This window comes from Physcomitrium patens, chromosome 3, assembly GCF_059467195.1.
Source record: "Physcomitrium patens ecotype Gransden chromosome 3, ASM5946719v1, whole genome shotgun sequence".
Taxonomy (NCBI): domain Eukaryota; kingdom Viridiplantae; phylum Streptophyta; class Bryopsida; order Funariales; family Funariaceae; genus Physcomitrium; species Physcomitrium patens.
The window spans coordinates 22150761-22222391 of record NC_143412.1 but is presented as its reverse complement, the minus strand read 5'-3'; the positions used below and the strand labels follow the sequence as shown (position 1 = coordinate 22222391).

Sequence of the window (71631 nt, the reverse complement as noted above, 5' to 3'; positions counted from 1 at the left end):
GGCTCCAGCACCGAAGAGTTTCGACAGGAGCTGTCTGAAAGGGAGGGACGTGAAGATCAAATGTATAATATCCATATCCATGGCCTAGACTCCGGAGTGTGCAGTTGAATTGACCCCTCGTATTGTGATTTTTTTTTCTTCGCTTTGAATATGCCTCACCGAATAAAGCTCGGATCCTCGACCAACCTTGAGAACCCCAGTGTCTTGGTCGACTTAGCAAGACCTTAGAATCGCTTAAAACAAGTAAGAAAAATTCATATTCATTGTTTCGATCTATCCTTACTGAAAACGGACAGGTAGGTTCTCAGCATCAACGGACAGCCAGAAAAAGGTTGTGGAATGTTTGTTTCAAACACGCGAATGAACATCCTACCAATAATTGTAGTGCACAAGGAAGGAACTTAAGAACAGCGTCTTTGAATATACATCTTGGACTTGGTAGCTGACCCAATGGCGATCTAGAGTATCGAACCAGAAGTTTCATATTGTGAAGAAATGGCAACAAAAACATCTGTTATTGTTTTTTGTTTTTTGTTATTTTCCTTGCATACTTTGCCCACTGAGGAATCAGCGACACGATCTTGTGCTTGTGGTGACGCTTCCAGTGGCATACACTATCCCATTCCGCCTCGTTGTGCCCACCGTTGGTGCATGTTAGACAATTAAGTTGAGCTTCAACGAGTTACCAAAACATCCAAGTATGTGATGCATACGTCCCTTGAAGCAAACAAAACATACCGAGCTTCATTCTGCAAGCCAGAATCGTTAGGTTCGGCCCCTTTCCTCAGCCAACATAGACGAGTAGCATCGATACATTGGACGGAAGTACAATCCCCCAGCCTGTGGATTTTTGCTACTTTTTTTTAATATTTTTCATTTTTTTTCTAAAATAGAATAAAATCACACTCCTAAAAACATTTAAGATTTTTTAAGAACTGATAACCTTTTAATATTGAAATAATATGACACTGTTAATTTTTTGTGCAAATATTAAAAAAATAAAATGCAATGCATTTTCCATGACACTAAAGAAAAAGAAAAAACTTTATATTCATGTATATACATACAGATATATAATATTCTGTAGGTAAAGTATTTTGTTAAATCACAATAAATGAGTGGTGTCCATTTTAGTTGAGGTCCTCCTTTACAACCCACACTGTACTTCGAAGATGCACACATTGTTGGAACCTTCGTATTGGGTTAAAAAAAAATATGATGGTTTTCCATTTGATGATATGGGTTATTCCAAAATGTATATTTTTCTTTTACCCCTCTTATCTCCACAACTATACAATGTAACAAAGGATTTATATGTATGTTTGGAAGGATAAAAAAATAAATTAATAATTTAAAAAGAAGAGGAGTCTATCTCTTATATAAAATAGCTTAGAGAATTAACCAACAAGATAAACCACAAGAGAAGAAAAGAAAAAAAAGAAAAAAGAAAAACGTCTTTGATTGGCTATATATCTCATTGTTTTCATCAAAAGTGAAGCAAGAGTGAAACAACAATTGAACTTTTGATCAATCAAAGATCAAAGTCTCCATGTTGTTGCTGCAAATTACTAAGGGTAGCATTGGGAGATCACTGAGCACGGAGCTCAGAAACTCCCAACAAATTAATAAACTCACAAATATTTACTATTGGCCACCTATTTTGTGGCCAACAACATGAGTTTCCATTAGAATATATATATATATATATATATATATATAATTTGTAGAGAATAATAATCAAGGTACAATGAGAAGTTCTCTCAAGTCCTTTTCCAATTTTAGAATTATTTAAGTTTCGGATTTTATTTTATTTTTATTGTATTATTATATAGGAAACCTAATAAATTTCCAAAAAGGACATTAATTACTCATTTAATCATCATTTTCTTTTGGGCTCATGTTGGTTCTTTTAGAAGGTTCACTAGATGAAACCTGCTTTTTCTAATGCCCATTAATGAGTGGTAGTGAATAAGAGCACAAAACCCAAGAATGTCCGGTGTACAACATAACAACTTCCATGTTCATAACAAATTCACCTGCCACATTAGATAAATAAAATAAAATCAAATAAAATATAATTTTCTGAAAGAGCAAATCTGACATAAAATATTGATAAAACTAATGAATAAAAAGAAAACTAATTTTTTAAACCAGAAATTTGAAATAAAATAAAAAATAAAATACTTAAACCGTAACACAACACCTAGACCTCACACTAATCCATGAATCCTTCCACAGAATATGGCATCCCCTGAACCTCCAGAAGATTAGAGGTACTTGGATACTGAAAAGCGCGGAATGCAGCTCAGCCTCAATGGGGCATGTGAGTTCTGCCACGGTGGACGCCTTATGTCGTAACAAATACCCGCGAAGTCCATCGCTGCAGCTCAGCCACACGAGTTGTCCCCTGACAGAACACCCCACCCCAGATGGACACTCTCGCGACTGTAAACGTGGGTTCGAAACTTTCCGGAGCCGAAGAGAAGAATCATATCCCTTAAAGACTGAAGATTGATGGTGAGGACCTCCACCTCAAACCTTTTTGTCTTTTTCCCGCAGCACTTTAAAAGTACTTTCTTCCGAATTTTCTTCTCATTTATTATAATTAACATCAATTAATAACATTATTAAATCTTGCAACATAAAGGAATTCGCCTTTTTATAGTAATAAAATGGGTTTTATTAGTATAGTCCAGTAATTAAAATTTATTATTGCTTGATTTTTAAGCATGTATATATATATATATATATATATATATATATAAATAAAAAATCAATATGTAGATAATTGAAAAAATGTATATGAGATCAAATAATAATAATAATAATAATAAAAGAATAAGAATGGATTAAAATATACAAAAACTATAAATAAAGAGTAAAGTATAAAAAAAATATTGAAAAGACTAAAGATGGCTTCTATCTTGCTTTATATTATAATTACTACAAAAGCTATGTTCATGCTTTTTAAGAACCAAAAATTTTATGAGTCAAATATTCAAGTTACAAGATGCTTCTATAATAGTTTTCTAAGCATGAAAATATATATATATATATATATATATATATATATACTTAGTTTCTTCTTATGACTACATTGTACATCTAAAAATATTTGCAGTAGATCCAACTTACAATTGGAAAACTTCCATAATGTTTGACAACGAAAATATTTTTATCTTATTAGTATCTATTTAAAAATATTCACTCATGTTTAATTATTTTTCCTTTCACTTTTCAATGCTTGGATACTATAATGTGTGATTGGCTAACAAGAAGGTTATACATTTTATCTTCAAAAATATTAGATATATATAATTTTGTATTGTATATTAACTAAGATATTTAAAGAAGTAATCAGATATCCATAAATTGATATTATAATATTGTAAATTACACATCCTAACATTAGAATCTTTTAAGGTAAATTGGGCCCACTAATAAATGTTATTTTTCCAATTTTATCTCTCGAAATAATAATTATTGCATTACTATTAGAATTACCAACACAGCGGTAGTTTTAAAATCGTTCAACTTTCTTTTATGCTATAATCTGGATCAGTGTAAAATAAAATGTTTATATTGTTTACTGATTTTTTTAAGGATTAGCACACAAACTGAAAGTGGTGCAAATCTAATAAAACCTTGATTATTTTATGGTTGATCATAAGAATTGATAATAGGGTTGTTATAATATATCATTATTATGTTTTGATTTGTAAAGAATATAAAGACTAAAAGAATTACAATGTTTGTCAAATACATTTTTAATGTAATTTTTTATTGGTTTCAAATGAAAATCAGTGTATGACCATCAATTCTATTTTTCTTTTTATTTAATTGATTTATATTTTCATTATTTATATTGATGAACTCATTGTTTCTTGATAATGAATTCAATATATTTTGATAACTAATTATAATAACGAAAAAATCAATTTGAATTAGGATTCAAACCATTGATATTGCATTTTCAATAATATATAAGCAAATCTTATTTTATGAAATTCATTGTCTTTTAATACTTTTAATGTCACGAATTTTTGTGTTCATTTTTTATTTTTTTATTTTCAAAAATAAATTTGTATACCCTATATTTTTTTAATGTTTTGCATCTTACATTTAACCAATTTAGGCAGATACACAAGACAATCAATAATTAATAATCAAGATAGTATTGTAAAAAGAATATCTATATCCAAAGTGACCAAAAATATTGTGTTGAATCAACAAAATCAGTTTTTTTTTTTTTTTTTTTTTTTTTTTGAGTTTTTAAGTTACTCCCATGAAATCTTAAAAATGATTTTTTTTTTTAATTTTATATTTATTGTTATAGTTATTTCATTTGCATTCATATAATCAACTACAGTGAATTAAATAAGTTCTCAAACATGGTTATAACATATCATCAGTTAGTAATAAAATGATAAATATGTTAATAAGCTAGTGCCTGAGGCAGGAGGGAGGCAGCTCAAAATAGGTTGCTCAAAATACCATACTACATTTTGATACTTTCTGCTGACAATAACACTGCCAATGCTTCTACAATTATTTGATTTCATTTTTGACGCATTTATTAGTATTATTTATATATCCATTTCCAACCATGTTTAATGCTTAAAGTTGAAAAATGTGTCATTTTTTAGAAAGACAGAAACACATTCATACTTTACCAGAATCTTGCAAAAATAATAGTTACGCAAGTAACCATGGAGGTATGCATATATATATGTATATATATATATATATATATATGTTTTGTGATGGGAACAAAATTGAACCCTCATATGCGATTTTTTTGTGAATACTTGTATGGGTTGAGAATAGTACCTCCATATTCCCAATCAGCATATCAGACAAACATCACGAAAAGTAAGAAAAAAAACGAATATCGAAGGTGATAAAAAAGCTGTTGCCTCTTTTACATCACAACTAACTTAATGGGAAAAAGTTGCAATTGCAGAACGCGCGCACACGGCTTAAGGGGTGAACGGTTATGGGGTGCGAATCGTAGGGGTGTCCCAATACCGTGCACCAATTTCCTTCACGGCTTCGCAGTCTCAGACAGTCTAAGGGGCCCATACCCGCATCGATTCTCTCATTGGTTCCTTCGTGGTCAGGTATTGGTGCCTGAACTTCTTGCTTTTGCCAGACGCCGGGCCAATCCTGTCGTGCTTATCTTGAATCGAAGTAGCCGAAGAAGGGAAAATGAATGACTATCTCGAAGTATTGTATGTTGTATTAATTTTTGTATTGTAAAGGAGCAACAAGAGGAGGAGGGCCTAATTATAGGCTGTTTGACTCTATGCCGCACGAGATGTGCCGCCCTTACGCACCGCATGACGGAGCTCGGCACATCGAGTTACAATGCCGACGCTCACTATGACAGCCCCGCTGGGGAGAGCCAATACTCCACCTCTGAGCGCGGGGCCCGCCGATGTTTAGGCCCACTGGTATGGCGCCTCCCTTCTCATTGTGGTTGCCGAATGTTACTATTAGTAGCCATATGTGGCTATGAAGTTTTGTGCCTTGCAGCAGCCTATTTTGAGTAGCCTCCCCCTCCTCCCGCCTCAAGCGCGAGGCTCAAGCAGCTGCAGCAAGAAGCGCGGCGCGAGTAGTATTTTTTTTGCGTTTTTTTTTGCCTGTCTTTTTTTCGATCCGTCGTTATATTCTTTTTGTCATGTTACTGGAGGTGGCGGTTGAGGTGCATCGAGTGTTTGCGGATCTGTGGATCGATGAATTGGTTCCAAAATGAGCTACCAGAGTATGTTGCAGCAGGATGAGGAATATCAGCGGTGGGCGGGGAGTGTTTGGGGGAGCCACTACGGAAGGAGGTCGAAGCCCGTTGTCGTGGAGAGTTTTGTCCAGGATGGCGATGGAGGCGCGGTGTTGAAAAGTGGCGGTGGTGTTAGAGCAGAGGGTTGTAATGGTGAATTATCGGCGCCGATGTATTTGGATACGATCAATTGTGGCGGTATTGGTGATGATCTGAGGTTGTTTTCGCCATCGGAATTGCTGTTCACCTCCCCATCGCAGCCGCTGCAGCAAGCCGCTTCAGCGCGGATTAGTAGGCACGGCTTTCTTGGACTAAACCGGCAGTCTAGCGGGAGGTTGCAGTCGGACACGCCTTTGCCGGTACATGCAGGTTTCCGAAATGAGCCTGTCATTGAGCGGGCCAACTCTGTGAATGATTATGCTCAAGCATATGAAAACTTGCAGCTCCGTTGTGGTGATAGACACAATGGTCTCTCTCGGGCTCTTGACAGCAGTGCAAGTGACGGTGTACTGACCGAGGTGGAAGCTGATCCTCCTAGTGAGTTTAAGGAGGAATGGGCAAATGGCACGAACCTCGAGACGGAGAACTGGAGAAAGTTTGGAGGTTTGCGTCTCTATTTTTGTGATGATGTGCTCAATTGATTCCAAGTGTCTCATAGATACTTCTTTTTGCTGTCAATTTCAATTTTTTCAAGTTACTCTCAAGACCCTTCCATTGATGATTTCCGTGTTCGTAAAAAATTCATGGTAATTACTGCTGACGGAATTCACCATCATGCATGTGTTTTGTCATGACGTCACAACTCAATAAATAAAGCATTGAAATGAGCTGGCCTCCTGGTAAACATAGCACGCACAGGAACGGGGACCACTTCGCCAGAACAATTAATCAGTCCTTCCAGACAGTACAGTGCTATTGAGTGTAGGATCCTCCCACACTGCAGTCCATGATACGAAACCCCTAGATATTCAGGTTGCTAGCATCGAAGTGAAGAAAGTTGCAAAAACCAGCGTAATGAAAAGTTAGCAACATAATTTACCCCGTTACCTCGGTTTTCCTTAGGGTTTCTATCATGGACCTCTCTACGGCTCAGTATTATCCAGCTGCACACCTAATAACCTCCAATGTCACTGGAGTGATATTATAATACACATTTATTAAATGGTCAGAGATACAGAATACGTTGGTTCATCAGGATTAACTGATGAGAGGCGTACAAGATTTCAGTTAATCAAGTTGTCTCAACGTAATTTTCCAGCACTGTGAACTGCAGATTTTGTGATTGGAGAAGTGAAGCGAGAGGAAAGTGAAAATATTCAAGTGGCGGGACACATACTAGATGGAGTCATGGTAAGTTATTAGCTACCATTTTATAAGAAACGGAGCTTACTGTGTTCTCTATCCCCCTCCCCTTCTGCTCCTTATTCGCGAAGGATACTATCAGTCTGGCCTTATGGATGGAGATGTGATCAGGTTTCGATTAAAGTACATACTGTCAAAATTTTACTTAACAGGTAGTCCCAAGAATGTCGCTGACGAATTTAATTCCTATGTTTTTCAGCCAAGACAGAAACCTATACCTGGCAGACTGCAAGGACTTCCCGAGGACTACGGGGCTTCAGGATCTACCTCACAATCCGACTCTGACAGTGAGGAGTCCAAGAAAGAAGCATTAAGCAGAAAGCGAAAAAGAGCGGGTCATGATGCCGATGGCAATGTAACATGGACAGACGAGTCTGTCCGATTCCTGTTCGAGGCATACGATGCCATACACCAACGCTTATGGGAAGAGAGTAAAGGCCAAGTCAAATATCAGAAGAAATGGACACCCATACTAAAAGCCATGCAAGCAAGGTTTGGGAATCATTTCACTAAGAAGCAATGCCAGAGCAAGTACTGGAGTGTTAGGCGTGAATGTTCAGAATACAGGTACTTGAGAATTCGTGAACATTGTTACACCATTAGTGCTTAACTTGATTCAGTGCTCTTGCAGCATGTAACCTTTAATGGATAAAATTCAACCAGATGTTTGCAGCCCATCCAGAACCCGACTATGTGTGTGAACCTTGCCACGCAGTCGTCATTCATAATTCTGTTATTGTTGGTATTTATTGTACGAGATGGTTCGGTGCATGTTTAAGCCCTGGTGTGTAGCCTTCATGGACCATCGTTTTGTGTGGTTGTTAATTTTTTATTTATTTATTTATTTATTTTTAAATATATGTTTCAGGATTACCTCTGCCAAAGCTGCAGCAACCGATCCATTATGGAACCCAAGCATCGCAGGAAGAGAACTTCTAAAACCAAAGTTCTACAATGTTTGGCTTGAGGTGTCAGGTAAGAACCTTGAATCAATGGTAACTAAAACGACAGGTTCTGCTGGCAGTAGAGAAATTGCTGAACAGCTGAAGGGCAAGCCGTCAAATGTACTGGGTAGAGAAATGCAGCCTGTGAAGCAAAGAATAAGCGACTCAAGTGCTGCAATTAAGAAGATGCAGCGCTTAATGCTAGAGCAGCTTCAGGTTAGTCGTTGCATTACGTAGCAAATATCCATCATTTCAGAGATTTATTGTGATTTAAGCTCAATTGTAGCCGCTTTATACTATGTGTTTCATTGTGTTGAAGTTTCTAGTGCTGGTTGAAACGTTTGTGACAAAATGATTTCCCTCCGTGTGTTAGTGGTGTCGACTGTATGATGCGTACATACTAAGCTAATGGAGGTACTGGAAAATGTGGTGATAGGCATCAGATGAAAGAGAGGAGGTAATGAAACACAGTGCGGAGCTGATGATGAACCTTTTAACACAACATATAGAGCATGTTGAAACTAGAGTGACCTTCGCAAACGAAAGTCAAGCCCCACAACTACACTTACTGGAGGTAATTGATTTTAAGCTGGAGAAGGTTTTGGAAGGATTTAGTACTTTGAATCAGAATCTCTCCTTGTTGTACTCTGCATGAATTGGGAACAAGTTGTAATAGTCAAACAGTCCATTAATCTGTCTATGGGCACATTTAGTGGGTTACATTTACTCGAGTCCGTTTTCATCCCCTTATTTCAAAAGCTAGGTGCAAACGAAGTCCCCTCATCCATCTTGTACCATGGACTACAACCACAGCCAAAGGACTTTGATTCTTGTTGCGAGGTTTGTAATTAAAACTGAACATCAGACTTAAACTGTGTGTTGCATTGATTTCCAGTGCGTAACTCACACATGGTCTTGAAGAGTCTTACTACACCATATGCACACCTGATCTACTTTTTCTATATAGCGGTTGTAATCACACATCTCTGCCACCAGTCAACAAATAAGTTGTATTTCAGCAGAAAGGATTATAGCTGAGAATTTTCAAGTTAGTGAAAATCTAATGAACTCAGAAGGGGGTAATAAGATAGGGGGTAATATTCTTTGATACATATCACTTCCCATGTACTCCCTAGACTTGACGCTTGTTATGGGACCAAGTATATATTGTCCAAACATTTCAAGAAGAGGAAGAAATTCATAGTTTTAAATGTAAAGATCCTCAAAAAAATATGGAGAAAATATGCATTAAACATTGTACGTTTAAAGAAATTTTGGTTGCAAGTTCTATGTTTCTGCAAATAACAGATGGCTTGCTTCTTTGTCTGGGTTTTGGGTCATCAGTCTTAATTGCTAGCATATTCTCCCTATTCATTGCATGATTTCTGTGGTCTGAACAGCAAGCATGATATCCTCATTACTCACCATTCATTAACAGCATAGATGTCAAGCACCAATTCTAGCAACATACACAAAACATAGCTTTTCCAGCAAGACATCTTCCTTGATAATTGATCTAATTGAATCATACTTTATCATTTAGACAACTGTTTCATTGAGTTGTATGTTGGTTGCATTGTCTTTCAACAGTCTTAGAGGATGATTGAAGTCCAAGCCAGGTGTCCTGGTTGGTATAATCATCACACAGCATTCATCACTTAATTCCATGGGCAATTGAGAATCATTGAGTGTCAACATACTTAAATTAACTACAATGTTTAGTTTCAAAGCCATCATGAAAAAGCCGCTTCCCATCACGGTTTCTGGTCCCGTAGTCTAGCGGTTAGGACATTGAACTCGGAATCCCGTAACGTCAGTTAAAATCTCGCCGGAACCTCAACTGTGCTTCCTCTATGTCAACACGTAGTTTCAGATCTCATCGAGTCTAACTTCGCATGCATAATACGAGTAGTCAGTACCTGAGCCTACCATTCTTTGAGTCGAGGTTGTGCTACGCACGGAAATTAGTCTCACATCCAGTTTAATGGTATTTTGGGAGAGGGCCGCGCGAACGCGAGCCCTCGCTGCCACAAATTATGACGTGTATGCCCTCCGTAGAGAGATACTAGGGCTCCCACGGCCGAAGTGCAATGGCGACAGTTGACCTAGGCCATCCACCATGCTGATCATGGATCGACCCCGCCCAGGTAAGTGAGTTCTGAGACGTCCAACAGGGTATTTATACAACGGACCTAACCGATTCGTCTCCTACCCACATGGGATAATGAGAAAGGCTTGTAACTGTCATCGGTCGTGGATAAGTGGCACCACAGGTCACCAACTAGGCTGGCAAAACGGTCGTGACGATGAGGCCAAATGGAAGCAAAAATAATTGTGGATGATCAACCATAAAATGCACGAACACTCTGAATCCTTGTTCCTATATCACTTCCACAGATTTCTATACGTTCAAAATTGCGAACTCAAGGGAAGAATAACACTGGTTCAAAAGACGGGGTGAATCTCATCCATTGCATAATTGACGTACCTCCAAAAAGACGCTATATTATACAATCGTGTTACAATTGGAACATCATCTAATGATCTCAAGAATTGGTACCTACACAGATGTAGTCGACAGATTATGGCGGGGTATGGGATCGATCAATCGTAAGTCCCTTCATCATCTTAGTTCCGAGGTATGCTGTACGCAGAGTAAGAAGAATCTCGACCAGATATCACTTCTTTTATTAGCTTCAGAATACGCCCCTCGCCAGGTAATGCCCCAGTTCCTGTGACCCCTTCCCTTCTAACTATGAACATGAACCTTGCTTCAATTTCGGCACCAAATGGTTCATCCAAGGCGACATTTTCAATATTTTTGGTGTCATCGAGCGTTTGTTCAACCGTAGCCACCAGTGCCCCTATAGATGATAGCATGCCGTTTTCAGCTGTGACGAGGGTCAGTCGAACTCCATTCGGCAGCAAGTCTGTTCGGAATGGCATTGGAAGAGGTATCTCACTTGACGATGCAAAAGTAGTAGCCCAGTCTTGAACTAAAGAAGTAACCTGGTCACATATAACTAACAAAAGATTAGTGCGTATTCTTCCCAGGCTACAGAGTAAACTGTTCTGGGCTTAAGAGCTCGGAAACAGAGTGATTTCTAACCACTGTTGTGGAATTAAAAAAAAAAAATGTCAAGAAAAAAAAGCGCTATGTACGTGTAATCAATTCTACCTTAGATTGTTCTGCTTCAAGAATAAGGATACTCAGTAGTTCCGATGTGGAAGAACGACCAAATAAACCTTTCCAGGGCCATTCATAATTCTCAGCATTGTTTTCTGGATTCGACGGTGCATTCTGCTGCCATGGCATAGGTCGCGAACTCCATGACCAAAACCTCCAAAATGCTCCTGCCTTCATCTTTAATTCTGCTTCCTGGCGAGCCTGCTTTTGCGCAGGTGTTTCCGTCGCTGTAGACCCTGTCAGAATCAGAGAAAAGCATGAAATAGTGCATATCAAAATGTGATTATCAGAATGATGGCGAACAAAATACTTGTTCGTTATCATGAGGGAGAAAGCAAGGTTCAAATCACAATCCTGTGAAATTTTCCATCCAGCAGGTTGACAAAGAAAACACTCGATTCAAAGACGATAGTTATAGATCAGAGCTCTACGGGCACTGCGAGACTTCTTCTCTTCCATTTGGCGCTTGAATGTGCGCGCAGCCATGAAGACATTCTTTGGACGATCCCATCCACCACCGTATACACCGTTGCCTTCCTTCTGTTGCGGGCGAATAAGATATTCAAGCACCGCTAAATCTTCTCGCTCTACATAATGGATGCAGTTGACGGGACACGTTTCTATTGCTACCTGTTAAATATCCAAGAGTAAGTAAGCCAGAGAAAGAAAGCGTATTCTCACCAATCCAATATCTCTATACTTTTCCAGTATTCACATAATGTAAATAACGAAACTGCTGTGATAATAAGAGGAGAAACATAAGCAGGATAAAAGAGAGGACCTTAATAACTGGTTCGGAATCCCCCCACTGCTTGATCACACGAGCTGTACCCTCCGCATCATCCATGCTGAACGTTTTAGAGGCTGCGTAGGTACACTCTCGACATCCTGACAAAAATTATATTATACGTCATGAATGTGGGACAAGAATCACGGATGACTCATCGTTATCAAACATTTGGACCCGTAGACTGTTTCAAGAGTAATCTCAATGTTCTATTTTCCAGTTCCAAAACTACTAAAAAACATACAATGCACATCAAAACTCACCGATACAAACATTTTCATCAACAAAGATTCCTTGAGGCCGATCCGGCCCTATCCACTGACTGAAAGGTGATCCGGTGAACGTGGTGTGCCCAGCTGCCCGCATAGCCGCTTTGTGAGAGTGGGCTTCATTGTAAATCCCTCGAAGACTGACGTCCATCAGAGTTGTGTATGCTTCGTTCAATAATAGTGTCATTGCATGCCCCTGCTTGCAACAGGGCACATTATAAGTATTTACAAATGATAGGACCACATCTTCGGAATCAATAAGCATATACACCAAAGGAAGCATCCCGGGTACCAACGGTGCATACTTGTAGCCCGATTCAAACCAAGCTGAAGAGGTGTGGAAATTACAAGTAGATATTGCGCCTTCATACTCTAGATTCACGAAGTAAAATAAACAAACCTGTACAGTATACGAAACGTACCTCTACGCCAGCAACGTCTGGATGATGTTTTTTTTGTAGAAGTCTGTATGCTTTGCGAATATCCGCAGGTGAGGCGTTCACAGACACACCTAAAACATCGTAGTAGTCTAGCATTTCCTCACTTGCAGAACCTGCGCCAAAAAAAATTTAGATGATATTTCATAGAGATCTCTAAAGAATATTTAGCTTTAAGCCTAAAGCTCAAATTGCATGTAAGGTTCATGACGAATGTCGATACTCAATACTAATAACCGTGATTACCATTTATTGTACTGCTCTTGCTTTGATCGCCCGTTGCACATGTCACAAGCAAGTTCTCTCTCAGCAACCTGCAGAAAATAATAACTTGTGAGATTGTGAATCTACACTATGTAGGTCTACGAGTAACAGATTTCGATTCGGCGCTGAATTCATTTTTGCAAACATACACGTAAGTAGAGAAAATGGAGGAAAACCCTACTTCGTGCTATTTTTGATGTCATGATGAGCCAAATTGTCATTCAACTTTGGACAACTATGCCAAACTCATTCCGTCTACGATATGCGCGCGAAGGGACGGGAGAGAAAATCCACAAGATCATCTAGACCATCCAATTAAGAGGAGTACAACACACATATCAATTACAAATATTCAAATGCAAATGAAAAGAAGCAACTCAAAATAAGAAATCCTACCCGTGCTTGCCAGCCACATGAAGAAACCGCGATGAAGAAATCCTCCCAGCTACCAGACGCTTGCTACTTAGTAGCGAGGTTCCCAAGATTTGCGTCACTGGTGGTGGTGAGAGAGCAGGCAGCACAACGCCCATCGTTTGGCTCACCACCACATCCATCACTCTCTTTTTCGGTCTAGAAATATTTTCACCAATTCCTTTAGGTAAGGAAGCATCACTTCAACAATCCATAATGCCAGTCACCTGGCGGAAGTATCGGCAATAAAAGATATCTCCAACCTAGACCCTTCCTGCACCCAACGACGAACTTTCGTTCTCAGCTCGTCGCTAATAGTCACAAAGAATTTGTGCTCTTGGCAGAAAAATTAGACTAGATGAGCTTAAAAGAAAAATTAAGTGATTACTGTGAGAAACTAGAATATGTGAAGCAGTGAACTTTACAAGTTACAGAAAAACACTGGAAACTCTTAATATGATTAGTACCCAAGGATCCTAAAATGATCATTTAATGTGTACATCCCACACATCTTGTGTCAACCTGCTAGGCTCATTTTTGCACAAAATACGAAATTGAAGAGTACATAGCTAAGTTTGAAATGTTACAGGTCAAGCCTCACAAAGTTAGGCTGAAAGAAGCAGCACCAGAAGAAGCGGAGTATGAACAGAAATGAGAGGATTAAATAGACGGAAAAATCTCAAACAAAACCAGGCAACGATCTCAAAGGCTGACCAAAGATGCCAACACTGAGCAAATATGCAACAGAATGAGATGGCGTCTTTTCCGTATTAGACATGAAGTACCACAGCCAATTGAGAAGCAGAGCACACTTTGAGCTACAGACGAAAAGAAGAAGCCGTGCTCTTCAGTGGAACCTAGCAAGTAATACGCACTGAACTGGTCTCAGTCTCACAAGAAAAAGAAAAAGAAAATCGATACAAAAATACTCTGCATTACCACAATTAAAGCAAAGAACGACGACAAATCAGGACTGAGGGAGCGAAATCTTGCTCCACACCATTGCTGTCCTTGGGCCAAATTGTGAAGATGAAAGACTAAAGCAAGGGAATTACTACACACCACAGCGAATTCGAGTGTACATACGATCAAATGGAGGTTGGCATTCACATCACGAAGATTCACGGAGCAATCAAATTCGTTTGTACCACCTCACAACAGCGGATGCTCACGGCTCTCAGGAAAAAATGGATAACTTCAGCCATGAGAGAAGGGGACAGGGATCCGAGGTGTAGATAAGGAGGCGAAAAGGACTTTGAAAGGGCGGTAGAGGAAGAAGCCGCCTATGGCGCAAGGCACCTTTCTCCCACCCTCCATGCACGCCACTGCTCTCTACCTCTCAAAGTGCCCCCCCCCCTCCAGCACCGTCGAAGTCCTTGTCCGCACCCCGACGGCGATTCTCGGCGGCGCTGTTGTCGTCCGTTCAAAATATCTGGGTCCTCCTTTTCGATGGCTTTTCCAGTTAAAATTAAAGTAGAATTCGAAAAACGTAAAGCACTGGCCAACCTCACCGTAAGATTGATGCCGATATTGTTGAAACCCAAAATTCTGCTGGTTTGTTGGACCTCCAAAGATATTTACCGTAAAATCTAGAATTTCCTATGTTTTGTAAAAGAGTAAAGCATGATTTATCCCACAAAAATAAAAAGTCCAAACATAATCATATCATGGAAATTTTGAGGATTTGATCATTTTGGACAATAGCTTCATTTGATGCTATTGGATTCTACAGTTTCAAGTTGATGACTTGAAGATAATAAGTATTTTCTTTTTCCTTTTCTTGTAGATGTTGTCTTTAGTTTTGAATTAAGCATATGTTTGTTTGTTTGTTTGTTTGTTTTTGTTTGTTTTTTTGTTTGTTTTTTTGTTTTTTTTCAATGTAAAAAATTAAAATTAATACAATAGAAGGTTTTCTTTGTAGCTATATGAATTTCTTTGTTTTACTTCATTGTCCTTGTGTCTTGATATTGGTTTAAACCATTATTTATGTAATTGAGTGTTTTAAAAGACTTTCTAAGCATATTAGGTGCAATTAATTTTCAACTCTATCTAAAAACCAATTTGAAAAGAGATGCCTTACAACATTTATCTTATGAGTCAATTATAGATTCAACCTATTATATCTTTGTTATTTGAAAGCAACAATTTTTTCTTTTCTTCTCAAATTGAATCAATAAGTTATGCTTCACTTGAAGTGAAACAAGTACTAAGAGTTAATTCTTATGTTTCTAAAATTTAATATAGTAATTTTCAATTTTGGGAGAATTACTTTGTCAATCCTAACAATGAAGGAATAATGGATATAATAAGATTAATCTATGAATTCTATACTTCAAGCACATGGTTAGTAAAAAATCACTTTAAATTGACAATTCAATTCTAAAATAGATTAATGTTAAATTTCTTTGATTTCAAATAAACAAATCTTTTGTATCTTAAGGACTTCTTTAAATTTAAAAAAGATATTTTTTGACATAGATTTAATAAAAAAATTACTTCTTATTAAAAGATATAAATATAATTTATATGGATGTTATCTATTTTATTTTTTTCAAATAAAATAAAATTATATCTTAATATGTTTTATCATTATATATAATATTATATTAGAAAATAATTTTATATAATTTTAATTATCACTTAAGATTTTAATTGGTTCTTCTTCCATTATTTATAATTTATGCAATAAGCATTAAAAGTAGACATGGTATCATAGACATACACATGTAAACCAATAATTACCTATATGATTAAATAAAAGTAAATAAAAATAGATTAATTCCATAATATCTTCTATATAAGCTTCTTAGAAGCTTCATAGACATTGATTTGATTTTATAGGTATCTATAATTGATTTTTTAGGTTAGAAACGCTATCAACAAGTTGGCCATGTGCCACACATGTTAGTAGCTTGAAGAATAAGCTAACTATGTGGCCCACACATAGAAAACTTGCCTTGTAAGCTAAGGCATGTGTCGTGCAAAGTCAACACATATTAGAGGTCCTATTGAACATTGCCATGTAACTCTTAATTAGATAGTATATATAGAGGCAAGAGTAAAGCCCTCTTCACTCTTGTCAATTCATTTCTTGCTTCTAGTCTAGATTTAAGAGTCTCTAGTTTCCTTAACTTTTGGCAATAGCCATTACAGTTTCTTTTTAATATATATACTACTTTATTACTATTTTATCAATTTTTTTTTAACATAGAATTTTTAAGTTTATGCATCTTCTTTCAGTTCATGTCCTTGACACAAGATCATAAGTAACATCCATCAATACAATGTATTTTGTATTTGTAATGCTTAAGATAACAATACATTGATGTTTAGAGTTCTTATCAATTAAAATCTCTCTAAATTTGCATACAATGCCAAAGATAGATGTGAGTGTAAATTTCACTCCTCAACTCTAATTATAAGATGGCCTCAATTAAGAGTTGCTTGTAATTGGTGGTGTGAAGAGAAGTAAGCAATTGACAAAAACCAAGAGGAACAACCACAATACAAGTGAAAGAAATGAAATCAAATAATTACAACACTCAAAACTAAGTCACAATATGTTCACTAGATTTGTATTTAGAAAAAATAAAATTAAAAGTAAAAAATTATATTTTTAGATAGATGATTTTTTAATCTTTTCAATGATATAAAAATCATGTAATTTTAAATTACCATGAGTAAGTTATGATAGATTAAAGATAAAATATAAATAATAGAAAAATTAAGTGAATAATTTTTATCTCAATGATAACTTGCTTATGAAATCAAGAGTTCGAGCCTCATCAAGGCTCACAAGTAGTGTATATTGGTTGTCTAAAGAGGGCTTGAGGTCTTAGTCTTATCTTCCTACCTATACCCAAGGTGCTACAACCCATATGGGAATTGTACACCTCTCTTCCTATAAGGACTATACTAGCTGCTAGTCCTCCTTTTTCTATTAGTAAAACTATTTTTTTGCATTTTTGACTTCACCATGGAATTTAAAAACATCCAATTAGTCTAGAAACCTTGTGTTGCCTTCAAATCTTGCTTCATTTCTTCATAATGGTTCTCAAGGTGGTAAAACTCAATTTTTTCAAGGGCTTAAAATTTTCTCTAAAAATTCATAAAAAATCCTAAATAAATTCTAAATAAATTCTAAATAAATTCTAAAATATCTTATAATATTTTTATAATAATAATATCCATATAATTCTGTATTTTTCTATCTTGGTGATTTATATAGTAATAAAATTAATTTAAATCTACTAAAAATCCTATTTTTTATATAATTAACTAAAAAGACATGAAGTTCTTTTTCATGCTTCTTCTAACCACTAACTAATTATTGATAGGATTTTTCTAAGTAATACATGTAGATAGGAATTCAATGAAGATATTGGTCTTAATAATTAATTCTTAATACTTAAAAATAAGAAAAATACTAAACTAACTAAGATAATTGCATCTAAGACTTATTAAGATTCTATTTTTATAACTTCCCTTCTAATAAGAAATTTGTAACTTATAAATACTTATAAATTATAATAAATACTTGGATAGTCAAAAAAATTCTCTAATATTTATATTTATATAATTAATTGACTTAAAACTATGTTTTTAATTAATCTACCAATTAAAATGAATTTGTGGGACTCAAAATAGATCTTTTGTATCCAAGCATCAATTACAATTGATGTTTGCAAAGATAGTGAGTACTAAGCCTTCTTTTCTAGGAAAAAATAAATTTTAATTATTTATTCTTTCTAAATACTTTAGAATTATTTTGGTTGCAATTAAATGAGATTCTTGAAGAGTGATAATAAATATGCTCATACATCCTATTATATAAGTAATATCAAAATTGTTGTATTTGATTATTTAGACATCATGGACATATAATAATATTATAGTATATTTTCTATTTATTATTGAATAATATAAATCTAAATTATGATTACTTTTTATCATGCAACAAGGTAATAGGAACAAGTTAATTTGAGAATATCAATCTCTAAGAGTTTTTTTTAATCTATACATGGCATAAATTAATTTAATCACAATTTTTTTAATTTTTTTACATTAAATCTAGTTTTTTTTTTTTTTTTTTTTTTTTTTTTTTTTTTAAATTTAAAAAAGAAATTTGTGATAGCATCAAATTGACAAAGGTTTCATCTTTCTTAAGCAACCAATCTTAAGATGACTCAAATATTATTCCAAAATATTATGTATGTAATTATGTTAAAAGAATCTCTAAAATTGCTATAGATGTACAAATTTATACCTTAAGATCTGATTTTTTCCTTGATTGAAAATTTGTCCTCTTTGGATATTAATCCTTGATTTCTTAACATAATTTTTGCTAAAAATTACTCTTAATTCTTTTATAAAGATTTCTACATTAGTCATTTTTTTATCTATTTTTATTATCTCATTTATCATAGTACAAAGTAAGTAGAAGCAATATTAGTACTTACTAATTTTACTACCTTCTTGACTACTATCTATACTTCTAAGATAATTTGATATAATTTTTTCAATTAAGATATCTTTTAAAATAATCATTTTTTTTCACCTAATAATTGTGTTACAATACAACACCACTCAAGTGTCAGCTGGCTTCTTTTTCCATTCTTAATGCCAATCTTCCAATACTATTATATCTTATTTTCATTGTGTAATTGATCTCAAATTTGTTAAACTTGTTGGACTCTCAAAAGGTGAATTGTTACAAATCTCAAATATCCTCACTGATCCTCTTAAATCCAATTTTCAAGATTTTGACTTACTTTAATTCTAATAGTCTTAAATGTATTTATTCAATTAAGCTAAAAAAATAAAATAATTATTTAATTCAACTATAATCATGTATCTATAATTTTTTATGTATAAATCTATCACAAATTGCACATAATACTCCAAAGTATAAATTCTTTTTATTTGATAAGAATCAAAATCACTCCAAAACAACTTTCACTTTGCAAAGCTCTTACAAAGTTATTACAAACTCAAATCACCTAAAATGAATAGTTAAAAAATCTTTATTTAGTTTTCTCTTAAATTTATCTCTTTAATCAACATAAGAACTTTAGAATTGTTGTAGGTTTGTAGTTTCATATCTTAAGATATGACTTTGACTCTAGTTCACAATTGGTCTTTTTCGAATATTAATTTTAAGATTTTAGAGATAAAATTTGCTAGAAACTACTCTTAAATTCCTTCTAAAGATGTCTATATTATTTTTTTTTAATCTAATTTATTTTTCTAATTTTATAATCCTACAAAGTTAATAGAATTATTATTTTTTTAAATAAAAGGAGTATTAATATTAAATATCTTTACTACCTTGCTATCTTTTTTCCATATCTTTTTAAACTATAATCTATGTTTTACTATTTCACCTTATAAGCATGTTATAATACAAAGCTGGAATTATTCCATGATAAAAAATAGCTAGAATTTACTTGATAAGAAAGTTAGCAATATTGATGGCATTGCTCCATATATACCTTGGCAGCTTACAACCTAAGATTATACTCCTTGCTTGTTGAATTATATTCTGATTTCTTCTTTTACCTACATCATTTTGTTCTAGAATAAGTACTTGAATCAACCATCTTTACTTTCTATTTGTGTTACATAAGCCTTAAATTTATTTGACGTAAATCTTCTTTTTAAAATTTGTGCTTATGATAAAATAAAAATCTTTCTTAATTTTTTGTTTTATGAATTTTTTTAGATATCTAAAGTTTTTAATTTTTTTGTTTTATTTCAAAGTAATAATACCTAAGATTTTATAGATAAAATATTAGTAAATACAAAAAAGTAGCATAATATTTGCAATAATGGAATTAATAATAATTTGATCAAATCAAAATGAATTAATTCCAAGACTCTTAAGGCTTTGTGTATAAACTTTTGGAAAATATTTTTCTATTTTTTTTTTATGCTAGGAAATTTTTACATATATCTTTTAATGGTTTCATTTTAGATAATTTTTGTGCTTTTTCTTCTCTCAACAAATAAGTTAAATTCATGTAGTTTAAGTGTCTAAAGTATTGATGCTACAACTGTCAAGGATAAGAAATCGATGAAAAAGCAATTCAGACAAATGAGCCTTCACTCAAAGAAAGGTAACAAAATATAAATAAACGAGTATGTATATTGAAAGAGAAACTGGAATGGCTATTGCCAAAAGACAAGAAAACTAGAGACCCTTGAAACTAGATTAGAAGCAAGAAAGGAGTTGACAAGAGTGAAGAAGGCTTCATTCTTGTCTCTATATATACTATCTAACTAGGGGCAACGTGCGATGTTCTATAGGACCTCCAATATGTGTTGACTTTGTAGGACACATGCCTTGACTTACAAGGCAAGTTTTTCTACGTGTGGGCCACATAGTTAGCTTGATCTTCAAGCTAACAACATGTGTGGTACATGGCAAACTTGTTGACCACGTTTCTAATCCAAAAAGTCAATTAAAGACACCTATGAAGTCAAAGCAATGTCTATGAAGCTTCTAGGAAGCTTCCATATTAAATACTATAGAATTAACTTACTTTTACCTACTTTTACTTACTTCCATCTATTTGTATATGTAATTACTAGCTTATGTGAGTATGTCTGTGATATCACCCTCCATTCTAGGAACGAGTTCCATGAGGAGCGGTCATCATATGTTGAGAAAATCTATAATGCGACAAATTATATTTGCCACATACTCTGATCTTTGTTCTCTTTGAAGATGATTGATAGGACCTCTCAACTATTCATAGTGTCCTATACTAAGGCACAAAGACCACCTAGTTATTTGATCATTGTTGAGGCTTTCATAACTTCCTTCAAATAAAATATTTGAAACACCATCAGGAGTTATTCCTACCTCTAGTAAAATCATTAAACATCGGGAGTCCCTTTTCAAATCGTGATACCAAACGCGTTGTATCTCCCCATCTATTCGAGGAAGAACATGTCATTCTTGAAGATCTTCATCTCGATTGCATCGTCTTGAAGGTTGTGACAATCGTAATGTCTCATCCGACAGGTCAGCAAATGAAGGCTCTTGAGTCGAATCCGTTGGTTGTTGGTTCTCCATCTTCTGAGCGTCACAACTACAAAGAAGCTATGAACAAGGATTGAAAATAGAATGTTATCTTGCTTAGATATTGTTTCTTTTATAAAAAAGATTTTCATGTGGATTTTGATGGATGTCGTCGATGAAAAGCCTCCACTGCCTTTGCTATATTTGCAAGATTCTTTATTGGCTTCCATGTGTGTTCACTAATATCATATCCACGCCAATGGACAAGATATTTTAATTTATTTCGACGTTGCCTTGAATCTAAGACTTCTTCTATTTCAAACTCTTCATTATTTTTCACTTCTATAGGAGGAGGTAGAGCTTGTCATCTTCTTGGTATGTCCGCTGTCTTGTATGATTCAAGAAGAGACACGTGGAATACTGGATGGATTTTTATTGACTCTTGTAGATGTAAACAATATGCAACTACATTGATTTGTGTAAAAATAGAAAATGGTCTAAGTCTTCAATAGTCCAACTTATCACAAAGACGAGTAGTCTTGATATTGTGACGAAGTAGCCATACCTTATCACCCAAGTGGAATGGTGGTTGTTCCTTTTGATAGACATCCGCATTGACCTTTTGTTGTTCTTGAGCCTCTTTTAACTGCGCCTTCATTGTTGCATGTAGCTCTGAAAAATGAATTGCCAAATCTTTCGCAACAAGATTATCAACTTTTGAAAAGTCAAAAGTATCAAATCGTGGATGATAACCATAATTAGCAAAAAAAGGTGTTTGTTTTATAGAAGAATGTACCATGTTATTATAAGCAAACTCTGCTAATAGCAAAAGAGTTGTCCAATCATCTTGTTGGTATTTAATAGTACATCTTAAATATTGCTCCAAAACTTGATTAACACGCTCCGTTTGTCGATCAGTTTGAGGATGGAATGTCGAAGATAGTTTTATATCCACTTTTAGAATCTTAAAAAGAATCCGCCAAAATCTTGATACAAATTGAGTTCCCCTATCTGATATAATAGCTTTGAGTAATCTATGATAGCGATAGATATTGTCAAGAAAGAGCTTAGCTGTTTCTTCACCTGTAATAGATTTTATACATGGTACAAAATATGCCATCTTAGTAAAACGATCTACTATCACGAATATAGAGTCATAAGAACCTGAGATTGGAAGATCCGTGATGAAGTCCATAGAAACAGAAGACTATGGTTGTTTTGAAATGGATAATGGCTGAAAAAGTCCAAAAGGTCGATGACGAGGAGTTTTTGATCTTGAACAAATATCACATGATTGTACAAAATCTTTGACTGCTTTCCACATTTGAGGCTACCAAAAATCCCTAGATATCAGCTCTAAAGTCTTATTATATCCAAAATATCATGCTGCTGGGAAGTCATGACGAGCTTGAAGAATACGTAAACATGCTTCTCCTTTTGGAACATATAGGCATCCTTCGAAATAGAGTAGGTTGTTCTTGAATTCAAATTTAGAGGGATCATGAGATTTAGAAGAATTATTCTTGATGTCATGAATAAGAGGGTCTGAAGACATACTTAATTGGACTTGCTTAAGAAAAGTTAAATCAATAGTTATTGTTGATTTTATTGCTCGAAGATGAAATTACTCCAGCTTCAAGAGAATTGTTCTTTGTTGCTTAAAAGCTGCATCTCCTTCTTTTGATATAAGATAAGAACGTCTAGACAAGGCATCTGACAAATCTTGTTATTTTCCTAGCCGATAAGTGATGATGAACTCGAATCTTCATAAAGACATGTTTCAACGAGCTTGACGATGATTTAATACACATGCTGACATACAATACTCGAGGTTCTTGTGATCTGTATATACGGTGATTGGATTGGAAGCGCCTTCTAGATAATGACGCCATTCTTAAAAAGAATCCACAATTGCAAGAAGTTCTTTGTCATCGATCTCATAATTGATTTTTGGTGCTGAGAATTTTCTTGAATGAAAGGCTACTGGATGAAGTTTGTCATCTATTCCCATTTGTGATAAAATCGCACCCAGAGCAAAGTCTAATGTATCTGTTTCCATAAAGAATGCTTTGGAAAAATCAACACGATACAAGATTGGTGCAAAAACAAATGTTGTCTTCAAAGATTCAAAAGCAACTTCCGCTTCTTGATTCTATTGGAGTTTGTCTTTACAAGTCAAATGTGTAAGTGGAGCTGCAACTCGAGAGAAGTCCTTGATGAAGATCCGATAGTAGTTCGCAAATCCCAAAAAGCATTGGACATCTCTTACCGTTTTTGGGATCATCCAATCTTCAATAGTTTGAACTTTCTTAGGATCCATCATAAGTCCATCATTTGAAATGATGTAACCTAAGAAATCGACTTGAGTAGTGTAGAATACACACTTTTTTATCTTAGCATAGAGTCTTGCATCTCTTAATTTTTATAACACACGACAAACATGAAGTTCATATTCTTCTGGATTTTTAGAATAGATCAAGATGTCATCTAGATAACAGACTACAAAATTGTCCAAAAACTCTCGAAAAACATCATTCATTAGATGTTGAAAAGCTGCTAGTGCATTTGTAAGTCCAAAAGGCATGACGTTGTATTCAAAATGTCCATACCTAGTTCGAAACACAGTCTTCCATTTGTCTCCTTCTTTGATGCGTACTAGATTATATGCTCTCCGAAGATCTATTTTTGTATAGATCTTAGTTTGATCAAGTGATCAAGAAGTCCAAATATTAAAGGTAGTGGATACCTGTTCTTGATGGTAAACTTGTTGAGTCCTTGATAATCAACACACATCCGCAATGACCCATCTTTTTTCTTCATAAATAGAATTGGAGCGCCTACCGGAGATTTAAAATGACGTATGAAATTCTTGGCTAGATTTTCTTCAATATACTCCTTGAGTTCAGTCAACTCATTTTGTAATAAACTATAAATTTGTCTGAATGGCAGTTGTGCTCCTTCTTGAAGGTCAATTGAGCAATCATAGGGACGATGTTCCAAGAGTGTATCCATATTTTTTTTTTCGAATACATCTTGAAATTCTTGATATTGGCTTGGAATGCCACTTGAAGTCTTTCCACCAGTAGAAATAGGTGTGGCATAAATAATATAAGGTGATTCTTTCATAGCAGCATGCAAGAAAGCTTTTGCACCTATAAATACGGGTTGAATTGAACTGGACTTATGACTCTCTACTTGATTAACTACACTGTTAGTTATACTTTTAGAGAAAGTAAGAATTTAGAAAATCCAATCTATTTGAGGATTGTATTTTTCTAACCATAATGAACCTAAAATGATTGGATTAGAGGGAGATCTAATAATATTAAATACTACAAAGCTATTATGACCATTGATTATTACTTCTATAGGAAAGATTTCGTGAGTAATATCTCCAAAAGTCAATGGACGACCATCTATGACTTCTACATGAAGAGGTTTAGTTTTCTTTACTAAAGATATGCTATGTCTTTTACTAAATTCTTCATCTAAGAAACACGTTGAGGCTCCTGAATCTAACAAGGTAGAGGCTTTGTAATATTTAGGTCCTAAAATAACATTCAATGTAAAACAAGGAGAGGGCTCTGAGGAGAAAATATGACCTTTACTAGATGTTATGTAAGGTTCCAGCCGCATAGTTCCTATTATAGCTAGACAAACTCGTTTTCCGACATATTGTCTTCTTTCATAACCATACTCCTTATTTTGTGATTGCGTCATTTTTTTGGACAATGTTGAGCAGTGTGCTTTGGTTCTCCACAATATAAACATAATCCTTCTTGACGACGACGAGTCTTTTCTTGCTCAATAAGAGGTTTGAAACATACTGCATCAATTTACATATCCTCTACTTCCAAATGTATGTATTGAAGAGGTGTTGGTGTTGCCATTGAATTACAATAACGTTGCGATCTACTTGTACAGTTCTCATATCGAAATTCAAAAAAGCGATTGTCGCACTTCATAGCAAATTTAATTGCTTGATTCAATGTTTTAGGATCAGGTAAGTTGAGCATTAATTTTTTTACCTCATATTGTAATCCGTAGAGAAATTGGCTAATAAGTGCAGCATCATCCCACTTGATATCAGTTGCAAGTTGACAAAATTGTAAAGCGTACAATGTTACTGATCGATTATCTTATCGTAAAATACGGATCTTATTGGTTGCAACATGAATTGCATCATGCTCTCCATACATAGATCGAAATTCTACTATAAAAGCCTCTAGATTATCTAATATTGGATCTCGTTGTTCAAGAAAAGATGAAAACCATGATAGTGTTGAACCTGAAAGAAACGTACCAATGAATCTAACTTGCGATCTTGGAGTTGGATAGCTTTGGGGTTGAAGTTCAATCACAAGTTATACTTGATTGATAAATCCTCAAAACTTGGATTTGGTACCATCAAACTTCTTGAGTAAGACAATTCTTGGTTCTCTAACACTGGAAGGACATTCCACCATAGGAGAAAGGACATGGTTTGGTGCAGATGTTGAAGCAGCTCCAACCATTTCTATATCTTTACTTCCAACCAATCTTGTTGCTCTTTGTGGTGGTAAATTGAGCTGATGCATCGCAAGCATTAACTCCCTCAATTACTCTTGCATTTGTGCCATTGCACTCTTCATTTTAACAAGTTTTGCCATGATAACTTTTAGAAAAGAGATGTCTAATATCACTCAAGACAAATAGAAGAGAGGATTTGAGAACAAAGAAAATACTAAGGTCCATATCAGTTTAGAAGAGGGTAATCTGCAACTTCTAATATGCTTATATCTTATCAAGAAAAAGGGATAATCTACTCTTAATCAAGATTAGACAAAGCTCTGATATTATAGGTGTACTCTTGTCAATCTGTCAAGGATAAGAACTCGATGAAAAAGCAATTCAGACAAGTGGGCCACATAGTTAGCTTGATTTTCAAGCTAATAACATGTGTGGCACATAGCCAACTTGTTGACCACGTTTTTAATCCAAAAAGTCAATTAAAGACACCTATGAAGTCAAAGTAGTATCTATGAAGCTTCTAGGAAGCTTTCATATTAAATACTATAGAATTAACTTATTTTTACCTACTTTTACTTACTTCTACCTATTTGTATATGTAATTACTAGCTTATATGAGTATGTCCATGACAACAACTTATTTATTGCTTCTTTACTTCAAGCTAAGTTTACAAGAGAATGCAAAGTAAGAATTCTATGAAGATAAATGTTAGAATAACTCTTTATAATAGATAGGATCTTTATTTCTATTACATTAATAAAGACACAATACTTCTTATCAAAGAATTTAATAAAATTACTAAAGTTGGTATGACAACCAATTGAAATTAAGTTTTGCTTTAGAATTGATATAACAAGAACCTTTAAAAGATTCATCCTATTAGTCATTTTTATGTATAAGTCACCTTCATCAATGCTAATAATCTTGTGAGATTGTCATCTCGTTGTTCAAATATTTCTTCTTACAATAGGTTTTAATGGTCTTAATTTCTCTTTATCTTTAATGACATGTTATGTGGCATCTTAATCTAAGTCTAATAGTTGTTTCTTTTTAAAATATTTAGAAATTTTGATAAATGCCACTTTTATATTATTAACATTTTTATTCATCAAGAACTTAGATTTCTTTTCTTCTTTGATAGTATTATCTTTAGAATTGTTTTTAAAATAATAAGTTATGCTATTTATCTCTTGTTTATATGTATGTTAATTTTTAAAGTATTGGTGGCAATATCAAGTGATACAGCTATGTTCTTCACATTTGTAACATCAAATTAGTATTAGAACTACATATCTTTGTTGTTGAACAAAATTGGATTGTATACAACTAACAAATTATCCTTGACATTTGTAAGATCTTCTTCTAAGATTATTGAAAGAACTTCTTTCACAATTTTTTCCTCTTCTACTTTGCATATTAAATCATTTGAACTAAGCTAAAAGAGCTTCAATACTAAATTGCTTGAATCTAACCTTTCTTATATGCGCTTTTGCTAAGAATTCAAAGGATACAAAAGTAAATTCAAATAGAACATATGTTGATGATATTGATTGAATTAGAGCTTCAAAGCTCAAAAAATTCTATTAAGCATTAGTTGGACTAGCATAGAATTACTAAAAAATTATCTAAGAGCACCTACTTAATTCTTAATATCTTTAATATTTCTCATGTATTCTTTATTGGCTTGTATTGACTTTCTATAGCCATATTGGTTGGCATTAATTCTTACTTGTTTATCAAACAATTTAAAGGTCTTTTTAATAAATACATTTTTATTATTATTTTCTAAATCTAATTCTTTTTGCAAGTATTACTCACTAGGTATATATTAAGTATTACTTCTCATTGTGTTAGAAGCATGGCTCACCAAATCTTTACTTTAAAGAACGAAATAAGTTTTGATACCATGATAATTGAAAAATAATCTCATGTTGCACACAAAGTACAAAGATACAAGTCTTTAATCTTACTTAGTACTTTTATTACCTGAGTTTAAGTGTACTTAAAAAATCATTGGAAGAGATCAATCAAATTAAATGAAGAATCATAATGCCTAATCCAACAAGTGTAACTTTAAGTGTAGCACACTAGTTATATTATATTGTGCTATATTCAATAGAATGAATGATTAATGCCATGTCATGACAAAAATATGATAATTAACTTGCTGATATTGTGGTGTGTTTCATTCAAAAATTTCTTATCCTACTTACTAGCAACTACAATGATTCATGTTCCATTTATGCAAAAACATGGTGGAAAAATGAATCCAACTTTCCAAATTATTGAACCCAAAAACATTGTGACTTTTGGACATGCATGGTTAGCCATAAAATCTAGCTAATGGTTTGTCGTACTTCTAATTAACCATAAAACTTGAAATTTATTTGGAGCATAAAACATTAGCCATCTTCTTCAGTAGTTCAGTGGACAAGATGAGCACATTTCTCAAAACGAATTTACTCATAGTCACACATGTCACAATAGATGTCGAGAATAAAATAAAATAAAATAACAAAATGTAAATGTGTGCATGAAGAATTAAAAGAAGCACCAAGATTGCATGCTACAGCAGAAAGAGAAGAGCCACTGAGGATGAGAATGGCAGAGACATCAAGTTCCACAGCATCTGATGACATATCACCACCATGGTGGACTCAACTAATCAAAGCACAAAAAGTGATTAAGAATTCAGTACACAGAAGCCCTACTTCCATTGACATCAAAAGTGAGGCAGTGCACTTACTGGCAGACAGATTCCAGCTTGTGAAGCAATACTGAGACTGTAAGCAAATATGGTCGTGGCAAGCTCTCCAGAACTGCACTCCATATCCTAAAATCTGCCGAATTGTTTGATATTATTGATATAACTCTGCATCAACGCATTATGGTGGGTGGCATAGATGGCACTTCACATGATAACAGACTTTGCTCAATATTTAGGGTTTGGAACAAGAGGTCCACAAATGTACCCAGAATTCAATGTAGATGATACAAAGAAAAAAGCCACGTGATTATGTAAATAAAAATAAAAATAAAACAGTACAAGGAAAATATTAACATTCACTTCTTTTGATATATACCACTCAGACAAAGATATAAAAGAAAAAAAATGTTGAAAAAATATATGAAATTTAAAATTTTAAAAATAAAAAATAAAATGGAAACCCACATCCCATACAAATCATGGGCAGTGACTATTCCAATGCAACTTGGGCAATTGAGGAACTAAGTGGCTAATTAGATACTAATTAGATACTAAGAAAGGATTAAGTGTAAGAAAGAAGACTAGTTACTTATTTAAACTAATTTAATTTGTAGCAGAACAAAGTGTTTTTTTTTTTTTTTTTTTTTTTTTTTAGTTTGATCAAATTTGTTAGAAAATAAGTTGGTACATCTCTAGTCCCTAAGATATTAGGATTATATTTTAGTAGTATTAAACTTTTAAGAATTAATAAAATTTAATTATTTTTGAATTATATGGATTTGCTCTAGTTTTTAAAAAGAATGAAGATTGTACATAAAATAATAATCAAAAAGAGGATCATGTCTATTATTTAAGAATATTATAATACATAAGAGTAATAAATATTGGATTGTTAATTGTAAGGTCAAAAATATAAGTTGAATAGAAGTTGTAAGCTTCTAGATTTAGGATTTAGCATTTAAAAAAACCAAAATAGTGGGAGCTAAAAGAGAAAAAATTTGGTGGTAAAAGTATTATCAAATAATAATGATTAAAAGATAAGGGAAGTCTTCTTCTTTTCAAAATTGACTAGCAATCACATAGTTATATTTCAGAACAAAAAACATTTCTTAATGTGCATATGGTATACTTATTTTTTATGCTTATTTTAGTAGGATATCAAATAGAATACATAAGTTTCAAAGTTAACATGCGTTAAAAAATATTTGCGCTTTAATAGATTTATAAAGTATAAAGATTAAAATTTGGATACTTGGCATAAGAAATTAAATATGTGGCTTTAGATCAATATTTTTTTAATCTACTTATATAATATAATCAATTATCTAAGTTTTATTTATTTGTATTCATAATATTATATATGTATCATTTATTTAGTATATACTTTGCAATTATAAAATATAACTAGATAATTAACATTTAGATAGAAAGTACCTAATTTTCAAAAACAACTTTCAAAGATTGAAATAATGTACATCAGTTAAACTTACTGTTTATAATTATTAAAAGCTATTTAAAAATAATCTTTATGCATTTTATTAGAAAAAATTAAATATGTATATTTGATTGAACTTCATATTATTTAAAAGGTAAAAATAGAAATATTTTAATAATATCTACAAGTTAATATATATTTTAATAATTTATTATCAAATTAGAAAATTAAAATTAATATTAATATTAAATTAAATTAAAAATTAAAAATTATTATATTTTATTTTAATATTTTAATATTTTTATTATAATTTTAATATTTTTAACATTAAACATGAGAACATCATACTTTTAAATATGTCATTCAATTAAGGAGGTTTCTTCAAAATAATTCTACTAAGCAAATGTATTTGTTGTTAAAGACATAACTATAAACAAACTAGTGAAAAAATAAAATCTTTGTTTTTCTTATTTTTTTTTAATAAAATATTAGACCTATTTGTAAAAGTACTTCTATTTTTTTTTTGTCTATTTTTATTTATTTAAGTAGTGTAGGTCTTTACAATATATGTTGTGCATTTTGTTTTTTTTGTTTTTGTTTGTTTGTTTGTTTGTTTGTTTGTTTGTTTGTTTGCGGTGCTAAAAACATATTTAAAGAAGAACATATGTTAGATTTCTCTCTACTTGCATGTATATTCAAATATGTATTTTAAAATTATTATCGTGCAATAAATAGTTTGAATAAGACTCTTTTCATTTACATGTAACTAAATAATGTCAATTTTTATTTTTAATTTGGTTGTATTGTTTTAGCTATGGAATCATGAAGACCTTTAAAATATCTAACTTCTTTATATATATATATATATATATATATGTCTAATATTTAAAATTAATATCTAATTTCAATAATTAAAAAAACTAATATGCACTTTATTTTATAAAAAAGTAAAAAAGTTTCTTTTTTATTATGATTGAAACATATGTGGTCCAAATTTAATGAAGCAAAGAAATACTAGCAAAGTAATACTAGAAAAATGTATTGTCAAGGACACAAACTAGAAGAAGATGCATAAACTCATGGAATTTGTGTCAAAAAGAAAGTAACAAAATAAAAGAAAGTATGTATATTCAAGGAAGAACTTGAATGGCTATTGCCAAAGATTAGAAAACATAAGACTCTTGAAACTAGACTAAAAGCAAGAAAAGAGTTAGGAGTGAGGAAGGCCTCACTCTTGCCTCTATATATACTACTTAATTAAGAAATACCTGGCAACATGCTATAGGACCTCTAATATGCTTCCAACTTGCATGACACATGTCTATTTGTAAGGCAAGTTTCCTAGGTGTGTGCCATATGTCCAACTTGTACTACAAGTGGTCAACATGTCGACATGTGGCCTCCTTGTTGGCCAAGTTTTCAACTTATCAATTGCCTATATACATGTATAAAGGCAAAACAACGTCTATGAAGCTTTTAAGAAGCTTTCCATAAGATATTATTATATTATTTCCTTTGACTTACTTCTACTTATTCTTATTATTTAGATAATTATCAAGATAAATATGTATATTTGTGACATGTATTCAACTTGGTGCATTAAAATGCTCTAAATAACATTAATTTAATCATCTTTATCTTTTCACTTTTTTAAAGTAGTACCAAAGTTCTTTATATAAATATTAATATATGATTATTTTAACACAAATTTAAATTTTATTTCAAAGACAATATTTGATACATGTTTGAAACATATGATTAAGGGACAACAAGAATAAAAACCCAATGTAACAAAAGAATTCCAAAAATTCCAAAAGTAATGTTCTTAATTTTCCATTCTTCAACACCAAATTAGAACATGACTATCTCAACAAATAATGCTACTAAACACATGAAACCCACCAAATTAGAACATGACTATCTCAACAAATAATGCTACAAAATACATGAAACCCACCAAATTAGAACATGACTATCTCAACAAATAATGCTACAAAACACATGAAACCCGTGTTATCAAATAAGACATTTTGTTGAATGCAAGCAAAAAAACTTTGTCTCTAAAAATAAACTATTCGACAAAGAATGACTTCATCAATGACATCGAGACATGGAGCAAATCATACTTTGATGTGCTGCTTCTTCGACCATTTCTAGCATTATCCGCAACCCTAATAAACAGACTAAACATGAAGAACACTGAACACGAAGAATACTTAACATGAATAAACTCAGTTTTCATTCATATTAATTAGCATGGTGTTGCCCTCGTGCGGGTCATAGCGCTACGGAGTCAAACCCTACGGCGCTCACTAAAGCTTCACAATTCTTACTTACTTTCGTGTTCATTCATGTGAGATTAATTAGTCCGGCAACTTTTGTTAATGGAATAGCGGCGCCGATTTTGACAATTGTAGCACCAGATAGCAGCTCCAGATAGCAGCTCCAGATTGATCACGCCACTTGTGTCTTTGCTGTCGAACAACGTCGCAATGTCTCCACAACCAACTGTTGCATGGATAGGGTAGCCTGCGCATTAGAATTGTTGCTGCATCGATGTGTACTCGATCTGTGGTACGACATCCACATGCTTTTCGTGTGGAACTAGTGATTTCCTCTTCTTGACGCCCTAGCAACTAGTTGTTACTCAATAAGGTAGTACATAAACTTCCGCAGGTTTGTTTCATGCGTTACATTCGATTGTGCTTGGAAAGCCGAGCATGGAGACGAACCCGCGGTCTATCCTTTACATGTTTCGCAGTTTGTTGGATGAGTTAGCGGACATGGTGTTCACGGTGCGCCGTGAGGTTGCAGATTGGAGTCATAGTTTCCCGCCCATGTCGTATGGAACCGCTGTCGTCGTTGGATTTGTGCTACTTCTACTACTACTCGTTTTTGGCTATTCAAGAAGAGTTGGAAAGAAGAAAACATTGCCACCAGGTCCCTTCGCGTTTCCAGTGATTGGCAACCTCTTCTTAGTGGGGAAGCACCCGCACGTAACGTTCGCTAAACTGGCGAAACAGTATGGGAACATCATGAGGCTTCACTTTGGAGCCGTTCCTGTCGTCATAGTGTCCGATGCAAACATGGCCAGAGAGCTGTTTTCTGTGCAGGACATGAAATTTGCATCCCGACCGATTTATGACCTTATGAGTACGGCTTACAAGTACATGAATTATGGTACCGATGAAGAGGTATCACTGGCAATCAGTGAGTATGGTCCTAAAGTGCGCGACTTGCGTCAATTGTGCACAACGGAGTTATTTACACAGCGGAAAATTGACATGAAAAAAAGCGTACGAGCGGAGGAGATTCAGCGGATGTTTGGGAAAATTAAAACGATGATAAGAGACGAAGAGCCCGTGGAGATTCGCCCAATTGTCAGTGAGTTTAGCTTGCGCATCAGCTGTCGGACAACCTTCAATAAAGCCTTTCTGAATTTTGAGAATCTTCCCTGGAGACCTGGGGCCCTGCATCCCCAGGCGTTCAGGAATATGGAAACAGAAAATACGAAGCTCCTTGGGGAGCACCAAATCTTAGACATGATCCCAATGCTAAAGTTCGTTTTAGAAAGATTTGATGTTTTTGGCATCAATGCAAGATGGAAGGAAGTGAGCGCTCTCAAAGAAGAGTGTACTAGGCCGGTTATAGAATGGTACCGAAAACATTCATCAGATGATGAATCGACACTTGACTTCGTGGAGGTTTTGCTTCGTCTTAGTGAAGAGGGGAAGTTATCGAAGACCTGCGTTAAGTCGTTAATTCTTGTAAGATCGCTGAAAAAAGATTCTCCATCTATGAATATTTCGGAGTAGGAGTGGCTGGTTGCAATTGATTTCCTCTGGTTTCCAAATTTCTTTGTCAAGGAAGAACCTTGGGTCCTGAAAACCATCAGTAACAGATAGTTGCAAGATTGATGCTAGTCTTTTGGAAATAGTAAGGCTCTAATGGCGGCTTAAATTTGTCTCATGCGGTGAAGGAACTGTTGACAGCTGGATCAGATACGATTGCTTCCGTTTTGGAGTGGACGCTTTTGGAACTTGTTCGCCATCCGCATTGCATGGAAAGATTGAGTGCCGAGATTGATGGATTTTTTGGCACTAATCGACCAGTAGATGAAGATGAGTTAACTAAATTACCGTACCTTCAGGTAATCGTATGTGCGCTTATTTCAGTGCGACCGAGGAATTGGTATCCCAGACTTCAATTGAACCTCCCTAGTTTCTATTTGCGGCCATTAACTTTGATGATGACATTCTTACAGGCTGTGGCGAAGGAAGTTCTGCGCCTGCACAATCCTACCACTCTTGGTATCCCTCACTCCAATATGGAAGAAGCGACACTGGCAGGGTACCACCTCCCTGCGCGGACAACAGTACTTGCAAATTTTTGGGCAATTAGCCGAGATCCTACTACTTGGGGACAGGATGCATTAACGTTCAATCCAGACAGGTTCCTTGCCTGCGATTTGAACGTGAATGGTACAAATTACGAGTATCTGCCGTTTGGAGCTGGAAGGAGGTAAATGCAAATGTTGCCTGAAAGTTGAAATTCCTTTATTTTTATTTTAGTCCCCTACAATTTTTATTTTTAAATGAGATCGAATCCATTAGTGTTGTTACATTCGCATTCGATTGTGTCATCTCCTTGTAATGCAGGATTTGTCCTGGACGCGCGGTGGCTATGAGGGTCTTGGCTGCGGCTATCGGCTCTTTCGTTCATGCATTTGAATGGTCAGCCTTGCCGGGAGTTGAGCTCAATGCCAATGAAGGCAAGGATGGGCTCAACATTCGACCAGAAACTCCATTGGTACTTAAATTAAGCCCAAGGCCTTCAGCCATGCTTTACTAAGCCCTCACTACTACCACCGCTTATTTTCCTAGCCTTCGAATTCATGCTCAATATGGCTCGTCGTAGAACACACAAATACAAGAAGGGTGCCAATGTGTTCACAGCTTGATCCAACGGGCTTGAATCAGAATCCTAATATCGTATATGAACTGTACAGCATGCATAATTGATATGTTAAGCCAGGCTTTCTGTTGTGATTGTTGCTGATGCAACTACGACGTCCGTATGTGAGGGATCCACGGCGATTATGATTGGTGAAATTGGCTAGCCGCAATGTTAAAGACGGCATGATCTCATTGTACGTGGTCATGGCTTGTACCCATGTCATTGATGAGGCTATTTGGCAAATAGCGAATTTGCCACAGGGCCCGTCATTTGAAATGTTATGTTTATTACTAAGTTCCATGCTTCACTCTAAAGATCCATCTTCAACTATATGCATAATTAGTTCAGATGACTGTACATTTTTAGTAAGTGAACCATTCTGTAGTAAGCACCCCAAGAAACCATCTGGATCTGAGTCCGTAACATACACTCTTGGTCTTAATCGCTCTTCACCAAATCCTTCACATGTTTCCTGTTTTGCTGGACAGGTGCTTCTTTCTCTATCATGAAACTACCCTTTGTAGCAACGTGAAGATCTGTCTGGCATTTCAATGAAATGATTGATAATCTCGTCCCAGTACATGGTCCTCCTGCCTCTGACGAGATGATGATCAATGCTTCAATTTCGCCCAATGCAGATCTGTCTCATTTGCGTGCATTGACGCGATTTTATTGATATCAGGTTCCAAAGAGACACGCAATACGCAAACAGGCTGGAGATTCTTGAGGGTGTCGGTATGGTATATCGAATGTGTCAAGATTGCTGGAGACTAATTTGTAAGATCTTTAGAGGCGGCTGATTGGAATCAGATCGGTGTTGCAATGGATGTGCAAGTCAGCCCTAAACAATGAACTCGTGAGCGTGTTGCTTTTCATAGCTGTGTCCAGAGCGATAATATGTAAAAAGAAAATAAATTAGGGTTTATAATCCCACGATCTTCTGGTAGGGGTTTTGATGTTGCCTCTTGACCTTCGGAACCCGGTTGCACTCAGCGACGCCACAACGAAGGTTAATCTCTTTCCAGGGCAGGTTCTGAGTGTGGCGTTGAAGTACGGCTTGTGCGTACCTGCATTTGATTCTTTAAACGATACTTCTGGAGAGGGAGAAGAGTTTCCCCTAATAAAAGCTGTAAAAATTAGAATTTCGGCTTGTCTTTCTTGCGTACCTGGTAGGCAATGTTCGTGAGGTGTCCAGCAGAGTCTTTAGGGACAATTGTAGACAATTGATTGATTGACCTCGCCAATCGATTGATTGTGGCAGTGCAGACCAAAAGTAGATAAAACTTAACTCGCAGCAGTTAGGAGTGCTGCCACAATGGCTGTGTATGAAAAACTGGACATAAAGGGCATTCTTGGAAGCCTAGACAAACCCATACAGGGTTTCTCGAAAACCAAGATAATATGCACGTTGGGGCCGAAATCCAGGGATGTTCCAATGTTAGAGAAGCTGCTTCGAGCCGGAATGAATGTTGCGCGATTCAACTTCTCTCACGGAACTTACGAGTATCATTCCGGGACACTTGACGCTCTCAAGCAGGCAATGTACAACACTCAAATAATGTGCGGTGTCCTACTCGACACCAAGGTTACAAAACCACGAACTCTACTCTTCATATGAAAAGAGCTTTGCAGATGATAGTTGGGTTGTTAAATGTTCCAGCAAACGTGATGTGGCAAGTAAAACCTACGAATGAGCAATGATAGTAATGAGAATGGATTTTGATTGCGTGGACTTTGTGTTCACCTTCTAGTATGAAACATCAGCTTGTGATGCACTGCATGTGATGAGGTGATGAGTTTGTTTAGGGTTATAATTACGTCAAGAATACTTTATCCGTATTTTAATTGCTCGTATTCTTTGAATCGTGGCCTCGTATCACTTATTTTATGTTCATGGGTTGGGAGATAGGGTCCTGAGATCCGAACAGGGACCCTGAAGGAAGGACAAGTTATTAAACTCATACGAGGTCAGGAGATTATGATCACGACAGACTACAAGCATGAAGGTGACAATACAATGATCGCCATGAGCTACCCAAAACTTGCTCAGGATGTAAAGCCAGGGAACTTGATCTTGTGCTCGGACGGTACCATTAGCCTCCTTGTGCTGGAGTGCGATACAGCAGGTGGGAAAGTGAAGTGTAGGTGTGAGAACACGGCAAGTTTGGGTGAACACAAGAATGTGAATTTGCCCGGGGTTATCGTCGACCTTCCTACCTTCACGCAGCGAGATATTGAGGATATTACCATATGGGGCATCCCAAACCGGATCGATTTCATAGCTGCATCATTTGTGCGGAAAGGAATCGATGTTATCAGAGTCAAGGAGATACTTGGAAGAGCATCAAAAACTATTCACATCATCTCAAAGGTTTTAAACTAAATTTTTCTAGCTATGTGCTATTGAACCTAACTTTGGTGGTGTCCAATCCTGCGCTGCCAAACATTTTTCAAACAATGTTGTGGATGTAGGTGGAAAACCAAGAGGGACTTCAGAACTTCGACGACATCCTGCGCGAGACCGATGCAATCATGGTCGCAAGAGGAGACTTAGGAATGGAAATACCCACAGAGAAAATTTTCTTAGCACAGAAAATGATGATAGACAAGTGCAACGGGAAAGGGAAACCTGTAGTGACAGCCACCCAAATGTTGGAGTCCATGATCAAATCCCCCCGACCAACTCGAGCAGAAGCAACAGATGTTGCCAATGCTGTTCTGGATGGCACGGATGCTGTCATGCTTAGTGGTGAAACTGCAAATGGCATCAACCCTGACGTTGCTGTGGGAATCATGGCCAGAATCTGTCGGGAAGCTGAAATGGCCATCGATTATGCAACACTGTTCAAAGACCTTTGTCGAAATGCTCCTGTACCAATGAGTCCTCTTGAAAGTTTAGCATCTTCTGCTGTTCGAACAGCCAACAAGATTTGTGCATCCTTAATTGTGGTACTAACTCGTGGGGGGACCACTGCCAGATTGGTGGCTAAATACAGACCCAAGGTTCCTATTCTATCCGTGGCAATCCCCGTCATGACAACTGATAGCATTGAATGGACGATCAGCGAAGAGTCACCAGCCCACCATAGCCTAATCTGCAGGTTCTGGACTTATTCCAACTCCCCTATAAAGATTAATGCAGCATATCTAGACACTTCCTTGGTTGGGATGCTGGAGGCTTAAGACGGATGATGTTTCATGCAGGGGCTTGGTTCCGTTGTTGGCAGAAGGCTCAGTGAAGGCAACAGACGCTGACTCGAGTGATGAAATATTGAATGCCGCCCTAGAGTATGCTGTGAGTAGAAATCTTTGTAAGGCTGGGGATTCGGTGGTAGCTCTGCATCGCTTAGGGAATGCCTCCCTCATCAAAATCATGGCGGTCCCAGACATCTACTAAAACTGCCTTGTTAAATTCCAAATCGAAAATATGTTTTAGGCATTGAGTATCAATTTCCAGTTCGGACCAGTCGGAGAGATGGATCAGATAGCCTAGCCTCTTCATTAATGATGACTAAAAGTAGAATGTGAAATTAATTTGTATTTTAGCGTGTTCTAGAAAGCTAAACACAAGCTGGTCATAACGAAAGACTCTCATGCTGATCCAGTATTTGTGTCTGGAAGGAGTTGCGGTGGTAAGTGATAGGTTCATAATTTAGAGATGGAATCACTGTACCTGCAGCCGTTGTGTGCTAGCATTCACTTAAGTCATGAGAAAGTATCCATGTGCCTGCCATGGATCTAAGCATAATGGGCTAATGAGAATACATTTTTTGGTTACGAGACTCTCAGTTACCATTGCAATGTTTCTCAAAGCAAAGACATCAAAACTGCTATTCCAAAATTTCTCGTGTATTTAGAACGCCAGTCACATTCTGTACATGGAGGATAATTTCGAATTAAAGATTAGGATTTCCTGCGGCCGAAGGATGCTACCAGACTTGAGCATGGACAGGGTCTGAGAAGAGAAGCTCTTCTGCAGTTTGGACCGCACTCGTTCGGAGTGAACCTATATGAGTGAGAGTCCATGTTAGCCATTCTTCCTCGTCACCTCTTGTGCGTGGAGGGTTGAACCGGTTTCGAAACTCGCTGGAACCGATGATGTCTTCCACTTTGCGGCCAACAAAAACAAGATGGATCTTGTTGTCACCTTGCAGCCGAGCCGCAATGTACACCACAAAGTACACGATTTTGTCATGATTTTGGGACCAAGACTCCACGCAGTTGCTGATGGCACCATTGGACTGGATGTTGAGGATAGCGCCGCAAACGGTAGCATTGATGTCCTCCGTGGATTGAGACTTGCACGTCTGGCCCAACTTCAGCTTGAGAAACGTCGCTAATTGTAGGGTGTCATTGATGGGGACGACGATCTCGCCGAGCTGGAAAGAAGATACTTGGGGGGCAACAATTTTCTCGAACTCGTATAGCAATCTCTCCCTGCACATCCAGTTTACTACTCCGTTAAATCATACATAATTTTTTTCTCTGTATACACATTTCGAACCTTTCTAATGAGCATGCAGAGCGCCATCATTTTGCAAATCAATCAAGCAAGAGTTTGAGAATTGAGATGGAGAAGAGTTCAGAACAAGCCTGTCTTCGATTGCCAAGTTCTCCTCACAAATCTGCACGCGATCTCGTAGCACTATTGGCAACAACAGGGATGTCGTCTCCAGCAACTGATCCGCAGCCTCTTCTTCAACCCAGCTCAAGCTGCCGATCAACCTTGTCATTTTCTCCCTCGCATGATCTGTGTCTTGGGTTCTCGAATGCGCTGACAATGTCTTACCAAAAAGTGCTTCGCTAAGGTATCTTCTTAAGCATTCACGAATGAGCGAAAAAGACGGCTTCAAGACCCACATGAGGATGCATTGCCCTGTCCGCAAAACAACAACCACCACCCTTACTAACCACATAAGGATTAGGTAGTAAATGCTTGACGAAGGCATCTTTGGCACAACGACCTGTAACTTTAACTCCAGATTGTGCTTCATCTGGCGGTGACCTCTCGATTCCAGAACACCCGGGGAACACATTGTGTCATCGGAGATCCTTGCTACATCAGCGGGTCGTTGTAAACAGCTCACTAAGTCGCGCTCCTGATTGAGCACGGAATCTTTCTATGTCGATGGTGATTTTTTCTCTTGCAGTGAAATACATTTACATACAATTTTCTTCCTCTGCAGTTTGCAAATCTTCAAGTGAAAATCTTCTTGCATCGAGATCTCTCCTGACCATCTAGCCAAGGCTCAGTGCACAATTTTGTTGGTTCTACCTCTGAATACTCATCTCCTCTCTTCAAGTTTGTAATATTTGCCATGGTGTACAGCCAGCTGTATCATATGGTTACCGAAATTCGCACCGCACGTCCCTTGCTGCAATTGCTTGGAGTCACGTTCAAGAATCGACTTGTTGATGCTCGCATGTAGTGCTAAGATATCCTACTACTTTCTCTTCGGTGGATCAACACAACTGACAGCAGCCAGTGCAGTAAGGCAAACGAGAATGTTAGCAGCGACTTGAGCGCAAGCTTCATGGAGGCCTGACATCGACAAACGGCTTAACGACATTCAATGAGCACCGACAAGCGTCACCTGCAGAAGGTATCAGTGACAACAGTTTTGCCAACGAAATCCGTTTTGCCTTAAGGCTGTTCAAGGTCCGACCTGGAAACACGCCCTCAGTATGTATTCAAGCGTGGCAATGTTGTCACGGCGTGGACTTGAGGCGTCAGGATTAGTATACTTGTTCATGGAGTTTCTTACCAAAATTGTCAAAGGCCACCCACATTGCACCTCGTCAACGATCTGCCCTCATTGGGCAAGGGTTCGCAAACCAGCTGAGATCAGCGTGGTTGCGATCGGCGAGGCTCGAAAATCCAAAAAAAAAAACAATAAAACAAAAAATAGAAACTAGGGCGACAGAACAGAAACGTTGCAGCAAATAGGTAGCGTAACATGAGACGCTGAACAAGAGCAGACACACCAGTCCCCGACGTAAGAACATAGAAAAAACAAAACACACTCTTGTGAACTGTATTACTGTTAAAATTTTATTAGCTCTGTGGCTGAAATATCTGTACTTAAGCTGCAGCACATGTTCATCAGGAGTCAGACAGGTCTAGCATTATCTCCCCCTAGCTCTCAATCAGCCTCTGCAAAAAGCACAGCTTATTGCACTCCATTCTTTATGGTTTTTTTTTTCTGGATACTTGTGGGATCCTCTCCCCTTGTTTCCCAGCTTTCCACTCCACTGGGCAAATGATTTGTGGACTTTTTCCAACTGCAGTGGCTGACGCACGAAGACAACATTGGCGTCAGCTTAACTCAGCTCGGGGACTGGCAAAGGCACAGGCACAGACGCCATGGTGTTGAATCTTGCTTCCTGTTGTTGTACGCCCTCACCACCACCACCACTACTACAACCAGGGGTAGATATAGAAACCCACAAACAAGCATGGAGGAGTGTGCATGTTTGTGGGAAGAGGAGGATCTTTCTCTTCCTCATCATCTGACATTGAGTGGCACAGAACCTGGGCCCCCTCACAATCTGGGCAATTTTTCTGCACTGCCTTGGAAGCAGCTCCCCTCCCTTCTGCACAGGCTGATTATTATTCTGCCCCTCGGGGTCAAATGCCATGCTTAATGTGTACGCTGCATTGCACTGTTGTGTATAATTGGTGCCACATGATCGACTTCCTAGGTGGTACAAAACTGTTACATGAGTACCTATATATATTTATATATACATATAAAACATGAGTACATCCATCCATCTATCTATCTGACTATATATATATATATATATATATTTTGGTTGATTGTATGTTGTGATTTTTAGTGACCTTGTGATGAACCCACCTGCTGGATTTGTGGTGTAGTCTTTGGAGGGAGGTTTCAGCTACCTTGAGAGTCTTCACATGGTGAGGGTTTATCTGGTTGCTATGCAAGGATTTGGAAAATATAGGCTCTAGTAAGGCCCCATTTGCTGTGTCAGAAGGCAAGATTAGGGTCTCCCAGAAGCTTTTGTTTTGACCAATTTCTACTTATCCGAAAGACACAATATTTGTGAAACTTTTACACCTTGTTCACTGAAAATGTTTTAAAGAAGAATCATTAGATATGTACCTATATATATATATATATATATATATCAAGAATGGGATTTCTTGTGTTCTTAGGGTTCATATTTTTAAGAATAAGTATTTGTGTAATTAGAATTGATTTAGAATAAATTACATATTCGTTCAAGTCCTTATTAGAACCAAATATTATCTTTTAGTTTGGTACTTTTTACTAAAATAAATTATAATTGGATTTAAATATAATTGGATTTAATCTTATGTGGTTTTCAAATTGTGCAATATAAAAATAAAATTACATTGGTAACTCCTTTAAAGTACACTAATTAAGTACTTGGATAATATGAAAAAAAAATTGAGACAATAATTATCATTTTTTAATATATAATTTAGTTAAAAAACTAAAATCCTTCTTATTTTTTGAGCTAAAGTACTAGAAGTTGCAAGGAACAAGGGGGAATGAAGGGGGTTAGGATGAAGAAGGCTAGAAACAAAGGGAGGGGGAAGGGGGGGATGGAAACAAGGGGGGTGGAAATGAGGCCCATGATTCTAATGATAATTTTTGGAGATAATTAATTTTTTTAATTATTACTAGATCATCAATAGGGTGGATCATTTTAACATTTTTCTATATAAATATGTAAATATACATAATAACATTAACAACTATATAATACTAAAAGGTGAAACCACATCTATGAATATTTTTTTGTATTAATTAAATAAAATTTAAATTACAAATTTTTAGATTATATGTTTTAATTTTATAAAAAAATTAAATTTTTTTCTAAATTTTTATTTTTTAATATTTAGAATTATATTTATTTATTTATTACTATTAAATTATAGAAAATATCGTTCTTCCAAATGAATTTAAATTTTTATAAATATTGATTATATGAGAAATTTGTGAAAGTCTGCATTTTAAAACTATTTATTTAAAAAAATAAACCTATTTTTATTAAATTTATGATTATGATCATTTGTATATAATAATTTTAAATGTTACAAAGAATTATTTGTAAAAAGGTTTAAACTTATTTTTAAAAAGATATAAAGAATGTTTGTAAGTGCATGTTCTTTTACTTGTGAATTGTAATTGATTTTTCAAAATTTTTATATATTAATTGTAAAAACACAAGGATTCACGTATATATATATATATATATATATATATATATATGTATATATAATATAAAAGATAATAGATAATATGTATTTGGTGGTAAAACATTTTAGTACTACTCTTAACTACTTTTTCAATTATTTAATGAATAGATCCTAAAATTTAGAATTATTTTCATACTTGTTTGTATCATAGTTTTTGGAATTGATTCAAAATTTCTTATGTAATCATGCAAAATTGACATAATAAAATAGAAGATTCAAGTTTCTTTTGATAGTAAGTGACATTTTATTTTATTTTGATTTTTCCACAAGAAAAATAGTTAATAAAGCCTTGTTTCATTGGTGCACAATAAAATAAAAATGATAAACATCCTACATAAAACTCTACAAAGTAATTTAATACTAATGAACAAAACTTTATCTTCTATTTTTTATTTATTATATATATTTATATATATATATATATATATATATATATTGATTATATATCATTTTTTTTTCCTTAAGAAAATTATATTTCTTTTTCTAAAAATTTGGAATCAATTCCAAAAAAGAGTTTACTTTTAAATATTGAACCACCAAGTATATATTCTTTATTAATATTAACCCAAGCATTAAACAACAATAATGCCAACTTTCTTTCATATTAAATTCAGCATAATGATAATTCTTATATAGTCAAAATAACACAATATGCCAACAGTCAAGGGTAAAAAATGAAAAACAAAGAAAAAATCACCAATAAAACAAATCCAAACTTCACTATGCTCTCATGAAATTGCTTAGTGAATTTAGTTAGAGTAGAAACTAGAAGAAAAAAGGATTGCATAGCATGATTCCGGTGCTCCTTGAACAGTTTTTTAATGTTTCTTTAATCACCGTAGTCAAACGTATACATCCTTGAGGGAAATAATATCCCCCAGAAGAAAACATGATCCAAACATGCAACTTGGAACACGGAATCCCACAAGTGAATACTTTTTGTCTTTACTAATTTTGCTACTCTTGTGTTGACTTGTTCAATCCTAAGCACGGGCACAAAACTTTTGCGACATATCTTTGGCTTTCTTCAACAAAGTCTTCAAATACATTTGTGCAAAGTTTGGGGCATCAATGTTGCTGTGCATAACAGACCAAACAGAAAACAACAACACCACTGCAAATGAACCCAAAGCTTTGAACAGAACCCAGTTTGCAAGCTCAGAATCAGAACGCACTCGTTCCTGAACCACCACCACTTCAAAAACGGGCGGAAACTCACTGATGAAATGTAGCCTCATGCCTCATGACACTCCTCGCAAACTACGAAGGAAGAAGAAGGGAAAGCCAGAATACAAGCACGATGTAGTCAGACTGCACAGTGTTACAAAACCACCACTCATCGTAACATTAATGTATACCACACATGGGTGAGTTACAGTACTCATAATACAGCAACCAGTACGCTCACAGCTTCAGGAAAAGAAGCGGAAGAGATCCGGGACAGCACGCGACCCGCTAGCATCAGTCCCAGCCCAGGAGGAGTTTCGGTAAGGCGGCAAGGAATAAGACGAAGAAGAAGAAGAGTGCGTGTTCCCATAGGAAGCACGCTGCGTCGGCTCCGGAGTCGCAGCAAACGAGGTGGACTTCGACTCGTAGCTGGGTCTCTCACATGCGGAGGCTGTCACTGCGGTATTGGGAGCATACGATGGTCGGTACGCGCTGCTGTCGTACCTGGGATCGAGGGAGTGGGAGCCGCGCGAGGAGGTATGCGAGGAGGAGGAGGAGCCACCGTAGGATTGATGCGCTTGAGAGTATCCATACGAAGAAGGTCTGGAGTATGAAGAGAATGGAGTCTCGTAGCTGGAGTCAGGATACGAGGTGGAGTAAGTGTGGTCGTCTGAGACCGGGCGGTAGGGTGACCTCCGGTATGTGTCATCGAACAGCGACGGTATGTACGAGGGAACACGGTTCGAAGTGTCGTAAGACGAGGAGCTGTAGGAGGAGTTGCGAGACGAGGGATTGCGCGAGGTGGGGTTGTGGGAGGTGCGGCGACCAGAGTTGTAGGAGCTGGTGTGGTCATTGGAATACGTAGCTCTGTAAGCTGGTTCGCTGTAAGGGACGTAGGAGGTATTCACCCTCTGGGTATTGACACTTTCGTCAAAGTATGCCGCCCTTGGGACATATGGGAAAATGACATAGGCGTTTGCTTTCCTCTCTTTCTTGGTTACAGTGATGCCTTCATCAATAGGCTTCGATTTGACTTTCGGAGCTAGGACTTGACCCTCTGTTGCAGCAGCAACTGGAGGTTTAGGTTTGATCTCCTCTGCCGCTGGGGCAGCCAGCTCTTCTGAAGGTTTTTCTTCTGCGGTTTGGGGCCTAGCTGCTTCTAGAGGACTCTCCATGACAACTGGGGGAGGCGCTCGCTTTACCGGAGCTGGTGGAGGTTCAGCTGCAAAGCGAGTGTTGCGCTCTGCTGACAACCACCCGGCAAACCTGACAAGATCCATTACAGATGGGAGTGTGATTTTCAATCCCGATCCACTATGCGACGTTTTGCAAAGATTTCTTGAATCCGTGCAAGAACAAACATTGTTGTTGGAGCTTTCCTGCAAGAGGGATACAGAGATGTAATACCTTTTGAGTGCCTCCCGATTCGTTTTACATAGATCAGGGTGGACCTTTCCAGTTTGATAATCCCGATCGGATGCTGGCTCATCCAGAAGTCGATTCGCGGCTGCTGTGAGGTTCCGCAGATTTGACTCCGATGTATCGTTCAAGGATGCAAGGGGACCGTTCAAGTTGTCTGCCTGCCCAGCTCACCAAACTTCAGTCTTTCTACCAAGCTTAATTCTCCAGAATGAGCTCACGTCACAAAGATGCCAAACTAACAACTGTAAGAATCCAACTCCATCTAAAGCTAGTTCACATCGTAGGCCCAAATGAAGATAATCAACCTGAATTCGGAGGTAATTGGATGCGCAATGCTGTGATTGGAACAGAATGGAGAGGCTGTAGTCCACCATATCTCCCTTAGCGTTGAACACCGTATCAACCAAGCGCGCCTCGCCATTGTTGTCCAACCATTCCACGGTTCCCCACTTTGCTACATTTGTGGCGTCATAGCCCATTGTGTGCTGTCCTGTTCCGAGGGAGAGAACCAAAATATTGTTCAAGTTCTGCAGAATTCCCCCAAGCAACCAGCACGTCAAAATTGTACTTCCACGCTCACAGGTTTTCCTGACACAAATCAGATGCCGAATGAAGAATTATGCAAACGACGCCAAGCGCATACAGCCCTCACCGAACAATCTACTCTTTTAGCCACAGTCCCGTCGGCGTGCGACTCCTTGATTGCCTGCGCAATGGCAACATATGCCTGTTCCACCGAGAGAGAAATCCGTGTCAATATCACAATGATTGAGGATGAAAGGTCCCTAACGGTATAATGTTTTCATCGTGGAATCCAATACAACTTGCCAAAAATGCTCTCATGCAATAACATCAGACGCACAAGACGAAGCGCACCGGATTGTGTACAGCAACTTCGCCGTTGATCAAGTTGAACTCGCGCGTTTGATTGGGCTCTCTGGAGGTATCGGTCAGAGTAAAATGGATTGGTGGGAAGTGCGTTGGCACTGCAGTTGTACCACAGCAAACTGTTTTGATAGGAGGATTTTCGAGAGGGTCCCTCCGCGCCTGCTCACAAAAATTCCACGGTCTAGACTCACTTTGGCCAAACCCTAATAGTCGCATAGTCTCAATCCAGTTAAGTATTAATTGGGTTTACAGAACATCGAGCTTTGTAATTCAGCTTTCACATTACAACGAAATGAACGCAATGTGAGCAAGCTTACCTGCCACGATGAGAATAAGATCGGTTGTTGGAGTTTCGTATCAAACGCAGGGATAATGACGGATGTGAGCGCCCGGTCAAGAAGGGGGTCACTCTCAAAGACTTGGTCCAGCAAATGCCGCAACCCTCGTGAAAAGTACTTGGGCCCTTTCAAGGCCATGAAGTTCCTCCTTGTCTGTCCAGATGGGTCCCTGTGTACGCACACCTCACGTCACAGGCTCAGCAACAGCATTTCTTTGCCGGTTTAAACATGAAAAATGTCTCGCCTGTATGTGCAAAGGCTCAACTGACATTAAAGTTGACAACACTTCTGATCGAGTGATACATACCTGCCTTGAGGAAAGATCTCGTATGCATGCGTCTGGAAGAACTGGACGACTTCTCTGGCCGTGAATAAGGGCCGGTTAGAGCCCTCAGCTCTAGGGGACGAGATCATAGAAGTAATAAGGCCGCCAAAGTTGGTACCCGAGATGACGTCGAAATAGTCAACCAGGCGAGCCTCTGGCCCATCCAATCTCTGGGTCCAAAGCAGAGACAACGCAATTGTGAGACAAAAGTTAAGCGCATACTACTTCGGAGAGTTGTGGGTTTGACTAAGGTTTCTGGTTGAGAAGGCTCGTGCAAGCTATTCCACTTTCCGTTTGAGGTGGCCACGTAGGATCACATTTCAGAGCAAGATTACCACCAGAACAAGATGTCGATCAAAGAAACTCGACCAACTGGCTTTGATGAGGTAGTTACGAGAGTGAAATCAACCTCGCCTAGTCGACACGATCAGGACGGCAACACGAACGACGATGTCATTTCGTGTCGAGGACACCGCGAACAGTTTCAAAGTAGAAATTGACACCGAACATTTCCTCCCGACAGCGATCACTATATTGAAGTTCAGCTAAATTACTACGGTGAGAAATTCAGCGACTACATTGCGCCTAAAGATGACAGATCTAGAGCAGTGTTGAAACAACACAACGACGCAGGTACAGTACACCCATATTTCAATCTATGGTCTATAATTCTACTAGAATTACATTGAAGTTCGGGTTCAGAGTGTTTCTAACTACTCCGTATTTGCAAGCTGTTACATGAAAGATGGAGGCGAGTTACTAATGATCTCCGTTACAGACCACCCACGGCAAATGACAGCATTCTAGTGTGGTATCACTTGCGTTAGTCTTAGAAACCCGGCTGTGGGCCGACTACAGTGATGAGGATTAGCATTTAGTAGAGGATAACACCACCCATTGGCCAACATTTCCGTGACGCAATCTTCGAATAGTCACTCCCAATTCTCTGTCCTAATCGCAATCCTTACGAAATCTTCTATCCGAGCGTGGACTAGCATATGATTGCACCCACCTGAAGCTGTCCCTCGAGCTCGGCCAGAACCGTGGCCGAGATCAGCCCTCGCACGCCTCCACCATCCACACTCAGAATCGTCAACCGCTTCCCAAACTGGCCCGCGGGCCTGTGCGCGACGAACCCAGGCATGATTGCTACACGACCTAAGCTCTGCACCCAAACCTTCAACCTCGAACCCACAAATCGAGCTCAACTCATTTCTAGTCGACGCGCACCACGCTAGTGTCCACCCCAGCGTTGCAGGCGCTTTGTATATGAGCAGGCTGGATTTCACAACAGAAAGCGAAGCCCCTTTTACCCGCTCCAAGGCTCACCCTCCCCCACAGAGCCGCAACCAGAAGTTTGGTCTGTTCTTCGATTCCCGGACCTCCCTCCGAATCGATTGAACTGCACATCGATCGATGCACACAAGCTGACAGACCAAGCTGTGCACTAGGGGACGTTGGGGTGGGTGGGTGGGGGCGAATATTTCAATCCACTGGTGGACAGCCGTGGCGGGCGAAGAAGACGAGATCCATCGCTGCATGTGCCAAATCCACCCTTGCCACCCCGCCTCCTGATCGCGTTTTCTAGCATTGTCGATATCTCTCTCGCATTGCATCCGGTTCTGTTTCAGCGGACTTTTTTCTCGTGCACGACTGCGGCGCATTCTTCGTTTCTGGAGATGGTGGAGTGGGTTTCGTCCCCGCCTGTTTTTGCAACACAAATCCAGCGGAATGCTTTGCGCTGATGTGCAAATCCTCTCACCACCATCGACACATTCCCTGCTCCGAATCTGCTCCCCATCACTTCGCACACCAACTCTGTCGCTCTTTTGCTATTGTTTGTGTTGAGGAATTCACGCACAATCAGATAAAATCCATGCCATGGCTTGTGAAAGTTTCACTGGGTTCACTTTGTCTCACTGCGTAAATTCATAACGAACGAACATGGTTCGTGGTTTTGCTGCTTATCTTCACATGAATGAATTTGGTGTCTACAGTTTGATTCAAGTTGGCAAAATTTACTACTGGGATGCTGTAGTTGCAGTAGTTGTAAAACGTTAAAAACAAAGCTTTGGATCAATACTTTGGATCACATTAATGTGTAGCTTAAATTGTAGAAATTGCTTGCATCATAAATTGATCCCAGGAGTTGGACAACTTTTTCACTGTTGGAATGATTTAACAATTATAATGCTTCAATGTTTGACAATAATTGTTATCAGCCAAATCTTAAGCATTAATTATAAGGCCAAAATATTACAAAAAAAATTGATTAAATTCTTTTTCTACAGCTTTTTAAAAATAATATAGGCTTAAATATATTATTTGATTAATCACATAATGTAATGGATTCAAAACTTGAAATTATTATTGCAATGGTTAGAACATGTTTAAAAAATACTTAATTTGACTTCTACTCCTTTAGTTCAAATTTAAAATATATAAATATATATATATTTATATAGATGTATATATTGAAAAAATAGAAACTAGCACAAAAAATAATGATAAGTATGTCTAAGTGTTTCATGTTTTTTTATATTTTTTAAGGAAAATTTTGATATCACAACATAGTAAATTTTATTTTAAATAATCGTTATAAAAGAATTTTATATTTGATATTGATAAATATATATATATATATATATATATATATATATTTTGATACTAAAGATATTAATTTTACTTTTTTCTAGGGTTTAAGTAAAATAGTTTTTATGCCATAAGATGCAAATAACTATTTAAAATTTAAAATTATTAGGTTTAAAATAAGATCAATATATATTATCACTATCGTTGTCAAATAGTGATAAACATAATTTACAAAATAAAAAATTATAAATTTATTTGTCATAACGTAATAAATTAAAAAGAATAAAAATGATTTGAACTTTGTTTTATTGTGTTTTTAAAACTAAAAACTAGTATTTTAGGTTTTTTTAAAAAAAATTCTAATAAAATTCTATAATATATAGAATTTGTAAGAAGGTAATGTAAAAGGTTATATATATAATTTTGGTAGAACAACTACTACAATATATATATAATATCAATTACATGTATATTATACATGTACAAATTTATAACTTATTTAATGTTTTTACTTTTGCATTATTTTTATGTGGTAGCTAAAGAGATTTTTATTTATTAATATAGCAAAATGATTTGATGAAGACTTGTTACATAGTGTAAAGTGTATCTGAGTTTCAAATAGAGTACATGATCATCTTATAACCTAAATGTGGTTTTTAGCAATGTTATTACACCAATTATAATCCATTATAATTTTATAATTTTTCATAGAATAAATTATAATAAATTTTTTGAAAGAAAGATATTCGCATTATTAAGAAACTTCTTTTTGTAGTATATGTAAAAAAATTATACTTTAGACATAGTCTTGTAAAAACTCTTTTTTAGTAGTAAATGAATATACAATATTGAGAGTCAACTCTTTTTTAATTTTAATTTTCATTTATTTATTTATTTATTTTTATTGAATTCCTAATCCTACTGATATCTCATCAATAACCAACTTTTATTATCATCAGTGTTTCTTAGTAACTCTTTAATCTATTTTTAAAATTGTTCTTGATCTTTAAGTCTCAAAATGCATCATTAACAATTTGACAAGAGGATGCACTTGATATTTTAATAAAATAAATACAGATTATTATATTCTAAAATGGTATCATTTAATGTAAATTTTTAATAAAATTCTATTATGTATAAAAGACAAATTATTCTTTCAAATACTTGTGAATATACATCATATAAAGTTATAACATTGATATATTTCTGAATTTTTTTAGATAGCATGTATGAAAAAATTGTAAAACTTTTTATTCTAAGTAAAAAAGTTTATATATATATATATATATATATATATATAATTTTTAAAATACACATTTACATGGGTTTTAAAATTTTATTCTATATATATATATATATATATATATACACATATATAACAATTGCAAAAAGACCTAATATTGTCATATAAGAGCCTATATTAATATGCACAATAAATTTGATGGTGTGGGACTTGATTTGAAAAAACAATTGCAACAACTTTATTCTATTTACATAGGGTATTGCTAATGCCACCACATCTTTTACTATTGCTACTCTCTCTCTCTCTCTCTCGAGATATATAGAAATATTGATGACAATGTAAAAATCAATGATATGATAGTTAGTTTTTAAACTAAATACTGAAAAAAAAAAACAAAACAAAACAAAACAAAACAAAAAAATAAAATACACAGCTTGCAAAAAGAATCACAATGAACATTCCTAAATTTCAATTGGGGATTTTATTTTACTTGTGAATGATTTAGGAATGTTTTTACAGATGTGCATACATTGTCAGGTGTTTCATAAACAATCGATCAATCAAATAAATAACGAGTGTAACAAACGTACCAACAAATGTGTGCAGCAGAATCAAAACCCAGTGAACGAACCCTAATTGTCTCCCAATTCCAAAAACAAAGCATCCCATATCCACATCAACATTAGAAAGTAGCCTAATGCTGGACTCCAAACCACTTTAGAAAGATTCCACATTGTCCACGTCAGATTCCTTCCCCCCAAAGCCCCCTAAGTTGACTGTTCCATGGAGACAAAACGAATTAGCCAACACTTCGGCAGAATTATTCAACCCTTTTGGGGCCCATAATGTGGCCCCACCTACACCATTTATGGCCCCCACACTATTCCTCGCTTTTGTCAGCCACCTGCAAGTACTTTCCTCACAATTTCATCGACCCGTGCACCTTGGACGGATCGGGTCCCACCACCCCCACCCATTCCACGGGTGTAGGACCGGGAGTATTCTACTGGTACTGAATTCTGATAGGGTACCACCGTGGGCTGTTCTGGTAGAGCGTCTGTTTAGAACAGTGCATTAGATTATCGCATTGATAGAGGCTCTGGTAGTGTATCTGCTTGTGGGGTTTTGGTAGTGCATCAACTTGGGTGTTCCTGATATAGTATCTGCTTGGAATCTTCTGATAGAGTGTCAGTGCTCTGGAGGTTCTGATAGAGCATCGGTGTGGAATCTCTTGATGAAGTATCAGTGAAATTTTAAGGTTGAAATTCTGATAGATTACGCATTGCGCCACCTTTACTTGTATGGGTAGTGGCTAACAGGCATGGAATCTTTGCAAAAGAAAAATATTCCTTTTTTATGAATATTCTCATACTGGTGATGTATTGTTAGTGTTTTGTTTATTTTTGTTTTCTGTTTGTTTCAGGTCTTGTTTTTCTTTTTTCTCCTTGTCTCTTATTTTAGATTGAAAGTGGTGAACTGAAACTTTGCGAATAAGAAGACAACCTTTTATTTTTCTCTTTTCACCGGATTTATCCTGTGCAAGGAATTGCATTCAAATCCAGCATTGTTTCTTGATATCTTTGTATTTTCTTCTCGATATTGTCTCTAATTTCTATGTTTAATGTATATGTGAGAGTGTGTGTATGAGAAATCAAAGTGGCAATAACAAATGGAGTCTTACAGCCATTGCCACTTTGAGGAAACGTGTGGAGACAAATGGCTAGTTGATCATGATCAATGCACTAATTCTCAAAGACTGGTCTTACAAATCATGATGTAATTATTAACACACCATATTCGAACCAATTGCAAAGGATCAGGTTTCATGTACAAAAAAAAGACACTGTAAATCATTCTATCATTAATAAATGATACTATTATTATAAGATGTTAGAATGGGTCCCCACTTCTCGACCAGTAGGAGGAACAGAATTTACACTTCATTGACCTCATTTGACATTGACTTTTAGTGTGAAGACTATTACTGTCTACCCCATGACACAGTCACCTAAAAACACTTTAAAAATACAGAAAAATAAAATAAATTAAAATAAAAGCATTATCACCTCTGATGTTAGTAACACAAATCCATTGAAGCCATAAACTCTATGAAGTTGGTCTGAAGTTGTTGGGCATGTACTCTGGAGGCCAAAAACTGGATACAAAATTCAGAGGTGGGTGTATAACCTTGTAACTTTAAATGGCTTCCTTTCAGATCCTTGCCAAAGTGGTGCGATGTGGATAAATAAATAGCAAGGAAAACATTCATTGTTCATCCATTATGACCCCACCCCAGGCTCTTGTGACCACATTGACAATCCCATAAGATATATAGTTTTACAACAAAGAGGCCATTGTCTAGTAACTGAGATAGAAAACCCTATTCACACCAGGGACAAGTGCTTCACAAGGCAATTTCAATTAAAAAAATATCTGCTTGATATTCTAAAAATTGCTGATGGCTTTCACAGAAACGAAAATAATCTTTTTCTCTAGGGGAACAAATTGTATTGTATTGGACACAAGAATTAAGATGTAAAATGCTACGGTTTTCTGTTTCATATGTACATAGATACAGTAAATTTTATTTTGTTTATTTTTTTTAAATTAAATAAAAATTTATATTTTTTAGATTTTATTATGCCATTAATTTATGCAAGGGTTTATTCAAATTCAGAAAATTTAACTACTTCCTTGAAATTTGAGGATACAATATTAAGTTATGATGTTGAGAATAATATAATAAACATCTACTGAACAAACTGAATTCAATCTTTCCCATTAATGTATTACTGAATATTTACTGAAAATCTCTTCTTCTTTTTTCCCTTTTATTTTTTAAATTATATATTTTTTTAATTTTTTTATATATTCAATGTTAAAAATTAAAAACTAAAAATTATTTTTTTATATAATTTAAATGAATATTTTTTGGAAAAAGAAACAACCATATATATATATATATATATATAATTTAATATAAATTGACGATTTTTAAAAAAATGTTTTAATCATAAAGAGCTACTTTACAAAATCTTAAAAGTAAAATAAATTGAATTATTTTTATCATAAACACCACATATTGGTTATATGAATAAATAAATAAATCGTAAAATAATGTAAATATATTTTTATCTTAATATTTAAATAAATTTAATAAAATATTTATAACATATTAAAAATAAAGTGATCAAGAAGAACAAAAATACCTAACATTAATTTGGTCGACTTTCCAAAATAACAATATATTTATATATTATTAAGAAAAAAAAGTCAAAAAAGAAATATAAATCTAAGATAGAAACATAATTGAGAGACTGATGCCATATGCAAAGAAATTAGAGAGTCTTGAATTGAAATTAGAATATGTAAAATACTGATAGAATTAAATCTAAATTTAATATAGCATCTATACATAAATTGGCTATGAAGAAGGTTGTATGGATCATGGAGATTGTGACCTAAGCATCTAAGTTATAAGTTATTTTTATAATAAATTTTATTGAAGAGATAGTATTGCTTTCAATAAGGTCTAAACCACTTCAATAAAAATTTAATAGCATGCATCTTTATTCTCTAAAGGAAATAATAACTTATTTAAAAAAAAAAATCTTATAGTATTCTTAATTCCAAATTATTATTTCCGTTATTATCTCTTATTTTAAGAAGATGCACTGGTCTTATGGTATAATAGATGTTAATATTAATTAAGACAATAGAAACAAATAGAAATAAGTAGAAATAAAAAATCTTATTAAGTTGATAATATCTTTCTTGAAAATCTTTGAGAAAGTTTTTTAGAAGCATATTAGATTAAATTTCTATAGATAGGCTCTTAAAAATAAAAAATAAAATATTAATATTAATATCCGAAAAATAAATACTTATAATCTAGGATGAAAATTAGAATATAAGATTCAAAAACAAGGATTATTAGCAAATCAAGGATTTTTTTTTAGATATTGAAAGAAAAAATAAGAAAATAAGATTTATAACATTATAAGAGTGTAAGATTTTTAAGATTTTGATTTACAACAAGTCTTCTATAAAGTAGAAAAATTTAAGATTTTATAAGGAATTAAGTTCTAAAAGAAGTTTAAATTAATAAAAATTTAAAATAGAATTTTAATTTTTTATACTTAGTATATGGTTGAATTTTTATTAATATATAAGTATACAAGTAAAAAATATTATTTTAAATTTTATATTATAATAAATAATAATTAATAAAGTATTTAATTTTATATACAAAAAATATAAAATTATAAAAATTAAGATTTATTATAAATTATAAGATATATCAAAAGTTTAGCATATAAACTTTACAACAATATTGGCAATATCATATTTTTAAAAGTTTATTAATTATTATAAATTTATTCTTTTGAAATAAAAATAATTCTATAATAATGTCAGTATCTTCAAAAGCAAGATCCCTTATGTTATGTTAATTAGGAGGCTAACACATCCAAAGAAGATACGGGATTGTTTCCTTACTGATTTGGTTTGTTAAGTCGAGAAGAAAGAAGGTCCAACTTTATGGTTCTTATTCCCTTCTATTTCAATTAGAAATGGAAGGAGATTTTTAATTTTTTTTTTTTGGACTTATTGAGAGAAACAATGGCAACAAAGGAATTTTCATGGCATTGTAATGTGGGCCATTTAATAATTAAAATGTAGACATTCATGTATATTGTGCCCATGTTAAGTATACAATTAGGTTGTTAGTGGTTGTTGTTTTAGCTCATATACTTTTTTTTATTCATATTCTTGTTTGTTATTTTAGTTCATGTATTTTTTTATTTTTTTATTTTTTTGTTTTAGTTTATGTAATTGATTGTTTATTAATAAAAGACCAGCCATAAGATTGATAACCAAGAAAGTTAGAAGATGAGGATAAAGACAAGATAAACCACATGTGATAGATTTTCATCTTAGAGTTCTTTTTGAGACTTTTTGCATAAAGATAAGTTAGACCATAAGCAGTGGATTCTCATCTTAGAGTCTTCTTGGTGACTTTTTGAATAAGTAAAAGTATAAGAGAGACCGCATGTAGTGGATTCTCATCCTAGAGACATCTTGGATATTTGAAAGATTAAGATGATATAAAGGAGGTAGAAGAAGCATAATGTTATGTTTAGATAGCTATTGTATTTTTGGTTTTGGTTGATAAAGGATTCAAATTTTGGATCTTGGAAAGAAATTTATTGTGATTGATTAGAGTCTTTGATTAGAATAAGCTTTTGGAACATTATTTAGAATAAATATATCCACTTGTGTACAAAGTTTGAAAGAAAAAATTAACTATGTCAATGAGAAATAAAGTGCTAAAGCAAAGAAATTCCAATAGTTTTTTTAAAGTCAAAAATCTATTCACCAAGTTTCAAGGCATTGTGTTATTTGATTTAAAAGACACGTACAAAAAAATAATTATGATAGGATTGTAAAACAAAAGTAATAACTAAAAAATTAGCTTAGGTGATTTTCTTACTATAAATAATTTAAGACATCAATTACTATAAAAAAAATAAGATATATAATCTATTGAAAAAAATTCAAATTATTTTATTAATTTTAAATTGAATTATATAAGTCTAAAGAAGAAAATAGAATCTAACTAAGATATGTATAAATAATAAAGATTTCCATAGCAAGAAGCTTTGTACTTTCTCACACCAACCACAAACTTCTCAATAATCATTTTTCTTACCAATTTGATGCCTACTCTTAACTAAGTTTTTTTTAATGATTGTAGCATCATTTAATATCTTAAGGTACTTAGACTTTCCTAGCTGCAAAGCCTTGTCATTCTAAGGTTACACATACTAAGGATCATAACAACTTTGTAAGTCAGATCAAACTTTAGAAATTCACTATGTTGGATGGTATCTACTAACAATGAGATATTTTATCTTTATTTATTTGAAAAAATGGTGAGTTTGGATTATCTTTAATTTTATCTTAGCCTTGGCTATAGTCGATAGTCTTCTTCCTTATTATTATTGTCTTTCATTATCATTTAGATCTGATTACCTTCAAGTTTCTTCATTTGATAAAATCTTCTTTTTAAACTTGATGATTAAATATTAGAGGGGAGTAAGAAGGGAGGGGAGGTGGAATGGAAGAGGAGGGAGGATGAAAGAAGTAAGAAAGAATGTATAGGAGTGCCTTCATAATTCCAAATAAAAAATTGTAAAGTCTTTTTTTTTTAGAGTAGGTCTCACAAAATTCCTTCATCCATCTTTGATAATACAACAACAATACACTCTAATGTCTTAATGATACTATATTTTGTGGTCAATAAATCAATATTACTCCAAGTTTCAGCTCCAAATAAAGGTTGAGACCAATTTAGAGCATTTGAACAAAGGTTTCTCAAAATTTGTAATTTCTTACAATCATGCTATAGTTGCTTGATGCTATTACTTTGATTTGGTTTATTCCTTTCGACTCCAAGTTTTTACACTTTTTTATTTCACTCCTTAATCCACCTCTTCAAAAAATCTTTTGTATTTTTTTTAAATTGTGAAAAATATAATATCCCTCTTATTCATCAATGGCCATATGAACTAAATTATATTACTCAAATTATAACTTATGTATACTTCTACTCTCTTATAAAGTCTTCACACCTTCTTATATCTTTCATTCTGAAAAAATTTAATATAATATATATGCAAGAAAGTCTTTTAATTATATTTACTATTGCTTAATTTATAATATTTTTTTTTCAAGATTTCTCTAAAAGATCCTAACTAAGAAGGCAAAGTATTTCCTATCCTTCCTTTTTCATCTTCACCTTTTGTGTATTATGAATCACTATTAAATTATATTACAACCACATTTAAGTCAAAATATATAATTTTTTTATCAAGATAATATCCTATAATTGAGACTATTATATTACTTCAAGTCCTCTACATGTTAAAGATATGAACATCAAAGAACTTAAAAGATCAATATAATCTTATGTTACTCAAAAAGACAAGAAAATTACTCAAAGGTGATATAGTATTAAACTAGAATGGCTATTGCCAAAGACAAAAATATTAGAAAGTCTTGATAGAAAACTAAAGACTAGAAAGGCATTGACAAGAATGAAAAAGGCTTTATTCTTGTCTCTATATATACTATCTAATTAAGATCTATGTGGTGATGTTCTATAGGACCTTTAAAATGTGTTGACTTTACAGGACATGTATCTTAACTTACAAAGCAAGTTTTTTTTAATATAAATATCATATAGTTAGCTTGTTTTGTAAGCTATTAATACATATAGTATGTGGTTAATTTATTGACCAAGTTTCTAAGCTATCAATCAACTACAAACACATATAAAGTCAAAGTAGAGTCTATGAAGCTTTTAAGAAGCTTTTCTTGAAGATATTATGAAATAAATCTACTTTCACTTACTTCTACTTAATTATATAGGTAAACATTAGAGTAAATATGTATGTCCATGACACTGCATGCCAATAGAACATTTGAATATGGTGATGGTGACAAATTAAAAATGAATCTCACTCCTTCCTACAAACCTTATCTTCATATCTCAATTGGAACTTGTTGATTTCTAAATATTTTTAGATTCCACATTATTATAAATCATGGTTTTATCTTAATAATATTAGCTTAAGGCTTTTTCTATTACTTCTCAATTAAAAATCCATTAATTTACTTATATATTATCAACATATATATATATATATATATATATATATATATATTTAAATAAATTATATAAATAAAATAAATAGATGAAAATAGATAAAAATAAATAAATTTGATAACATCTGATAGAGAAGCTTTTTAGGAGTTGCAAAGATGTGACATTGCTTTTATACATATCTATAGGTGATTAATAGGTTAAAAACTTGGCCAACAAGCTGACTACTTATGTTTTATAAGATGAATTCTTATTTGAAAATGCATGGGATATTTAGTTATGTAAGATAAATAAAAAATTTAATAAAAAAATCCTACTTAGTTTAATAGAATTTTAAACATATTTTAAGCAATCCTTAATAATCTTACTCAAATTTTAAATAATTCAAAAAAATATATATAATAGAAAAATAAAAATATCAATTAATTTTAAAATAAATAAATAAATAAATCCAAAAAAATACAAAAATATAATCTTTGAAGAAATATAAATAATCTTAAATAAATACTAAAAATATAAATCATAAATAAATTCTAAGTAAATCTTAATTAAATCTTAATATGACTCTAATCAAATCCTAATAAAATTCTAAAAAATTTAAATAAATTCTAATAAAATCTTAATCAAACTTTAATTAATTTTTAATTAAATATTAGTAAAATATTTAAAAAATCCTAAATAAAACTTAATCACTTCTTAAAGATTTTTTAAAATCTCAATAAATATTAATCAAATTATTGATCTTAACTAAAATTTCACTCACCTTTTAATCCACAAGCAATTAAAATGTACAAAAAATTTGAAAAAAAACCAATTTCACCAATTAAAAGAAAAGCTTCTAAAACCTCTTGGATATTGGCATTTTTTTCTTCCAACTTGAATGTTTATCTTCTAACAATATTTTCTTTTTATTGAACTATTAAATTACTTCAAACATTGATTAGTATACAAATTTCTAAGTCTAAATTTTTTTTACGAATTTGTGTATCAATCAATTTGGTAGATGTTGAGAAATCACAAAAATCCTCACTAATCCTAAATTTTACTTATGTAAGACTATAATCTACAAAATTTCTCAAAACTATCAATCTAACCATTCAATTAACATCAAATTTTTTAAATATATTTAAAAAAAATAAAATTATAAATTGACAAAATTTCATTGGTAAATATACTATAATACTTATAAAATTTTTAAATTTATGTTCTTTTATTTTTCAAAATCCAAACCTATTGAATACATCACTTATTTTGAAAAGCCTTCAAAACCTCAATATGCCTTCAAATTACATAAAATAAATTCTCAAAAATCTTTTCATAAGTTTTTTTATCAAATTCTTCTTTTCAATCAATTGAAAAATCCCAAAGCCACCATAAGTACCTGGTCTTGTACCTTACAATTTGATTTTGATCTTAGTTCACAACCAATTCTATTTGGATATCAATTCTTCATATTTTAAGGTTATTTTTTCTAAAATATATTTTTAATTTCTTCTTTAAAATTCTTATATTAATTATTTATTTTATTTATTTTTATTTGGCTCACTTATGCCCTTATAAAGTAAGTAGAAGTTTCTTCTTTAAGAAGGCATCATTAGTGTGAGTGGATTTTTCTCCCCTCACTTAAATTTGATTTAATTAGATTATAATTTAGATTAGAGATCAATATTAATTGATGTGGAGATGCAAATCATATATAAGATAAGAAAAATAAAATGATATAATAATCAAGATTAATCCAACAACACAATAAGTTAGTTATACATTTTTATGATTTAATTTTTAGCATTTGTAGTCCATTTAGTTAAGTACCTTCCAAGACTTATTCTATTAAACTTAAACTCTAAAAATTACGAATCACAATAAAATGAAATAAAAAATGAATACCATGCTAGAGTGCTAGTTTAGGGCTTTCCAAGATGGTATTAATCATGTAAATCGGAGTTCTATATAAGAAGTTATCTACTAATGAAGTTTTGATGACAAAACTTCATCTAGAATTGGAAATTCAGTAATAAATAGCCTTAAATATTTAAATTCAACACTAACATGATGTTAAGATTTTTAAGATAAAAGATGAAAGTTGGAAGATTACAAAATTAAAAATAAAAAGTAATAAATTAAGTTAAAATTAAAGTTAGAATTAATAATTAAAAGTTAAGTAAAAGTTTAAAAGTAATAGAAGAAAAAGCTTAAAGGTTAAGGTTAAAAAAAATAAGAAAAATTTAAAAAATCAGATTAATTTTTATTTTAATTTTAATTTTATCCTTAAAGGATAAAAATGGATGGAAAGATAAGAATTTAAGATTAATTTCTAGAGTGAGGTAAAAAGTTCTTTGAAATTATTAAATAAAATTAATTAATGATAATAAGACAAATGAGTAATAATATAGCAATTTCGGTGCTAAAGGATGTGATTAGAGAGTAATTAGGAAAAGAAAACTTACTTAGAGTATGTCAAGTTGAGGGCAGCAGATCCCTTATTGTTTGGAAATTTTCCAACATTTTCCTACAGCTCTTATGTACTTGAAATTTTTTGTGGTTGAGTTTGACTTTAATTTGCTCCTATCTACCAAATTTCATGGTGATCCGAGGTTTAATGTCCAAGATATGTGTTTTCAAAGAAAGGTGAATTGAGCTACCTAGGCAGCAGACCCCCTTCTACTTAAAATTCACTAAAAATTGGTTAATAGTTTAAAATTGACAAGTATAATTTTTCCTAAAACCAAAATTAGTACATTTCCTTCTCCAATAAACTTGAGCACAAAAATGTAAGTAGGTACTAAGACACAATTTTTCAAAGCTGATTGTTCAAAACTTCCAAGGCAGCAGATCTTTTCGCATTTAAAAATCCATTTAAAATTTGATATAGCTTGAAAATTAGTGATATAATTTTTTTAGTAAACTAAACTTTATATTTCATTCATTGCAACAATCCATATCAAATTTGAGTCAGAGGTCACCAAGTTATAGATTTTTTAAGCCGATGCTCCTACTCTGCCAAGGCAGTAGACTCCTACCATCTTGAAAACTCGCCAAAAATTTGTCACAACTTCAAATCAAGCGTGCCTTATATCATTACAAAGCTAAGCGTGTGTAGAATTTTTTTATAAAGTTTTATAAAAAGAAAATAAAAATAGATAGACTGAGTGAGTTAAAACCAAGACCATACAAGTTTAAAGAAGAAGTTTTACATTCACAAAATGAGGGGACATTTTGCCATAGCTTTGCTACAAGAAGATGGAGAGAGAGAGGGAGCTCGGCCACCCAAGCCCTCTTAACTAGGTGGGAGGAGGCCCAAAAGTGGCGGACACATCTCCACCACCAAAATTGAAAAATCCCTAATCAAGATCAAGGGTCTTCAATAACTCTCAGCCTAATTCTGATTTCAAGGCTGGAAATGCCTATAACTCAAAAACTACCAACTTTTTGGTAAAACTAACACCACCAATGTCTCTAAGACATATTTTTACCTTAAGATCGACTATTTACAAGCCCAAATCTGAGTTTTAAATCATAAGTACTAATTAATTTGCTAATTTAGTTGTAAATTTCAACTACAATTCTAATTCTAATTAGCCTACTTGGAAATCAGCAAGGGTTCTTGCCATCAAAGCCTTCATAATCACCACTCTTCAATTTAAACTCCCTTAAGTATGAACTCTTGGAAAATCCAAAATCTAATTGCAAATTGGCCTTGAATTAATACGCTTGTGATTTTTTCCAATTTTTCTTTTTTTCAACTTCAAGTAGTGATTAAAATCACTATGAGAGGAAACTCCACCAAAAGATTTAGCTTTTTTCCATCTTTTTAAGATCATCATTAATTTAACAATTAGACTTTATATTTTTAATCCAATTAAATTGCAAAATGAAATTTAAGCTTAAAAATCTCAAAATTAATTAAGAAGATAGAGCAATTAGGTTTAAGGGACTCTTTAACCATAGTCAAATTAGAAATTAGCTTTTGGATTGAAAATTAAGATTGTGGATTAATTTAATATATAATTTCTATGAATTAGCTGAGAAATTCTACTAAAATTGTAGTTTTATCATTAAAAAAAGATTTAAAGTAATTCAAAAAAAAGAAATCATAGACCTTCTAAATTTAATATTTTTTTCTTTTGAATTTTAAAATAATCAATTAATCTACTAATTAAAAGTATCCATCTAATTAATAACCTAAAAATATGATCAAAGTCATAATTAACTAAAAAACTAATTTGGATCTATTAATTAATTATATTAGCATTAAAATTAGTAAAAATATATTAAAAATTACAAAAAGTATTATAACTAACCAATGGAGCTTTTAATTATGTTCACAATTAGTATTTATTAATTTTTATTACCTCCTTATCTATTATCTATATTTTTAAGATAATTTTTTTAAGTATTTTCATTTAAGCTCCTCTATAATATAATCTTTTTATTTTTATTTTTTTATAATATGGTCATATTATTATACAACATCTACTTCCTATAAAATTATATATCTTCTAATATGTGCCAAATAATCCAAATCTTATTTGATTCATACTATACTTTCCATATCTTCATTTAAATCTTCTTCATTATTTTTGTTATCCAAGTTGATATCCTCTCCTTGTCTTGAAAGTTTTATATCTTTTATAAGATCTTTTATATTTTTTTTATATTTTTTTGTTTAAATATCTTCACTTGCTTCTCTACGGCTAGTATTTTTAACCTTGTCCAATCTACGACTTTTAATGAATAGGTTGCATTATCATGCAAAGTTGTTTCCACATATAGTTTAAACCATTACTTAAAAAACTTCCTTAAAGTACTATATTAATTTTTTAAGCTACTATCATAGATCAAAATCCAATATCTTTCTTCAATTGCTTTAGATTTCAATTAATGTTATTTACCAAATTAAGCCTTATTTTGTAACACTCTCATTTTTAATCTTTTTAATGTTATTTGTATATTTTTTTAGTCTTTGCTCAAATTATTGAATTCTAATAGCTAATAGTTCTTGTCTTGTTAATTCATCATCCCATGATAATATTGAAAATCAGCAAGAACTTGTATAGTTGCTACTTCATAGAATTAAACCATAGTAAATTATTAATAATCAAAAGATAACAAAGGATTAATATAAGTTATTATAGTAGCAGCTAGATTAAGAAGAATATAGGATTTAGTTAGATGTTGTAAAGAAGGATAAGTAAAGATTGTAGATAAAGACTACAACTATAAGTAAAGAATGTTAGAAGTAGGAGTTATCTTATACCTCACTTCTCTTTGATACAACCTTATTGATACTAAATATTATAGCTTCTAAATTCTTTTTTTTCAATAGGTTATGGGCCTACTTATATTTTCTTATGAGTTTCTTTGAAGTTATATGAAGACTTTGTTGTTATGTTGAATAGATCATATTGTTATTGTTGATATTATGATTTTGAAACTCCTAACTTTCAGATTCACATCTAGATCTAAATCTTTGTTTGCTCTTACTTATTATTAAGTGTATTTTGGATTTAGGATTTGATTTACACCTTATAGTGATGTTACAGAATACTAGTATTATGTTTTCTTACTGAATTAGATCTTTGGTGGACTAACTTTGTAGTTTCATATGTTAAAAGAATTTAAGGAGCTTAAAAGGCCTTTTATGGTCCTTAGAAGTCATTAATGAGCATAAAAATGAACACATATCAACAAGGTGAAGGCACTTGCAAATCAACTTGTAATTGTAGATAAGCCTTAGAAGATATAAGTGTTGTCATGACTCTATTCATGAATTTATTGAAATCCTATAACTACCTCATTGAGGCTTTAGAATCTATTAAGATGAAAGAACTTACAATGGACTACATGACAATAAGACTTAATGATAAAGTCATTAAGAGGAAAGAAAAAGAGCCTCAAAGTAAAGATTCAATATTCTACTGACAATAAGACAAAAAAAACTATTCTAATCAATGAGGTAATATCAAAATTTACTTCATTTGGGGCAAAGTATGACATTTTATTTGAAAATACTACAAAGGCAGAAAGATAATAAGGAATAATATAAATAATATGTAAGATGAGTTTGAAGGACACAATTATATATTTACAGCAATAAATTATACTTCTATGGCTGCTATATTAAGGTGGATTGTGAATTGAGGTTTTTTCAAGCTCATGACATCTTATAAATATTCATTTGATACTTATGAGCTTATTTCAGTATCAAATGTGATTTTGGCAGATAGTAGCACATATAAAGCCATTAGAATTACTTCTATTATAGCAGATGTGGTTCTAAGTAAACTAATCAATAGGATCAAATTCAAAAATATCCTCTTTGTGTCCAAGGTAAAGCAAAACCTACTTTCGATGAATAAACTTATAATAGAAGGTTTTATAATTCAATTCAATAAGAATAGGTATTTGGTGAAAACATTGTATAAAAACATGGTTGCCAAGGGCTTTAGAGAGGAAAATTTGTACTACCTCAAATATAAGAAGGTCAATGGAATAGAAGTAGCTGCATTTTTTGAGATTACATCAAACCAAGACAAATTGAATATATGGTATTGTTGCCTTAGCCATTTGAACGTGAAGAGCATGGCAAAGCTTAAGTTTATAGTAAATAGCTTAGATTTTGGCAAAACAAGACAAAATGCAATACAACTTGTATGAGAAGGATACATATAAGGCAAACAATAAAGGGCCTCATTTCTAAGTGGTATAGCAACACATACTATAAAGTTGTTTGAGATTGTTCATTCTAATATATGTGGTCCTATAAAGACCACAAGTATTGAAGGAGCAAGATATTTCTTTATTTTTATTGATGATTTTTTATAAAAGATTTAAATCTACATTCTTTAAAGCTAAAAATGAATGCTTTTAGGAGGTTAAAGAATTTAAAGCACTTATTAAAAAATAAAGTAAGTACAAGATCAAGATGTTGCATATAGACAATGGAGGTGAATACATGTTTAAATAATTTGATGTTTATTCGAAGAATGAAGGAATTTCTAGGTAAACAATAATTCCATATACTCGATAATAAAATGGTGTTGCTAAAAAGAAAAATCAAACTATTGTAGAGATGGCAAAGAACATACTTAATGCTCAAAATCTTGGTTATGAGTTTTGGGTGGAAGTTGTGGTAAATGTAGTATATACAAGGAATAGGTATTCAACAAGTACTTTTGCATCAATGATATCACAAGAAGCTTGGAATGGGAGACAACCTTACATTTCACATATATAGACCTTTAAATGCATTACACATACAAAGACACCAAATTATATGAAGTCCAAATTTCATACAAAAGATATAAAGTATATTTTCTTGAAATATTATGAAGGTACCAAGGCATATAAGATAATGTGTTTGGACACCAAAAATATCATCAAAAATCATGATGTTGAATTTTTAGAACATAATAATGCTTATGAGTACTTAGAGATGTATCTAAGTAGAAGTAATGGTGTATTTGGTGATACATCTTCAAATTTAGTAGAGAGACAAGGAAGTAAAGAAAATGAAGATGGTGAAGGTGTGAATAAAGGTGAAGAGGCAAAAAAGATGAAAAAGAAGGTCTTACAAATTTTTAAGACCAAAAATGAAGATATTAAAGATTATGATGATGATAATAATGATGAAGAGTACCAACCTTTAAGTGAGAAAAGATAATCTTTAAAAGTAAAAGAACTTAAAAGAAAGTATAGAAGACAATAAGATGAATCTTATTTAAATGAAAGGAGATATTTCTTAAGAGAAATAAGACCATGTGGTGAATGGTGGAAGAACCACATTTTTCTTCAAGTAAATGAAGAATATACAAATGTTGCTCTTTTTGCTCATTTGTTGTTTTTGTATGATGCTATAAAGTTCCAAGATGCTATAAAGTTCCAAGATACTATAAAGTGGGAGAAGACTATGGAAGAAGAATACCAATTTCTTATAGACAATGGTATATAGGAATTGATACCTCTTCTAATAAATCAATTTAGTGTTGATTGTAAATAGATGTTTAGAACTAAAAGAGATGCAATAGATGTGGTGGTGAGGCATGAAGCAAGATTAATTGCCAAAGGATATTTACAAGTTGGTCATATTGACTTAAATGAGATTTATGCACTCATTGCCAAATTCACTACTATTAAGACCATTGTGGCAATTGGAGAAGTAATAGACTTTGAAATGCATCAAATGAATTTGAATACGGCCTTTTTGAATGGAGAATTATAAGAAGATACCCACATAGACTAACCTCAAGGATTTATACAATAAAGCAAAGAACACCTTGTATGTAAGTTAAACAAAAATTTGTATAGATTGAAACAATCATCAAGATCATGGTACTAATGTATTGACATATTTTTTTTCAATAAGGAATTTGTAAGGAGTGAGGTTGATCATTCACTATATGTGATGAAATCTAAAGAATTCTTGCTGATTGTAATCTTTTATGTTGATGATTTAATCATCTTGGCTAATAATATAAAAAAGATGGATAAAATAAAGGCCATATTAAAAAATATATGAGATGAGTGATTTGGAAGAGTTCTACTATTGCTTAAGAGTGGAGTTTGTAAGAGATTGTAGTAACTAGACTAATACAATGAGCCAAAGCAAGTACATCGAAGAAGTATTAAAACGATTCAATATGAAGGAATACAAATCCATTGGAATACCTTTGGAGGCCAATTTTAAGTTGGTGAAATTCAAGGATGAAGAGTATGCATAAGTTAAAGGTGATATGTAAAGTATTCCATATAAAGCAGTAGTAGACTCACTTATGTATGCAATGGAAGCCATAAAAGTGGATCTTGTATTTAGTATGAGTATTGTAAACCAATATATATCTAAGGTAGGATATTTGCATTAAATAATGGTAAAGAGGATATTGAGGTATTTAAAAGATACAAAAGACTTCAAATTGTGCCTTAATAGTAAGAACATTGATTTGCAAGATTATTATAATATGCATTGGATTGGAGATGCAAATAATAAAAGATCTACAATGGTATTGTATAATAACACTATTATATGGTAAAAAATAAAAACATGGATGTTGTTATAGAAAAGCCTAATAAAAAAATATAATAAAAAAACAAGGATAAATGATAGGAAGGTAATAAAAAATTTAGTATTAATATTTTTTTTTACAAATGAGGCTTAAATTTAATTTGTAGGAATATAAATACCTCAAATCAAAGTAAATGAAATAATTAATTGATATAAATATGTTGAAAAAAGAGTTATCAATAAGTTGAAGTAAAAATTACTTCAAATTACCAAATATTGATATCCAAAGAGGATAAGTTGTCAACCTTAATTGAAATTAGATCTTGAGGTACAAAATCACATACCTATAGCAACTCCAAGGTTCTTTGATAGATCACACAATGGAATTTGAGAGAAAACTTCTAAAGAGATTTTTGAGTATTAGTTTTATATCAATTGAGTTAATATTCAGTTTTTGAGAGATTTTCAAAGTTAGTGATGTTTTTGATTAGATTAGATTTTAGAAAATAAAATTATACTCATAATATTGAGAGTTTCTTGAATTTTTCTATGTATGTACAAATGAATTTTGGACGATGTATTGGTATTCTAGTTTTTAGCATGTGTGAAAATTTCAATGTCAATAGAATGGTTAAATCAAAGTATGTGAAGAACTTGATTTTCTATAGTTAAAGTGTATTTTGAAGGTAGTTCAATGGTTCAAGAAGGAGATATTAGCACTAGAAGTTCAACATTTAGATTGGAGTAGGAGGCTAGCCAACATCTAAGCGAAATTTAAGTTTAATCTTCTATTTGGTAAGTTTGATCTTCAACTTTTGTGTTAGTTGCCAAATTAGTTGTTAAAATTTTTGTAAAATCTTAAAGAAGATCAATAGTATAATCAATAGATATTGAGATTCTAAACTACCTTAGGATTAGATTAATTTGATTAGAGTTTGATTTAGGATTTAAAAATTGATTAGGATTAAGGATTTTTTTAGGATTTAGTCAGGATTTGATTTAAGACTTGAGTAAGGACTACTAGGATTTAAATTAGATTTAAATTAAGATCCAATTAGAATTTATTTGAAATATATTTTAGTTTTTATTTTAATATTTTTTTGAATTTTTTAGGATTTTTTAATGCTTCTTTTGTAATTTCCTTGAGATTTCTTTAGATTTGATTAAAGCTTGATTAATATTATTAAGATTTAATTGAAGTTATTTAGGATTCTATTAAAATTAAAATATTATTATTGCAATACTCCTATCTTTCAGAGGTAAGTACTTGGTGAATTTTCAAGCAAAGTTTCATATAATAGGACAATGGGATATGTATTTTTTATTGGAATAGGAGCCATTTTATGGAATTTTAAGAGACAACTAACTATTGCAAGATCACCTATAAAAGCTAAGTACATGGTAGCAAGTCATTATACAATAGAAGCATGTTGGATAAGACAACTCTTTTAGAAGATATTGGACTAGTGTAATTAGAAGCAACTCCAATAATATATGACAATCAAGGATGTCTTGCATTTGCTAAAAATCCAAAGCACCATTGAAGAACTAAACACATTGATGTTCAATATCATTTCATACAAGAAAAAATTGAAGATGGAATAATAAGTATGAAGTATTGTGCTACAAATGACATGTTTGCTGGTGTGCTTATAAAAGCATTAATAAAAGTTAGACACCACAAGTTGATAGAGGCATTAGGCTTAAATGCCTTTTTAAAATTAATAAAATAAAAGTATTGAAGAATAGCAAGAACTTGCATAGTTGCCACCTTATAGAGTTAAATCATAGTAAGTTGCTAATAATTAAAAGATAACAAAAGATTAATATAAGTTACTATGGTGGCTGTTAGGTTTTTAGGTGGTGGCTAGATTAAAAAAAATTTAGGATTTAATTAGATGTTGCAAGGAAGGATATATATAATTGTAAATGAAGTCTTCAATTATAAGTAAAGAAAATTGGAAGTGAGAGTTATCTTACTCTACACTTTTCTTGGATGCAACCTTGCTAATGCTAAGTATTGTAGCTTCTAACTTCTCTTTCTTCAATAGATAACATACTCCAAATGAATAATTTTTCTTCAATTGGTATAATAGATTTTTAACTTATCATAAATTCAATAGATCTATATTATGTTATTGAATTATAGATTATTTGATCAATCTACAATGCAAATGATAAAATTTTAGGCCATTTTTTAATCTTTTTTTATAAGCTTTAATTAATACTTTTAAAATTGATAGATGACTATGTTTGCTTGTTATATTTCCTTTAGGATTATAAAAAATAGTCAGTGATAACTTAATTCTATATCTTTCAAAGAAATCACAAGTCTCTTTTGCATTTAATTCTCCATAATCTGTGGTAACTTTTCTTATAGATCCATGGCGGCAAATAACATCTTCAAGCAAAAATCTACAAATTTCTTTTCTAAAATTTTTTCTTAATGTTCTACCTTCTACTTGATTTGATAAATTTTTATAAGCCAAGATTAAATATTTCATTTATTATAATCCAATTTGCATAATAATCAAATTAATAACTCATTTAAAATGAATAGCCAAAGGATATGTTGGATGTAGACCATCTTGACATTTTATATTAGAATATATTTGATAAATTTTACATAATTCTATAAATAAAATCACATCTCAATACACATTTTTTTACTAGTATCAATATTTAAATTTAGTAAAAGTAGCCAAGATTCTCCTATAATATATCCATAAATTATTATGAAATCATTTTAATAATTTTTATTCTCTTTTTTATTGCCCATTACTTGTTGTGGTATCCCAATATCTTTCTTTTGGTCTCTTCTACAAAAAAGATTTTTGAAGCAAAAATCCATATTTTATTTTTTAATTGTTTAAATTTTTTTATAGACCAATTTTTTTTTATTTTATCAAAATATTTAAATAATAACTAATATCTAATAATTTTCTTTCATAAAGCTCATTAAAAAATAACTTTTCTTCTTTATTAAGATTTGATAGTGAATAGAATTTTGTTCCAACATCGTCAATGTCATATCTTCAACCATCTTGTCTTTTCTTTCATATCTTATTTAAAACAATATGTTTCCTACTAAATTATCTTTTTTAGCAACATGCTTGAATTCTAGATTTAATAATTTGATATAAGTAATCCATCTTAGTATTATAATATCTAGTATTGAACAATTAATAATCATTCAAAGCAATGGCAAGTAATCTATTTTAATTACTACAACTATACCAATCAACTTTCATAGCCAAAGCAATACTTTATAATTTTCTTTTGACTTTCAAATATGAACATTGATAAGTACTTAAAACTTTAGCTCTAAATTGAAGTACAAATTTTTTTCCACTTGAATCATCTTTATATACAACCTATTCAATAGCAATAGGATTAGTATCTAAAATAAAAATTACTTATCTATTATCCTTATAATCAATTCTTCTTAAAATTAGAGATGCCAACAATAACACCTTTAGTCTTTGTATTGCTTCAATATGCTTTCTTTTCTATTTAAATAAAAAACCTTTATATAATAATTCATACAATAGATCTATTATATGAGCATAGTAAAGAATCCATATAAAATAAAATATATAAGCACTTAAAAACTTACATACTTCTATTAAAGAGTCACATGTATCATTCATCCTTCTAATTGTATTAACTT

At 33.3% G+C, this 71631-nt stretch overlaps 6 protein-coding genes and 1 non-coding gene across 28 annotated transcripts; 3 read left to right on the top strand and 4 right to left on the bottom strand.

Annotated features, from left to right (window-relative positions):
* The first annotated feature begins 4925 nt into the window (after positions 1-4925).
* LOC112279798 (uncharacterized) lies at positions 4926-8954 on the top strand. 2 transcript variants are annotated; one of them, XM_090249230.1, is made up of 7 exons: positions 4926-5120; positions 5262-5453; positions 5779-6379; positions 7050-7126; positions 7338-7705; positions 8007-8298; positions 8519-8954. In XM_090249230.1, the coding sequence occupies exons 1-7, from the start codon at positions 4941-4943 to the stop codon at positions 8735-8737; spliced, it is 1929 nt and encodes a 642-aa protein (XP_090105356.1). In that variant the 5' UTR covers positions 4926-4940; the 3' UTR covers positions 8738-8954. The 2 variants fall into 2 exon arrangements, with proteins under 2 accessions (XP_090105356.1, XP_024370267.2); XM_024514499.3 differs by having other exon boundaries at positions 5776-6379.
* A 1125-nt stretch (positions 8955-10079) lies between these two features.
* Positions 10080-10237, bottom strand: LOC112280736 (U1 spliceosomal RNA). Its single transcript, XR_002969399.1, has one exon. It is a non-coding gene; the product is annotated as a U1 spliceosomal RNA (small nuclear RNA).
* A 330-nt stretch (positions 10238-10567) lies between these two features.
* On the bottom strand, positions 10568-14766 carry LOC112279799 (chaperone protein dnaJ C76, chloroplastic). Of its 15 annotated transcripts, none has more exons than XM_090249235.1 (10): positions 14438-14630; positions 14223-14311; positions 13423-13711; positions 13009-13076; positions 12748-12878; positions 12320-12521; positions 12051-12157; positions 11701-11899; positions 11261-11505; positions 10568-11091 (listed from the first exon to the last, which is right to left on the bottom strand). In XM_090249235.1, exons 3-10 carry the CDS (start codon positions 13578-13580, stop codon positions 10711-10713), a joined length of 1491 nt encoding a protein of 496 aa, XP_090105361.1. In that variant the 5' UTR covers positions 13581-13711; positions 14223-14311; positions 14438-14630; the 3' UTR covers positions 10568-10710. The 15 variants fall into 15 exon arrangements, with proteins under 15 accessions (XP_090105361.1, XP_024370272.1, XP_024370274.1 ...); XM_024514504.3 differs by having other exon boundaries at positions 14500-14630; XM_024514506.3 differs by having other exon boundaries at positions 14223-14294; positions 14500-14630.
* A 17691-nt stretch (positions 14767-32457) lies between these two features.
* Positions 32458-35366, top strand: LOC112280076 (cytochrome P450 71AU50). The gene is made up of 4 exons (XM_024515079.3): positions 32458-33879; positions 34092-34262; positions 34377-34633; positions 34771-35366. Exons 1-4 carry the CDS (start codon positions 32833-32835, stop codon positions 34961-34963), a joined length of 1668 nt encoding a protein of 555 aa, XP_024370847.1. The 5' UTR covers positions 32458-32832; the 3' UTR covers positions 34964-35366.
* LOC112280077 (pyruvate kinase, cytosolic isozyme) lies at positions 35124-38845 on the top strand. 7 transcript variants are annotated; one of them, XM_073532961.2, is made up of 6 exons: positions 35419-35556; positions 35751-35845; positions 36335-36653; positions 36978-37439; positions 37541-38169; positions 38273-38845. In XM_073532961.2, the coding sequence occupies exons 3-6, from the start codon at positions 36384-36386 to the stop codon at positions 38463-38465; spliced, it is 1554 nt and encodes a 517-aa protein (XP_073389062.1). In that variant the 5' UTR covers positions 35419-35556; positions 35751-35845; positions 36335-36383; the 3' UTR covers positions 38466-38845. The 7 variants fall into 7 exon arrangements, with proteins under 7 accessions (XP_090105353.1, XP_073389062.1, XP_073389061.1 ...); XM_073532960.2 differs by having other exon boundaries at positions 36330-36653; XM_024515081.3 differs by having other exon boundaries at positions 35751-35924.
* On the bottom strand, positions 38268-40933 carry LOC141045219 (uncharacterized). Its single transcript, XM_090249229.1, has 2 exons — positions 40834-40933; positions 38268-39944 (listed from the first exon to the last, which is right to left on the bottom strand). The coding sequence occupies exons 1-2, from the start codon at positions 40856-40858 to the stop codon at positions 39577-39579; spliced, it is 393 nt and encodes a 130-aa protein (XP_090105355.1). The 5' UTR covers positions 40859-40933; the 3' UTR covers positions 38268-39576.
* Positions 40934-44640: 3707 nt separating this feature from the next.
* Positions 44641-48905, bottom strand: LOC112279463 (patatin-like protein 2). The gene is made up of 8 exons (XM_024513921.3): positions 48472-48905; positions 47442-47629; positions 47114-47303; positions 46785-46955; positions 46561-46635; positions 46214-46435; positions 45894-46066; positions 44641-45752 (listed from the first exon to the last, which is right to left on the bottom strand). Exons 1-8 carry the CDS (start codon positions 48601-48603, stop codon positions 44732-44734), a joined length of 2172 nt encoding a protein of 723 aa, XP_024369689.1. The 5' UTR covers positions 48604-48905; the 3' UTR covers positions 44641-44731.
* Positions 48906-71631: the final 22726 nt, after the last annotated feature.

Excerpts from the sequence above, each read along its gene's own strand:
- LOC112279463 (XM_024513921.3), bottom strand. The coding sequence starts at position 48,603 with ATGCCTGGGTTCGTCGCGCACAGGCCCGCGGGCCAGTTTGGGAAGCGG. Across the intron at positions 46,636-46,784 it reads AAGTTGCTGTACACAATCCG|GCATATGTTGCCATTGCGCA; the intron begins GTGCGCTTCGTC and ends TCGGTGGAACAG. Across the intron at positions 46,436-46,560 it reads CTAAAAGAGTAGATTGTTCG|AACTTGAACAATATTTTGGT; the intron begins GTGAGGGCTGTA and ends GGAATTCTGCAG.
- LOC112280077 (XM_090249227.1), top strand. The coding sequence starts at position 36,384 with ATGGCTGTGTATGAAAAACTGGACATAAAGGGCATTCTTGGAAGCCTA. Across the intron at positions 36,654-36,977 it reads GTGTCCTACTCGACACCAAG|GGTCCTGAGATCCGAACAGG; the intron begins GTTACAAAACCA and ends GTTGGGAGATAG. Across the intron at positions 38,170-38,272 it reads CACCATAGCCTAATCTGCAG|GGGCTTGGTTCCGTTGTTGG; the intron begins GTTCTGGACTTA and ends TGTTTCATGCAG.
- LOC112280076 (XM_024515079.3), top strand. The coding sequence starts at position 32,833 with ATGGAGACGAACCCGCGGTCTATCCTTTACATGTTTCGCAGTTTGTTG. Across the intron at positions 34,263-34,376 it reads CTAAATTACCGTACCTTCAG|GCTGTGGCGAAGGAAGTTCT; the intron begins GTAATCGTATGT and ends ACATTCTTACAG. Across the intron at positions 34,634-34,770 it reads CCGTTTGGAGCTGGAAGGAG|GATTTGTCCTGGACGCGCGG; the intron begins GTAAATGCAAAT and ends CTTGTAATGCAG.
- LOC141045219 (XM_090249229.1), bottom strand. The coding sequence starts at position 40,858 with ATGTGGGTGGCCTTTGACAATTTTG. Across the intron at positions 39,945-40,833 it reads GGTGGCCTTTGACAATTTTG|GGCAATGCATCCTCATGTGG; the intron begins GTAAGAAACTCC and ends TTTTGCGGACAG.
- LOC112279799 (XM_073532964.2), bottom strand. The coding sequence starts at position 13,580 with ATGGATGTGGTGGTGAGCCAAACGATGGGCGTTGTGCTGCCTGCTCTC. Across the intron at positions 13,077-13,422 it reads CATGTGGCTGGCAAGCACGG|GTTGCTGAGAGAGAACTTGC; the intron begins GTAGGATTTCTT and ends TATTTTCTGCAG. Across the intron at positions 11,092-11,260 it reads TTGAAGCAGAACAATCTAAG|GTTACTTCTTTAGTTCAAGA; the intron begins GTAGAATTGATT and ends ATATGTGACCAG.
- LOC112279798 (XM_024514499.3), top strand. The coding sequence starts at position 4,941 with ATGGGAAAAAGTTGCAATTGCAGAACGCGCGCACACGGCTTAAGGGGT. Across the intron at positions 5,121-5,261 it reads ATTGGTTCCTTCGTGGTCAG|GAGCAACAAGAGGAGGAGGG; the intron begins GTATTGGTGCCT and ends TGTATTGTAAAG. Across the intron at positions 8,299-8,518 it reads TAATGCTAGAGCAGCTTCAG|GCATCAGATGAAAGAGAGGA; the intron begins GTTAGTCGTTGC and ends ATGTGGTGATAG.